At 44.3% G+C, this 60,948-nt stretch overlaps 2 pseudogenes; both read right to left on the reverse strand.

Annotated features, from left to right (window-relative positions):
• Nucleotides 1-13,296: 13,296 nt before the first annotated feature.
• LOC113909270 lies at nucleotides 13,297-28,287 on the reverse strand (annotated as a pseudogene).
• A 12,181-nt stretch (nucleotides 28,288-40,468) lies between these two features.
• On the reverse strand, nucleotides 40,469-46,012 carry LOC113909269 (annotated as a pseudogene).
• Nucleotides 46,013-60,948: the final 14,936 nt, after the last annotated feature.

A 60,948-nucleotide genomic window follows, 5' to 3' on the forward strand; every position in this document is an offset into this window, starting at 1 on the left:
TTTATCCATTTTTCAAACAGGGCCGAGGATTTATAGGTTCCTCCTTTGGTGAAGGTGGTAAACAACTGTAACTAAACAGGGAGCATGTGAAATCTGTTGCAGATCACACTGCAATCTTTGAGAAATTCTTCATGAAACCTGCAAAATGCATTAGATGTAATTAGAAGACAATGGTGGGTAAGTTCTTGACATGACGGAACTACCCAAAGAGGACTCCGGAAGTTCAGTCCAGTGTGTGAAGTAGAATGTGCAAAGAACACAGCAAATAAAGGTATGCAGGCCAGGACTTGCCATGGCATTTGTGGGGAGAGGGAGAGGTTCATCAGTGGGGATTATCCTGAGCGTTTTCATTGTTTCATGGGTCACATGATTATGACCTAGGCTATCTATCCATGGGCAACAGGATCTTACCTAGCTATGTGGGCTTCAGGTCAAGTCCTAGATCTTGATTCTGGACCAGTGATCTGTTCAGATCCTAGAGGCCCTGGCTGGTGGCTGAGCCAACCTGGAGGGATGAAGGATGGTGGGAGGGCTGGCCACATGTTTCTGTGGACCAGCAGGGTAGAGATGTGTGAGTGTGGAAAGACTTACCCCATCCGGGAAAGATATACCCCATCCCCTATTTTATCTCCCTATCAGAGTTGTTTGACAAATGCCTTTAATAAGTATATGTTTTTTCTATGTTTAGACTTTTCTTCTGTGATCAATCAGCAGACTGGGGGTTATGAAACCAGATACTATATTTCTTGTAGGAATCTTCTTGAGGACATTGTCAATGACATATCTCTTTCCATTGGTTGAGTCATATGATAAATTCTTTCAAAGAAAAGTATGACTTCAGAGGAAATACCAGCCCCTGATGGTCCTATTTACTTTGCATTTACTGATGCTCCCAGCATATAAATTTGTCCATTCTTTGCAAACCCCAAATCCACTACGCTCTTATTTCTTATCTAAGATCCTTTCATTGGAAGTACAGAAAATGTAGAAATAATTTGAGCCCAGTTAACTATGGAGCCTTGGATTTCTAGTTCCCACAACTTTCCTGTGGACATGATATCTTAGATGATACTGCTATATTTCTATTCATTGGAAATGCATTCAACATAACTACAGTTCCTTTCATCAGGGAAAGTGGTTTGCTAAGTTCATCTTTGTGTACTTATAATTCTAAGGTCCCCACTTGCCACTAAGTTATTCGAATTCAATCTTTTTTTAAAAAAGATTTTATTCATTTATTTGAGAGAGAGAGCATGTGCAGTGGGGGTTGGGAGTTGGGGGGGATGGTGTGGGCTCATCCCAGGAGTGGCGGTGGGGGGTGGGGTGCGGGCTCATCCCAGGACCTAGAGATCATGACCTGAGCCAAAGGCAGATGCTCAACTGACTGAGCCACTCAGGTGCCCCTCGAATTCAGTCTTTTCTAAAATGGACTTCCACCTTCCTAGGAGGCTTTTTGCATATTCCAACATTACTTTTCTGCTATTTGCCACACTGCTGGGCAAACTGGGAAAAATTATTTTGACATCTCATCCTTAATCAGAACATTAATTTCCTCCTAACCATAAAAAGTGGGTCTTAGTTACTTGTGCCTTTCCCTCGTACACTCATCACACTTTCTCCTCTAGACCCACAGTGAAAGTGAGAAATTGAAGGTACATGAGGGAGGCTGGGACTGCACATTAGAAACTCATTTACCACATTAGTCTGAGATACATGTTCCCTCCCGTCCAGAGACCCGGAGACCATTGGGCATCACCAGTGTTGACCTAAGGGAACTGTTCTAGAACCAAGAAGGTATAGCATGATTTGATTTGATTTTAAAAACGAAAACAAGAGCCAAACGTCAGCCCTTTCTGAGATATCACTGACGTTTATGGGAGCACTTGCCCCTATTCCTAAGGAATTCTGCTATACTGCTTTAAGATAATCTTTGAAGGTGAAATGTCATATAATTCTGAGTTTCTAGCAATCAACACCTAAAATTACCTGAGGGAACAGAGGTCTCCTGGGAAGTGAGAGAGGGTGAGAGGAGCTGGGAGGTGGGGGTGGGGGATGAAGCAGGAGCAAACCAAGCTCAGCAAGCTTCAGTTTGCTTCTGTCTTCAGTGGATTCACGATCACCATCTTCCCCAGCAATGAGTGGAAGAGACAGTGCAGCAAAGATATGCCCAAATGCCAATCGAGTGACATCTCAAGTGCAAACTGGAATTCAGTGAGTCCTTATAATTCAGTGTCATATGGTATTCTCTGAGATTAGACCGATCTTTGGTGAAGTTGTCCCCATTTCTGCATCAGGTCCCAAGTACTCTTTCCGTGCTCAAAATTTGTGGAAGGACACAAGCCTGTCCTCAAGTTCTGAGTGGCTTAAAAGTGTCTGACAAGTGCATGTACAGCTGTTTCCTTCGGAAGACAGGATATTAGAAATTACTTAGCTCGGGGCGCCTGGGTGCCTCAGTTGGTTAAGCGACTGCCTTCGGCTCAGGTCATGATCCTGGAGTCCCAGGATTGAGTCCCGCATCAGGCTCCCTGCTCGGCAGAGAGTCTGCTTCTCCCTCTGACCATTCCCCCTCTCATGTACTCTCTCTCTCTCATTCTCTCTCTCAAATAAATAAATAAAATCTTAAAAAAAAAAAAAAAGAAATTACTTAGCTCAGTCCCTCATTTGATAGATTAAAAGACTGAGTGAGGCACAAAGAAGTTCAATAACTTGCCCGAGGTCGCTACTCAGTGAACGTAGAACCACTGATCTTGGTACTATACCAACTGTCTCCAACATATCCCAGGTAGACACTTACTTTTTAAGCTCATGTTAAAACTTGGACCACTGCATTTCTTCTGGCTGCCTGGCTCCTTTTGAAAACTCTTCTAAAGTTTGGAGAATTTCCAACCAGTGGGTCTGCACCCCTCTACCTTTGTCTCTCCAGCCAGAAAATGATATCCTTGCCTCCTCCGCACTAGGACATAGGCATTGGCTCTGCCAATCAGAGGACCCCCACGCAAGACTTCGATCTGGAAGTAAATGGAGTAAGCACCGAGCAAATTCTTCATGCTGCCACTACTGTGGCTGCAGAGACAGCCGGCTTCCGGAGGCTATGCTGGTCTCAAGGTGGGGCTCCTTACAGCGGCACAGCCTTGCTACTGGATGGGATTCCTCGTAGACAGGAAAAGCCCACCAGTCCCCTTCAGTCACAACATAGTCTCACTTTAGTAATTAACTGGTTCTGTCCCATATAATAATAAAAATGCCGGAATCTATTCCAAGTGAAAGCTTCTTCCCTTTCCAGCTTGACTCAGCTTTACCCTGAAAGTACATATCAGAGGAGGGCCTATAAAACCTTCCTGTGTCGTCCTCCATACCCCAACTCCCCTCTTGGCTTCCCAGATTCAGCGTCAGTGTTAGCTTGGAGGTCACATGTTGAAGATGGCAGAGCTTCCATTGGCCCCATTGATGTCTGATTCTGTGGAGCAGAACTATTCTCTCCCTCCAACTGGACTTTCCATAAAAGAGAAATAAACTTCTATCATATTAAGTCCAGGGTCAGCAACCTTTTTCTGTAAAGGGCCGGAGAGTAAATAGTTGGGTTTTGCAGGCTATGTGGTCTCTGTTGTGCAAACACTCAACTCTGCCATAGTGGTATGAAAGCAGCTATAGTTACTACATAAATGCATGAGCGTGGCCATGTTCCATAAGTGTCTACAGAAACGGGCAAAGGTTGGATTTGGCCTGTGGGTGGTCGTATGCTGACCCCGGTAACAAGCCACTACACTTTTGGAGTTTATACGTTATAGCAGAATACTACATTAATCAATTCACTTTTCATATTCAATCTTCTATCAACATTACCCAGTGAGGTGCCAAGCACAAAGTAGATACTCAATGGTGAAGGAATGGAGAGCCTTGAAACATAGAGGCTGGAGTTTTAACAACCCTATGGGACAGAAGATCATGTTTCAGGCCTGGACATGGCCAAGAACTCAATCTGAGCTCCTTGCATAAAGCTAGGAGCCACAGAGGGTTGTCTCATTCAGAAAACAAGGATAAGAAAAACCCTCCAATGGCTCTTCACTGTCCTCAGGACTGGGTCCAACATCCTTGGCTTGACATTGAGGGATTTCTTGCTCTGGCCTTTGCTCTTATCTCTAGCCTTATTTCCCACTGCTCCTTTTTCACTGTGTCTGAGCCCCAGGGATACCAAGGCAAGTTCCATAAATGCCTCGTGATTTCACAAATGATGCTTTCTCTGTTGAGAATGCCATTCTCTGTCTTGTTTCCCTGGCTGAAGGCCTGTGCATTTTAGCTTCCAATTCTTCTTGTCCCACCTGGACTGGGAGGTGGTACTCCTCCTATGTGCTTAGCCTCCAAACCCAGCTTACTCCTCAGTTACAGCACTAACCATGCTCTGATGTGCCAAAATATCTGTTTACCTCCTATACTGGGTGCACACTGAGGTCAGGGACTAGTCTGGATTCCATATCCCCAAACCTCATGGCAGTACTTGGCACTTACTTGGTTCACAATAGAAACTGGTAAATGGCTCCGTGAATTAATAAGAATCCAAGTCCTAATGAATACAACAACTACCTGTGTTGAAGAATTGTTTTACTCTTATTTATGGATGTTCCATTTAAAAGCACTACTAATTAGGCACGCCTGGGTAGCTCAGTGGATTAAGCATCTAATTCTTGATTTAGACTCAGGTCATGATCTCAGGGTGGTGAGATGGAGCCCCACGTTGGGCTCCGTGCTGGGCGTGAAGCCTGCTTGAGATTCTCTCTCTCTCCCTCTGTCCCTCCTCCTGCTCATTTTCTCTCTCTCTCTCTCAAAAAAAAAAAAATTAAAAATAAAAATAAATAAAAGCACTACTAACTAAAAGTGATACAATGGATTTGAATTTTTAGTAGCTGGTAAAGAATGTTCCTTTTTTTTGCCTTTGAAGCCAAACCACCATCACGTGCACCTTAGCCCAGAGCAACAGAAGCACTGGGTCTGCCCAGCACAAAGCAAAGTGGAAACACTCAGTTCTTAGACAGTTTGGGTTCTGCTGATATCACCTGGATCCTTTAAAAAATACACAACCATATGACCCAGATTTCCCAGAAAAGTTCCACTTTCAAGTGTTTGTTCCATTTTCCCCACAAATAAGCATACATTTTTTGAATGCTATGTTTCTGTTTTGTTTAAGAAAATGTGAGGGTTGTTAAATATCTAATTTCAGCCCTGAATGGTATGTTGGGTTCGTGATAAGCAGGCTCATATTTAACCAGGCATCTGACCTAAAAACATTTTAAAATGTATCACTATTGAAAGAATTTAGAAATGTCACAGCACCTACAGTTTTTAAACGTTGGTATCTTCATTTGACTACATGCAAGATTTAGCTGCAATTGTTAAAGTTGTACTAGTAAAGGTGAGTAAAATGCCTTCCTTAAACATGGGGCTTGTCACCCCCCTTCGCGTTTTGACCAGTTTGGCGCAACTGGGCTAGTCTTTTGCCTCTGACCCCAAATCATAATGGGATATTTGACCTCACTTCTAGCAAAAAGGATAGGAAGAGGTTTAAGATTGAGGTAGCCTCACCCCCAAATGTTGTGACCACAGTATTCCCACAGTGCTCATCTGATGGGAACTCCAGGTCAGGAGGGGAAGACGGGGGCCCCTTGGAGAGGGGAAGATGGGCCGGGGGGATGAGATGGCGGTTTGGGGCAGGTGGATCTTAAAGGGGACAGGTCCTTGTCTGAACAGATAGCAGGATGGATGAAGGATAGACATTTGTTTATTTATTTAGAGAAGTCTTTTTTAAACCTATCTGAGAGAGAGAGAGAGAGAGAGCACGCACACAAGTTGGGGGAGGGATGGAGGGAGAGGGAGAAGCAGACTCCCCGCCGAGCAGGGATCCCGACGTGGGGCTCGATCCCAGGATCCCTGGGACCATGACCTGAGCCGAAGGCAGATGCTTAACCGACTGAGCCACCCAGGCGCCCCAAGGATAGACATTTAGCTGAACCATATGAAATTGCCACTTATCTAGCCAGATAGATAAAAACATAGTGATGGATAGAAATATGGTAGGGTAGGTAAATATAAAAACAATAATAGAGGTGGTGAGCTAGGTATGTACAGGTTAATTATGACATTTATTTTCACAAGACATCGGTCACTCGAGGCTCATGTGCCTTTTTCTACTAGCAAAGGATGGTCTGAAGGAGATCCAGGACAAAGGAATGTATGTACGTATGTACTTACTTACTTACTTTTATTTTAAGTAGGCTCCGTGCCCAATGTGGAGCCCAACATGGAACCCTGAGATTAAGACCTGAGCTGAGATCAAGAGTCTGACGCTTAACTGACTGAGCCACCCAGGCGCCCCAACACTTATAGATTATATAAGTCTATGGGAACCATATCAGACTCATGACAGCCGACCCATGCCACAAACTCTATTCTTAACCTGCTCTCACTTCAACCTTTACAGCAAAATCTCTAATAGAACAGAACTGTTAGTAATTGAACTGTACAAAATTGTATATACCACTTAAGAGCAAATAGGATATTTTATTTTAAAATAATCCATAGGTACATCTTAGGGTTCTATATATGTGATAGCTTATAAACTTGCCTGAGCTAATCTCCCCCCGTGGACTCACAGTTATTATTTATCACTTTCTCCCAATGTGAAATGTAAGAAGTATTCCGGACCATTAGTTAAGATGTATAAACAATTGATAACAGTCCTCTCTTATGGAGTTTCCTCTAAACACGGTATAAACATGATATGACCGGAATAAAGACACAGAGGAATTTCTTTTTGGTCAATGGTTCCTAATGATGTATCGTAAGTATTAAACCCAATCAATTCACTCTCTTTCCATACCTACTTTCTACAATTTATCATGCAGGACTAACATGAAAGCTAGCCCATACTTCCAAGAATCCTAGACCATGCAACATTTAAGAATGATTTACCATCTTCATGTTTAGCAGTTTTGATTTCAAAGTCAATTATCTCAGAGTACTAAATCTGAGGTCTAATGTAAACTAATAGAATCAACATTTGCAGCCGTGCTATATCACAACAAACTCCCAGGTCCATACATGGCTATTCTTTGGCTCAGGGAGGATGGCTTTGGTTTCTTTACCAACTCTTTGGAGCAGCATTTATAGATTCTACGTATGTATGTACGTATGTATGTATGTACTTACTTACTTACTTTTATTTTAAGTAGACTCCATGCCCAATGAGGAGCCCAACGTGGGACCCTGAGATCAAGACCTGAGCTGAGATCAAGAGTCTGATGCTTAACTGACTGAGCCACCCAGGCGCCCCAGCACTTATAGATTATAATGCCACATCTAGAGAACTTGAATCCTTGATGTATACTCTGAACTTGGTCAGGATGGATGATTTTCCTTAGGTGGATAACCAGGTCCTTGAATTCTCTTTCAGAGCGATTTCCCAGCTGCAAATGGGTGCTATAAAGTCCCAACAGAAAGATGGAGGAGAGAAAAGTGACTCCAACTGCAATACCAAAGAATAAAGTGCCACCACTTTTCGCGCACTAATCCACAAGAAACAACAACAACAACAAACTACAACTACCAGAGTTTTGTAAGCAGGTCCATTCCAAGTATCTGCATTTCCTTTGCTATTAAGGTAAAGGAGCTTTTTAACTTTCCAACTGTAAAGTGGAGCACCCATACAAAGGAGGGCCCCAAAAAAATGTACAGCAAGCACAATGAATAATCAAGATCAATACTCAGATAGCTACCACCCAGGCCAATAAACGGACATCACCAGCACCCCAAAAGTCCTTGAATCTTCCCTCCTAAACACGATGCACCCCTTTTTCCCCACCACCACTCCCTCAGTATTCTGACTGCGGTGGCAGCCACTGCCTTGCTTCCCCTTATAGTTCTACCATCCAAGCGCTCCATGCATCCCTAAACACTATGGTTTCGTTTTTGCATCTTTTCTTTTACCTTCACATACATGGAATCATACAATACGTACTCCTTTGTGACTGGCTAATTTGACTCAGTGTTACATTTGAGAAAATATAGAGCCCCTGTTACTGTACGTTCTTTCCTTTTTCAAGAACAGTCTGTGTTCATCTCATTTCTTTTCATGTCTGTGGAGTATGCCATTATATGGTGAGACCACCACTGGCTTATACATTCTACTGTTGATGGACGTGGGGTTGTTTTGGTTTAGGCCTGTGGCAAACGAAGCTACACGAGTGCCCACGCTTCTGTAGTTTATGTACCTAGACGTGGAATCGCTGCTCCATAAGGAATGTTCAATGTTGGGGGACAATGTCATTCTGTTTTCCCTGGTGTTGGCATCAATTTAAATTGGCCCAGATGTGTATTTGCACTCAGGTTGCTCTGCCAACACTTGATGTCGTCAGTTTTTGTCTGCCTTTTATCTCATTGTCTTTTTTATTTGAATTTTCCTGATTACCAGTGTGGCTGAGCCCCTTCCCACATGTTTGTGGGTTATTTGGAAATCCCAATTTGTAAAGTGTTTGAATCTTTTGCCCATTTTCTTTTGAGTTGGTTGCTGGTTGCATTTTCTCCCACTCAGTGGCTTACTTTTTTACCCTCTTACTAGTGTCTTTTGATAAAAAGAAGTTCTAACTTTTAATGTAGTCAAATATATTACTCTTTTCTGTATGGCTGGTACTCTTCTATCCCATTAAAGAAATCTTTCCCTACTAGGAGATCATGAACACATTCGCCTATATTATATGCTAGAAGCTTTATTGGGCTTTGGTCTAGTTGTCCTGGGGACCCCTGATTTTAAACCCATCAAGAAGGAATGTGGGTCTTACTGCTCTCCTCCCAGAATGCTCCTGGGCTCCTTATGCAAATGTGCTGGCTCTCCGGGCCCCAGCAACCTTCCCGGTCTACCTATCAGTACTTTCTCACATATCCAACTAAAGACAACTCTCTCTCACTCTCTTTCTCTCTTCTCTCCCCTTTCCCCACAAACCTTATCCAACTCCTGGAGATTTACTTGTATTTCTCCAGCAGCTCCCCACTTTCCTCTTGTGGAGCAGTCTGTCTCCTCTTTGCTTCAGAGTTCTGCAAGTTCACCCTTTCCCCTCACGCTACAGCAGTGGCCCCACAGCCCAGCAACAAGTTCCTTCCTTCCTGAGAGACCGAGGGGAGGAGTTATAAGTTCTATGGTTCCACTGTTTGGGACCTCACTTGGCTGTACCATCCAATCCCAGGACCCAGGGTTTATTCCATCTCTAACTTTTTTAAATTGCAGAAGAGAGGGGTAACATTCCTTTTCCTGACGTCGGGGGGCGCTCTCCCCACTGGTCTGTCCAGGGCTCCACTGTTCTTTTACTTATTTACCTTTTTTTTACTCCCCAACTTCCACTTCCATTTCCCTCCCCTCAAAGGATTCTGTTCTAATAGATTCGATTTATAGCTCTTGATCTGTATACATTCTTATTGCGCACCTTTTTATGACATAAATGATCCTGGGATATGGGGATCTCACTCTGCCTCTCGCTCTGCTCAGCACGTGTGTTCATATGTAGCCGTGCAACTCATTGCATTTCATTGTATTTTACTGCAAGAGCCATAGCTTCTCCACGTGCTGCCTTACGGGGCAGAAAAATCAAGATAGAGCTGGGACGCTTGTGTTCAAAACAACGAGACATTCAGATTTCCGTATAATTCTGGAAAAGCAAGGAGGCCGGCCTAAAGGAAGCCGACTCACCCATCATTATTTAAAAAGCCCAGTGTGAACAAGCCCAGTCTTAGAAGAATCTTGACTTCCCAGTGCTCCTGCATGGCACTGTCCTTAACTTTCCTCCAGTCTAACTCCAAGAGTCCTGAGTACTTAAGGGAATCACAAAAATGAAGTTATATAAATTTTAAAGTAATATAATAATAAATAACCAGTTCTTACCATGTCACGGAGGAAAGAAGAATGTTTCCTACCACAGAATAATAACAGAAGGAGCCAGTCACTTATCTCCTTCCCCAGTGGGTTCTAAGCACCTGAGAGTTTTATGGAAGGAGACAGAATCAAAGCCAAGGTCACCCTCACACTGTTAGTGCTGATTTGGAGAACGAGCTTGCTACCACCTCCTCTCTAAATCTGCTACCAACTGGCAGAGTAGAGCTGACTTGATGTACCCAGCAAGTTTCAGGTAAAACATCTTTTTTTTTTTTTTTTTTCCCCAGAGCAGAGACCTGGATGGATAGAGCAGAAGCCAGACCTGCTTGCTAGAGACTAGAGATGTCACTTGAACCTGCCACGTCTCAGTGCAGCTGGCCCAAGGGAAGGAGACAGGGCACACTGCCTTGCTTGTGTAAGCCACGATCAGTAATGTGCACCCATCTGTTTAGCTATTCCTCAGGCTACAGGGAGAGGTAATAAGGCAGTGGAGTAAAGGGTGGATGTTTCCCCACCAGCACTTTTGAAAGGACTGAACTATTGTACAAAGTGTCCTCTTCTATGAGCAGAAGCAAGAATGTGTAGAAAAGATAAGAAAGGTTCCGCTTGAAAAAATCTGTGAGGCCCATGGAGCTCCTTGGGAGCTGATGGGACAAAGCCAAAGAAATAATGATTTGTGACACTTGTTATGACCCTTCTTCTACACATAGACACATGGATAGCATGGAAATCCTGATTCATATTTTGGAGGCCGTCCTGAGGGGATTCTAATATTGCAAATTCCGATGCCCCCCAGGTGGGTGTGGGATTTGCCACTTCTCGGTTTCAGGCATGACTCAGAACCATGGTGACCAAATGCTTCATGGCTGGGACCCTGGGGTATAGATTGCCCTTTCAGGAGCCTTGAGATACCAACCAGGGGAAAGGAGATGAAACCTCTTTGCCTAGTTGGAGCCCTGGGATGGACCCCTGAGGCCCCAAAACGTCAGGCAGAGAGAGCCTACCTATTTCCTTTGTGAGCTCCCTAGGGGGTAGCATGATTTACATTCTCTTGAGAAGGATCACGAGCGTGTCTTGGAAGGTCATCTGGAAAGCAACATTTATGGACACTAGCTTGTTTCCAGAACCACAGAGGAAATTCACGGCAGGTATCATCTCCCCCTCTCCCCAGAGACCTAGGAAAAACTTCCCTGGAGCAGGACCGAAATGATAGAATAGGTGACTGGGCAGGCAGTGGAGCCCAGGAGAGTGGCCACATTGTAGAGCTAGTGCAGAAATGGCCAATTTCTGAGACAGAAGAGAAAAAAAAATGAGAGAACAATGGGCGTGGAGGCTGGGTGGAGGCTGTGACTGGGAAAGAACTCTAGACAAGCCTACTGAGTATTTAAATATGTGGAGAGCAGCAAGGATCTGCACAGTAAATTCCTAAATACCCAAAAAGGCAGGAAAAGAAAACTTCAGCATGTGCATTGATAATAAAAAAACAAACCCTGCAGAGGCACAGAAGAGAGGGACTCCCACGGGAAGGAGGGAAACATTATAGCGGCTCTGGGAGAGATATGAGAGTCTGAGTTTGTTGGATGCTTTTGCATTGTCTTTAAAGCTGTAGAGAAGGGAAAAGATGGTTCGAGGAAGGAGGTGCCCAGCGGGGATGGGAGAGGGTAAGATCCCTAGGGGAGATGGAAGGCGTCCCCAGGAGAGGAGAGATACACCTATTCCCCTGATGCCTTCCAGGGAAGAAGAGAAGCAAATGACAGTACACCCTGGACAGAGTGGGGAGAGTCGATGTGTTAGCATCTTATTGTCACCCTTCTCCGTGAAGTATGCAACAAGGTCATTGCTTAGAGTGAACAGAGGTGAAGCTGTGGGGAAGTGGTGGCAGTTTTAGAAAGGTACTGGGAAAAACAGTGAGGCACCTGAGGGACTGGACCAGCCAAGGGAAGAGTGTGAGGGAAGTGTCATGGGCGGCATTGATGCCAAGTGGCGGAGGCAGTGGTGTGAGCTCAGGGGAGGAGGTGGACAAGGGCCGGAGAGTCACAGCGACTGGACCGGAGGGGCAAACCCTATGTGTGGTGGGGCCACGGGTCTGAGCCACTGCCCTTTGAGGGCCCCAGATTTCCCTCACGTTATTTGCTCCCTGATGGGAACCTGGTTCTGAGAGAGGCCATCACCTCACAAGGTGGCAGGACTGAGAGGCGCATGCCAGAGGGAGCTGGAACTGAGACCGTTGTGACTTGGAGGTTAGAGGATCAGGAAACACTGAGTGAGTCTCACAGAAAGCCAGAGAAGAGGGCGTGGGGGTTATCGATACAACACCTTATGTGACAGCTGAGGACACTGAGGCCCAGAGAGGTAAAGACAGTGGCAGAAAGGGACTCTCAGCGGTTGGCCCATTCCTAATCCAGGATTATTTCTATGGCTCCCAGGTGGGAAAGTGGGGAGGGAGACAACCAGATGACTCTCCTCTTAGAGCCACCAGCCTTCTGAGGGATGAGATCTTGGCCAACCTCCTGGACCACTGGGCATGACCTTTACCCCCCCCCACCCCCCAACTCCTGAGGCAAAAAACACTCTTCTCCTGCTTCTCAGGAGGCTCCAGTGCTGGTGACAAACATGGAGGAAGGACCTCCAGGGGATGGGGACAGTGGAGGAAATGGACCACAGGGATGGCATTTGTAGGCAAAGCAGCTGCTTGTATGTGCCAGCCTCACAGGAAGCCAAGGTGAAGAGTTTCAAAACAAGTTTGTGGCCAATTAAAAAAAAAAAAGACCAAATAGATTTCAGCTCAGTAACTGCTCAGAGCAACTCTGTCCCATAACCTATCACACCCTAAGCTAGAGCCGTCTCAGAATTCTGTTTGTCAACCAGTGCCTAGAAGCCTGGACTTTGTTCTCCTAGTCAATCACCATCTGGTTCCCAGGGCATCTACCCAGAGCTACAGCCCCTAGGCCTGGTGGGGGACATCAGAGAGTTGAGGAGAAGCCAGCCACCACGGTGTCCCCCCGATGCTGTAGCTGGTGCCTGGAGAGCCGAGGAAGGGCAAAGTCCCGGCAGTCCTCTGACTGCCCGGCCCCCACAGAAGGAGGACAGAACGGAGATCGTGGCCCATGTGCTAATGAACTCTGACCTCTGGCCCGGCTAACTTGGCTGGAGGCCCAGCGTACCCTCCACCCCTGGATCCCACCTCCCAGGCCCCTCAAGGCATATAGTGGGGCCCTTCCCACCCTCCAGACCCCAGCTCCCGGGCTGTGCGACAGCAGACACAGTAGGAGGATGGGCCAATGGACAAGGATGCGGCAGACAGTCCTGTCTCCTCTGGGGAGACCGCCTACCACTGCCATCCATAGAGACTTTTTAAAGAATTTTGCAAAGCCAGATTACCTTCAACCTGAAAAAATTCAGAGCGTCAGTACCAGATAGGACTGTCAAGAGGCAAAAGAGAGAGGGCGCCTGGGTGGCTCAGTTGGTTAAGCTGAGGGGAAGTGGTGGCCATGCCATGACCTTCGGCTCAGGTCATGATCCTGGAGTCCCGGAATCGAGTCCGCATCAGGCTCCCTGCTCAGCGGGGAGTCTGCTTCTCCTTCTGACCCTCCCCCCTCTCATGTGCACTCTCTCTCTCTCAAATAAATAAACAAAATCTTAAAAAAAAAAAAAGAGGCAAAAGAGAGGCCGCCCCTTGGCAGGTGGGTGATTCTGTACTGAGAAGTGAGAAGTGGCTGGTCTCGGTGTCCGCAGGCCTGGGTCTCGGCATGAGCAGCCTGAGCGTGCGTGCCTCAGGGAGCATGCCTGGGCTGGGAAACGCACAGGGTGGGTGGCCTGGGAGCTCCTGAATCCTCGCCATGAGGCTGGAGGTCACCTGGATGCCCTTTGGTGCCAGCTCCACAGCCGTGGACTTGGTGGGCAGCAGGGCATTTTGCTGGTAGTACCGGCCGCCAGCATCTAGGAAGGAGAGGTGCTCTGCAAGTGGGAGGAGGGGCTCCAGCCAGCCCTCCTGAGCTCCGGAGGAGGGACATGCTTCCTCCTGGGCCCCCGACCAGACGCATCTCCCACTCTGCCCCTAGGAACAAAATCTGAGCAGGAGATGGAGGAAGCCCGGGCTTAAAGAAAAGTCAGGCAAGCAGAGGCCACGTCTGCCCGTGCTCGCTTGACCCAGAGAGAGGAGCTTCAGTGCCAGGTCCGGAAACTAGACCGAAAGGCCCCAAGGCCAGATCCCTGCTGTACTGTGAACTGGCCCACCTCCGTCCCCATTCCCTCCCCTGGCACATGGAGTGCAGACGCTGTGCAACAGTCACAGGGGTATCCTGGAGGGACACTGAGAACCTGTGCTGCCCCCTGGTGTGAATTTTATTTTATTATTTTAATTTATTCTGTTCTATTCTATTCTAATTTTTTTATTCCCCCCGCCCCCCCAAGTGTGGATTTTAAAAAGAACTCTCCAGTGAGCTGTTACAGCCCCACAGAAGCCTGACTTGGTGAATACAAACGTTAAAGACCTCTCCTTCCTCCAGGCTCGGCCAGCAGGGTACGGGCTGGATTTCAGCCCTGACTTGTCTCTGGATTCGATGCCCTTGCACAGTGAACAGCCTTACAGTTGGATGTGGTCGCCCTGGGGTTGTGCGCACTGAATGAGACAAAGGCAATGAGCATAACTGTAAATGCGGACAAGATGGCATGCAGTGCTGTGCATTTGAATTTTATTATCACACAGGATCAATACTCACTTCCCCTATGCCACGCCGCACCGCCCTTTCCACGCTCCCCACTGACTGAGGAGCACGGGCAGCAGCCGTGGCAATCGGCACCACAGAGCCTTCCCTGTGAGGGGACAGACAGGTGTGACCAGGTGGAAGGTAGGCACAACCAAGAAGCCAGATGCTTCCAGAACACGGGCTTCCAAGGGCTGAGGAGGCAGAGCTGAGGCATAAGGAGAGAAGGGAGAGTACAGACGGTGCCGGGGGCTCCAGGCAGGTTGGACCTGGGCCGGTGAAGCCACAGTCTCCCCAGGACTCGCTGGAACCAGATTAACCAGCAGCTAGGTCTCTGGAGAACAGACCCGGGAGCCTGGAGCCAGCCAGGTACAAGGTCAGAGCAGCCCCGGGGAAGGCCACTCACAAAGGAGGGAAATGCATCTAGAGTCACCTGAGTTCCAAATCCACAATCTAGAGCCAGAGCTGGAACTGAGTGCTGACTGACACAGGAAGAGATGAAGAGTAAGAAGGGGGAGAAAGCTGGAGAGAGGGGGAGGGACCGAGGGGCTTCCTCCGCCTCCCTGGAGGGGTTCAGCCCTCTGGGTTATCCCATGAGGCCCCTGTCTCTTGCGGCTGCCTCTGCCATTCTCAAGGACAGAGCATGTGAGAGGCTCCTCTGTGGGTCTGGAATGCACCTTCCACATTCACTCCAAATGTGCCCTTTCACTGTGTTGGCTGCATCCCCCGGGGAACAGGGAGCCTGCAGATGTGGTTCAGGAGGCAACAGGAGACAGGGCTGGCATCCAGAGCACACCTCCTACCTGCTGCCCTTGGGATATTCCGCTTAGGGGCCCCTTCTCCAAGTGTCCCGTTGGCGTAGGGCAGAACAAGGCAGTCACCCCAACTCCAGGGGCTCTCCCTGCCCTTACCCTCTCTTCTCCATGGAGGGCAGCAGCTCGCTCAGCCGCAAGCCTGGGCCTTCGCCTTCATGGCTGAGACCTGAAATCAGAACAGGGGCAGTGGGGGGGCAGCTGTCAGGGACCCCGGCACCTCTGCTGGCCTGCAGTCCCATAGGCCTGAGTGGCTTTGGAGGGGAGCTGGGGGTGTGCCCTGCTCTTCTCTGTGTGGCCCCAAGCTGGAGGAGGAGAAGGGGTCTGAGGGTCCTGCTCTGCCCAATCCTTAGCCTAAGAACCCGCTCACTGCCATTCGCTGCACAGATTCTCCCCATTGCCCACCAGAAAAACACAGCAATAAAAATAGTATCAGGAAAGGATGCTAGGAAAGCTGGTGCCGTGGTGTCTGTGTCCGTAAGGAGAGTGAGGATTCACACTGAGTAAACACCAGCTCCGTGTGGGGCACTGTTCAGGGGTGATGCTGAAATGTGAGTGTCCTATAGAAGCTAGAGGCTGGGCTGGGGAGGGTGAGCACGGAGCTAAGCCAGGAAGGACAGGGAACGTGAGAACCGAACAGAGAAGGTGGGGCGGGGTCTGCAAGGACAGACGGCAGGAGCTGGTCAGCGGAAGAAGACTCCACGAGGAGGGAATGGCTCACCCTGACCACGGACCCATCTCTGCCGACAGGGTCAGGTGAGAGAGGGGGCGGGTCAGGACTGTACAGAGCCCTCTCAGGGGGCCTTCAGGACAGCAGGGGCAACAGGAGCCCCAAGAATGCTTGGTGGGTTCCAGTGGGGACGGCAAGTCTGGATGGGGTCCTTCCTCTCAGCTGTGTCTGAGGACAGGTGAGGTATCCCTGGGACAGCCGGCTGGAAGGGATCAGAGTGGGTGTCCGTGAGTCCAGACTGGGACAGCCTCAGAACCCTGAGCCAGCAGAGAAGCTCTGGGCCAGAGCAGGGTGTGGCCTCTCAGCTCTGGGGCTTGGAGTAGGGCTCCAGTCCAATAGGACTGACCCAGGTGGCTTCACCCCGTGGAACCAGGGGCTGTGGCCTGAAGTTACACAAGTGGCAGCTGAGAACACATGCAGGTTGTTCCCTTGAGTAGGGATGGGAGGCAGGGAGAACCTCAGAGCTCCGTGCTCCCCGGGCCTCACCTCGTCCCACACCTGCTCATGGCCTCCAGAGTGCTGCCCACCAGGGCACTGACCTCAGTCTCGCACACAAGGAAGCCGACACCCCCACAGTGCTCCAGGGCCTCGGGAGGCAGAGGCAGCACAGAGGGGGAGGAGGAATTGACGCCGTGGACCAGAAACCTTCTCCTTCCCTTCACAGTCGTCTGGGAAGGCTCCCTGGAGGATGGGTCCTAGAACACGCAGCAGCATTTCTGGAGGCTTCACTGGGGCCCCAGGCTGATTTCTCTCACCCTAAGACTTTACTCTGAGAGAAAAATGGACAGTGCCAAGTCATAGCCCTGCACCTGACCTGAGCTCAGTGCTGTTGGGCTCTCTTCTCTCCCCCTTTGTACTTCCAGGCAGACCCCTCTGCTTAGCCCTCCCTCATTTCTGAAGATCATCACTCTCCAAGCCCCATATACCTGGAGTCTCTTCTCTGGAAAACATATCTGGCCAGTTCCCACTCCCACAGTGGCCACGATGGGCTCCCCAGCCTGGTATTTCCTTGTTGGAGCCCACAGATCTGCCCCTGTCACGGGTGTTAGCCCAGCGTCACTGGACTTCGAGTGTATGTCCCTGCAGGGTCCCCCAGGGCAGAACCACAGCTGTGGTTAGGAATGTGCGTTTGGGAGTCAGGCAGATCCTGGTTCACAATTATCCCTACCACTTAACCTCTCCAGGTCTGTTTCCCACCATAAAGCTGTTATAACAACATCGAGTGCCTCACATACTAATGTGACAGGGTGTTAGTATATGCCTGGCACATAGTAAATATTCAAAAATATGCTAAGGAGAGGAGCATTTTAACTTTGAGCCCTCCTCCCCTGGGCTGGGTCTGTATGCTCTCTTCTCAGCCCCCACCCCCCCTGTGGCCCCTCACCGTGGCCACCAGCCGCTCCCGGTCCTCGGCCTCGCCCCCCTCCCCCCCCCCCCGCCGTGGCACACCGTGCCGGTCATGCTCGGCCCCTCCCCCTGCAGCGCGGCCACTGCCCGGTCCACGTTTTGCTGCTTCCAGCTGCTGATGACAACGTGGGCCCTGTTCCGGGCCAGGCGCGGTGCGATGGCAAAACTCCTCCCCACCCTCCTCCTGGGAGCCAGATCTTAATACATTCCCCAGTGTCCCAGCCTCCAAATCTTTTGAGCAGGAAAGGTGAACTAACATTTACTGAGCACTCCGATGTACCAGGCTTTCACATTGTCCTATTATGCATTCTACCATAAAGGCATTATTATCCATCATATTTTACAGAAGTGGTTCCGTAAAGCCACACACTGCACCAGTAAATAAATGTGGAGCCCATATTCAAACCCAGGTCTGAGTCCAAAGCACCTGCTCTCTCCACCTTCTTACTTTGCTCCTAGAAAATAGGAGAGTTTAAGGCGCCTGGGTGGCTCAGTCAGTTAAGCACCTGCCTTCGGCTCAGGTCATGATCCCAGGATCCTGGGATGGAGTCCTGCATAGGGCTCTCTGCTCAGCGGGGAGCCTGCTTCTCCCTCTCCTCCCCGCTCGTGCCCTCCCTTGCTATATCTGTCTCTCTCAAATAAATAAATAAAATCTTAAAAAAAAAAAAGGAAAATAGGAGAGTTTAATGACAGAGGCTCACCCTTAGAAAGATCACAATTACCAGAGCTGGGTAGTGGGATGGGGGATTGGGCAGGATGTGGGAGAAGGGAATTGATGGCAGAGGCCACTCTGGCCCGTGCCAGTCGGGGACTCCCATTTACTCATGCCTCTGTGGGCCCAGGGATCACAGACACTTTATCAGCCAGCACACCACTCCTGTCTGTCCTGCTGCTATGCATTCTCACTGGGAGAGGGGCCAAGGAGCAAAGAAGACCCCTAAAGGCCATGACACAGCCCCAAGCATAGTGCCAATTGTGGCCACCCTCTTGCTGAACCCAACCCTGGGAAGACAACTGGCATGGTGGAAGCTATGGGTCCATGGGTTCTTTTTTTTTTTTTTTTAAGATTTTATTTATTTATTTGAGAGAGAGAGAGAGAGATAGAGAGCATGAGAGGGAAGAGGGTGAGAGGGAGAAGCAGACTCCCCGCCGAGCAGGGAGCCCGATGTGGGACTCGATCCCGGGACTCCAGGATCATGACCTGAGCTGAAGGCAGTCGCCTAACCAACTGAGCCACCCAGGCGCCCAGGTCCATGCGTTCTTTATGGAGGTGTCTCTGTGGTATTTCCACTGGCTGTCCTAACATCACTTCAGTCTTGCAGGGAATATGCAGAGTTTTCCTCAACCCCTTCCCCAGACCAGCTTCCCATTTCTCAGTGGGCCACACTCCATCATCACAGCAAACATGGTCACACCGAAGTGGTTCTTGTTTAGAAGATCACCAAAGTCAGGTGCGCTGGCGTGACTCAGTGGGTTAAGCATCCGACTCTTGATCTCAGCTCAAGTCTTGATCTCAGGGTCATGAGTTCGAACCCCACATTGGGCTCTATGCTGGGTGTGGGGCCTGCTTAAACAAACAAAAATCACCAAAGTCCCATGAAGGAGCAGAGCTCACTTCTCCATTCCTTGCCTCCTTCATCCATTACCTGACCATGTCCGTTGTTTCTGCTTATGTCTAGTCTCTGTCCCTCCCTTTGTGTTGTTCAGCCACCACCATAGCCCTAGTCTTCATTTTCTCCTCGGTTTATGGCAACCTCCTCTGCCCTCAGTCCTCGCCTCACCCTGGAGCCCAGACGTGTCTTCACTGTTAGGGCCTCACGGACCACGTTATTCTGTCCTCTCAGATGGCTCTCATCCAGTCTAGACAATGCCCAGCGGCTCACCTCTGGCTTGGAGACTTTCCGAGGGGTACTCTGCCAGGCAGCCCTCCAGCCCTCTCCCCCCACTAACCCCAGGTCATGCCGTAGGAACAGCTCAGGCCCATCTGCTCCAAAATCCCACTGGGAGTTTGTCATGCTTCTCACAGCCTCATCTCAAAACAAATCTCCCTCCTAATGCAGCCCTGGTTCTGCTTCCTGTCCTTCCAGCATCCCCTGCCTTCTGGAGAAGATTGAAAAATAGTAATAAAGATGATAATAGGTCCCTTCTATTGAGCGTTTCTGTGGAAGGGGCTGTACCAAAGCATTCCACATGCGTCTTCTTTCATCTTCTCCTGTTCCTGTGAGGTAGACACTGTTATTTTCACTCTCGTATCAAAGATGAGGCTACTGAGGGGCAAGCTCTCAAAGCCATAAGGGGAGGAACACTGGCTCAGCCCGAGGCTAGTCAGAATTCAGGTTCAATATTTCCTCTCACTCCTGGCTGTGGAATCCTTGGGTTGACCTTTCCTGAAGTCCCACAAATGATCTTTCTATCATCATTACCCTAAAAAGTCACTTACCTTTGACCTGTAGAGCACTTGTGGGTAAAACAATCTATAAAAGAAAATAATTATAAAAATTCATTGAAAGGGTTGATTGATATTTCTAAAATCTATTTAAACTGTTCCTTTGTTTGAAGAAGCATCTACTCTTTTGTACCTTTCACTCCTGCCTCTTAATAAGCTAGGCTTGTGCTCAGCCTTTGGTCTGTGCAATTCAACAGGTGGTACCTGGGGACAGAAAACATATAAGGCTTCTCTCTGCCCTCAGGACATGTATGGTTTCATTTTGGAAAATGATCCCACAGGAAGTGATTAATGACATGACAATAAGTAGTCAGATGTCCAGCTGTCTAATGTAAGGACTGAGCGTGGTCCCCCAGGAATGGAGGGTGGGGAAGGCCCTATGCAGGAAGAGGTTTGAGCAAGAGGAGGATGTGTTTTGGCGGAGAGGGTTGTGGGGCCCTCCACACACTGTTCACTTGTGGAATGGTGAGGTGAGAACGTGCAGCAGCTAGAACAGAGGGATGGGTGTTGTGGGCCGAATGTTTGTGTCCACCACAAGTCCTGTGTTGAAACCTACCCGCAATGTGATGGGATTAGGACGTAGTGCCTTTGGGAGGTGATTAGGATTAGATGAGGTCCTAAGGGTAGAGTTCTCAAGAATGGGATCAGTGCCCTCATAAGAGTCACAAGAGAGCTTGCTTCCCCTCTCTGCTCTCTGAGGATACAAGATGCCAGCAGTCTGCAACCTGGAGGCAGGCCCTCACTGGAGCCCAACCACACTGGCACCCCGATCTCAGACTTGTAGCCCCCAGGATGGTGAGAAGTAAATTTCTGCTGTTTTTAATCAGTCCAGTTTATGGTATTTTGTTATAGCAACTTGAACAGACTAAGGCATGGTTCTTGTCAGGAAAGCGCAGATCTCCTTCGGTGTGATAAATGACAAATCATCATACTCAAAATTTATTCTAGGTCCCAGTTAATAGAAGTGGCTAATCACTCTTCTTCTATTGTCCATCTTTTATAACAGTTTAATTTTCTTCCGTATTCTGGGTGGTCTGTCCCAGTCTTTTACGGCACTCTTGAGAACCCTGCCGAAGTGGAAAGTTATACTTGTAGTGTAATAAGTTCATTGTTTGAAAATGGTCATGGGGTCTCACTCTTGGCTGCCTGGACAAAGAGCCAGCTGGGACCAGGGACTCCCCCTTCTCCCAGGGGGAAATGTGTGATGTTTTCTGACACCAAACGTGTGGGTTTTTTCCAAAACCAAATACTTGTCATTTCCCACAGCAGTTCTCCAGTCTCTGACACCAACTGGGTTTCTAACAATTCAATCTACTTTTGACACTAACTGGAGTTAACATAGATCCTACAGATTAAGGACTCACCCCTACATGTCTGCCCCCCTTAGATGCCAGCTACAAAGAAAGGACTCAAGAATGACTCCAAGGGCACCTGGGTGGCTCAGTCAGTTGGGTGGCTGGCTCTTGATTTAGGCTCAGGTCATGATGTCAGGGTTGTGGGATAGAGCCCTGCATGCGGCTCTATGCTCAGCAGGGAGTCTGCTTGAGATTCTCTCTCTCCCTCTTCCTCTGCCCCTCCCCCCCACTCTCTCTCTCTCAAATAAATACATAAATCTTAAAAAAAAAAAAAAAAAAGAATGACTCCAAAGTCTGAAGCCTGGGCAATTGGAAGGATGAAGTTACCATCATCTGAGGTAGAGAAGGCTGCTGTTGGATCAGGTTTGGGGAAAACAGGAGGAGTTTGGTTTGAAGGCTGTATTAGTTACCTAATTGCTACATAACAAAATACTCCAATATTTGGTGACTTCGGACAACGACCATTTATTATCTCAGAGTTTCTGTGGGTTGGGAATTCAGGAGTGGCCAACCTGGGTGGTTCTGGCTCAGTGTTTCTCATAAGGTGCCAGTCAGGATGTCACCGGCCTCTCTGTCTCATACCTCCCCTCCACTCTGTCAGGAAATCCTACTGATTCTCTCCCTCTCTATAAATCAAAGCCTAATATTGTCACCACCTAGTGTGAGCCAGTACCAGCCCTCTCCCTGCTTCCATCCTGGCCTGCCTAAAGTCTCGCCTCAACATAGGGGTCTGAGTAATCCTTAAACACTTCAGCTAGAGCAGTGATTCTTTTTCTTAAAAAACTTGCAGTTTTGGGGACGCCTGGGTGGCTCAGTTGGTTAAGCCTTCGGCTCAGGTCATGATCCCAGCATCCTGGGATTGGAGTCCTGCGTCGGGCTCCCTGCTCAGCGGGGAGCCTGCTTCTCCCTTTGCCTGCAGTCCCACCTGCTTGTGCTCGCTCTCTGTCTTTCTAAGGTACTATTTATTTATTTATTTTTTGACAGAGAGAGAAACAGCGAGAGCAGGAACACAAGCAGGGGGAGTGGGAGAGGGAGAGGGAGAAGCAGCCTTCCAGCTGAGCAGGGATCCCCACGCAGGGCTGGATCCCAGGACCCTGGGATCATGACCTGAGCTGAAGGCAGACGCTTAATGACTGAGCCACCCAGGCGCCCCACTCTCTGTCTTTCTGACAAATAAATAAAGATAAAATCTTAAAAAACAAAAACAAAAACTTGCAGTTTTTATCATTCAGAGTAGAAACCTGTCTTAGTCCACTTGGACTGCTGTAACAAAATTATCATTGACCAGTGGCTTCCAAACAACAAAAAAATTATTTCTCACCATCTGGAGGCTGGGAAGCCCAACAAGATCAAGGTGCTGACAAATTCGGTGTCTGGTAAGGGCTAGCTTGCTGGTTCATAGCTTATAACCTCACATGATGGAAGGGGTACGGGAGCTTTCTCAGGCTTCTTTCATAAGGGCACTAATCCCATTTGTGAGGGCTCTACCCTAGTGACCTGAGCACCTCCCAAAGGCCCCACCTCCTAATAGCATCAACTCGGGGTTCATTTCAACATATGAATTTCAATATGTGAACCAACATTCACACAATAGCTAAGTCCAAATCCTTACCATGTTCTAGAAAGCTCTAAATGATCTGTGCTGCCCCCTTACTTCTCTGGCCTCATCGTTATCCCCTTCCCAGCCACACTGGCCTTATGTTCTTCAAACATGCTGAACATACTCCTGCCTTAAGGCTTCTGCATTGGCTGTTCCCTCTGCCTGAAATGCTGTTCCCCAGATATCTGTGTGCAGATATCTGCACACTTATCACCTTCCCTTTCTGCAAGTCTTTGCTTAAGTGTCACTTCCCAGTGAACCCAAACCTGGCCACTCTCTACTCCTCCTCTCCTTCCAGCACTCTGGATCCCTCTTAAACTGCTTTACTTTTTCTTTTTTCCACCATACTATACTTCCAACATACTATTTAATTTACTTATTTATAATGTTTCCTGTTTGTTGTCCATATCACCTGCTAGAAAGTAAACTTCAAGAGAGCACTGATCTTTGTTTTGTTCATTGATGTATCTCAAGTGCCAAGAACAGAGACTGACACATAGTAAGTACTCAATAAATATTTGTTGAATGAATGAGTGGATGAATGGTCAATCTATATGTTCCTACACAAGAGCTTTACTCACTTGTGCATTTTTAATCTAAAGCTCTCAATTTCAAAGTTATTTCAAACTTGTTTACCTAGGGGCGCCTGGGTGGTTCAGTTGGCTAAGCGTCTGCCTTCTGTTCAGGTCATGATCCCAGGGCCCTGGGATCGAGTCTCGCAGAACCTGCTTCTCTCTCTGCCTGCTGCCTCCCTCTATCTCCGTCTCTCATGAATAAATGAATTTTAAAAATCTTTAAAAAAAAACATACAAAACTTGTTTACCTAAGGGAAAAAAAACTTAAGAACGCTCCTATTACCTAACATTAGTACCCACTAAGTTCCTGCCCTGACCTTCAGCAAAGCAGGAATGCTAAGAAGTCGAAAACAGGAGGGAAATCATGATCTTTAGATTCTCAAATTCTCAAATACTCAAGTTAAAGTCTAGCTGCTGCTTATGCAGGTGACATAGACTATGTGGACTGGGAGTCTCAGGAAATCAATAATAAAGTGTTACAGCAAGACAAGGTAAGAAGCAGCTGTATCCATGGTTTCATACATCCCTGATCCAAAAGGGCATGAGATAGTAGTACAATGCCATCCAATGGAACTTATAATGGGAGCCACATATTGTCATTTCAACAAGTAATCAATGTAAAAAGTTATTAATGATACATTTTACTTTTTTTCATACCAAGTCTTTGAATTCCAATGTGTATTTTACACTTAACAGCAGTTCTCAATTTAAGGTAGCCACATGTGATTAATGACTTTCCTATTGAATAGTACAGATATAGAACATTTGTCAGACCAGGACAATATATGAGATGTGGTCCAGAAAATGTGGCCAACTTTGCTATAATTTACCTTTCTCAGAGTTTTGAAACAGAGAATACTATATCAGTATCCATGGGCATCCACATAGATAGAATCCTATACCCTAAATACAGATCTATGCCTATTGAAGAGTTGTTCTAGTCTCCTGATGTTCAGTGACATATGATCTAAAAGAACTGCAATAGCACAGAGAAAACTGTATGCTCTAAGCACACATATATATTGTCTAATTGTTAAAATTAGAGTAAGTCTGGGGGCACCTGGGTGGCTCAGTCGTTAAGTGTCTGCCTTTGGCTCAGGTCATGATCCCAGGGTCCTGGGATTGAGTCCCACATAGGGCTCCCTGCTCAGCGGGAAGCCTGCTTCTCCCTCTTCCACTCCCCCTGCTTCTGTTCCCTCTCTCGCTGTGTCTCTCTCTGTCAAATAAATAAATAAAATCTTAAAAAAAAAAAATTAGAGTAAGTCTGGAATGACCTAAACTTTTTGCTCACAATTGTAAGAACCTCAACACCCCACTCAAGACTACAATTCAAAATATAAAATATAGCTAGTAACTTTATCATTTTTTTAACAGCAAAAAAAATGAAAATAACCTAAATTGCTAAAAACAGGGAAATGGTGGATATTTTTCCTTAATGGGACATTATACAAACATTTAAAACAAAGGGTTTTTTGTTTGTTTTTAAATATTTTATTTATTTATTTATTTGAGAGCGTGTGTGTGAATGAGTGGGGGGAGGGGCAGAGAGAGAGCGAGAGAGAATCTCAAGCAGACGCCACACTGAGCACAAAGCCTGAAACGGATCTCAATTCCACAACCCTGAGATCATGACCTGACCTGAACTATGAGTCAGCCGCTTAACCGACTGAGCCACCCAAGCATCCCTAAAACAAAATTTTTAAATAGCTATAATATCATGAGGAAAATACTTAACTTAAAATGCTAAGTGGAAAATCAGGACACAAAATTATGTATGCAAATATTGGACTAAAATTATATTAAGATAAAGAATACATATAGGGAAAAAAAGCAGAAAGTAAATATATCATAGTGAGATGAAGATGATAAATTAAGCCATACTTCTGCTTGTCTCTCCACACTAAATCACTAGATATTATGAAGAAGATTAAGAGAAAAAAGAAAGAAAAAGAAAAAGAAAACTGGGATAATTAATAAAAGAAAACCTCACTGAAGTGGAGTCAGGAGGCCAGAAGGGGGAACTGTGATCCCTACCACTCCCTGTTAATTACAGACTCCAACAGGAAGAGACTTACCTTGTAAGTCTATACTACCTTACAACCCCACAAGGAGGAAGAAAGGTTTTCTTCTCCCCAGCAACAGCCCAGCCAATGAGAGACAGTCACAACTCAGCCAATGAGAAGCCAGGATACTCGGACCTGCTCCCAATGCCCCCCTTTCCTCTATAAAAGAGTGTTCCTCTCTTTTGTTCTCCTGACTTGCCAGTGGCTTTGCAGTAGCTCGCATGTCCCAAATTGCAATTCTCTGCTGTTACAGGAATAAACCCATTGTTGCTAAAAAACAACCAGCAGTTTTCTTTTTAAGATTAACAAAATCAAGAGCAGCACGCGTAAATATGAAGTGGTGTTCTTGATGAACTAGAATTTGTGAGGAATGAGGAGCCATCTTAAAGATGGAACCATAGTCCCAAGTCCTGGAAGAGAGGACTCTGTCAAAATGCGGGACTGGTTATGGTGATCTGAGCCAGGAAGCAGGAGACACAGGAGGCAGCGGGAGGGGACAGTGGTCAGGGTGACTCTCTGCAGATGCTGCACTGGAGGGATGCCTCTTCTCCAGTTTCTGCCCTTCTGCCAGGTAGCCAAGAGCAAAGGTGTCAAACCCAATGTGAGTAAGGATGAGAAAAACAGAAGGCCACTGATCCAATAAGTCAGAAGTCAGGGAAGAGAGAACAATACCCTTGTAATCAGAAACACAAAAGAAGTGTTCAGGAACCATTTGTAATATGTTAATAATCACAACAAACGCAAATGAATTGAATTAATACATTTAAAAGAAGAGTCTTTCAAATTGCATTTAAAAAAATAATTGTATGCAGTTTACAAAAGATATACCTAAAACAAAATGATGCAGGACATTTGAAAATAAAGGAATACAGAAAGATACTATGTAAAAATGCTAATCAAAAGAAAGCAAATGTAGAAATGTTAGAATCAGAGAAAAACAGAATTCAAGGCAAAAAGCATTAAAAAGGGGGCAAATAAGGATAGTTTTTTATATTGATAAAAGGTACACTCCACCAAGGTAATATGTTATGAATCTTTTGGGAGCCTAACAGTGTAACTGCAAAGTTGTCAAATCCCAATCTTAGCAGACGAATTTAACACACTAAAATTAACAGTTCAAATGAAAAAATAAGTCTATATTGAGATTGGATAAAAATATAATGTGATCCACAAATGCAAACATGTACATAATTTAAATTTTTCTGATAGCTACAGAACAAAAAACACAGGTGAAATTTAATGTTTTATTTAACCAAATATATCCAAAATGTTACCATTGAAATATGTAATCAATATAAAAATAATTAATTTTTCATACTGAGTCTTCGAAATTAGTGTATATTCTACACTTAAAGCCTGTCTCCATTTGGACTAACCATATTTCAAGTGTTCATTAGGCATGTGTGGCTAGTAGCTACTGTATTGGACAGCAAAACAATTTTTGTCAAAATACCCTCATTAAAAATTCTTTAGTTAAAAAGGAAATTCAAACAAAAATTATAAATATTTAGAGATGAACAATGAGAATATGCCAGAACTTTTTAAGTGTATTGGATACAGTCAAAGCAATACTCAGAAAAAACACACAGATATACAAATTTATATAGAGGAATCAGAAATGATTTAAGAAAGACTGAAAATTACAGAAGTATCTTTTCAACCCAAGAAGCTCCTAAATGAATGGCAGATAAAGTCAAAGTAGAAAGAAGGACATAAAAAAGATATGAAATGAAATTTACCAAAACATCAAAACTAATTTTCTTCAGGTATTTCTTTTTTCATTAGTTTCAGAGGTAGAATTTAGTGATTCATCTGCATACAACACCCAGTGCTCATTACATCATGTGCCCTCCTTCATGCTTCATGTATTAATTCAATTCATGCCCCATACCCCTGCCCACCTCCTCTCCAGCAACACTCCATTTGTTTCCTAGAGTTCAGTGTCTCCTATGGCTTGCCTCCCTCTCAATTTTCATCTTATTTTATTTTGAAGGCTAATCTTTTTTTGAGATTAAGCATTGCTTTTATAATACAAAAATCCTGTCTTTAAAAAAAAAAGTCCCATAACACCACAGATAACTTTGAAAGACCAATCTTCAAATGGCAACACATTAAAGTTAGAATAGTAAAATTTGGTAACTTTGAATAAACTGCACTCTAAAAACAATCGGGTGAATTGTTTGAAAACTGGGCTGTTCTTAGATCTGAAGTGAAAAAGTTCCTAGACAAAGGCATCAGGAGAACTCTGGAAGGAGTTCTTTAAGCTTTCTCTCCCTCACAGCAGAATCCTTATGGAAACCTTCTGACTTTGTGTTCTGAGTAGAGCAAAGCCAGGGGCTTCTGCAAATAAGAGTAGCTGGCTCAGAAGTGCCTTGGGCAATGGCTATTGATGGCTATAACCTGGACTAGAGATTTGACCTTTTATCCTTAGGAATCAAAAAAAAAAAAAAAAAAAGGAGGAAGAAGACAAAAATTAACATTTCCTCTGATAAAGACCTAGGACTCAAAGAATAACAACTCAGGGCCAGAACCGAGTCCTTGGAAAAGTGTGAGCGCACACACGCACACACACTCACACCCTGGGCTGGGCTGTGAGGAGTCATGTGTGACCACAGTCTGGTCACCCACACATGGTCATGATCAGTACAAGTCACTTACCCTTAGGGTCCCCCAGCACCATCCTGGCATCAGGTGGGAATGAGTGCAAAGTTAGGGGCGGATAACGGTAACCTGTGGGAAGATTTTAGAAGTTATGTGGGTCCCACATCAAGAGTGTCATTTGATGTTCAAGCCACCAGCTTAACTATGATTCTGCATTTCACTCAATGCATGTTTGTAAGGACTCTGATGACCTATTTTAGTTGGTGACATATTCCTCTGTATTTCTGACATTGCACATTAAATTCCTTCAAGACCATGACCGCTTATTCTGTGTGCTGTAGCACCACACCAAGAACATTGGTACGCAATTCCAGCTGGCTGACAGATTAACAGAACAAACTGCATTGAGTGAAAGGGGCCCTCTTGTTCTCTGCAGAAATACCAATGTCCCTTCATATGCAATGAAATTTTCCAAAACCTTCTTCTTGAATATCTAGTTTTTGTAAGTTGGCGGTTGATCCTAGTGTTCTGTGATGGTTTGTTTAGTTTTATAACTAAGTGTAGGTAGATATTACAGTAACAAACTTCTAGGCTACAAAGTATTTTACCAGGAAACCCATGGGTTTTTTGGTTTTTTTTTTTTTACCATTAATATTGTACCCTGAGCAGTCTTCATGGCATTACATAGTCTTTAAAAATATGACTTTTAGAAGATGCATGTGCCACCTCATAAATCATCTACAATTAATTTAACAATTTCCCTGTTGTTGATTTATTTATTTTTTATTTATTTATTTATTTATTTTGGCTTTTCTTTATTACATATAATGCTGTGTTTATCTTTCTTGACAAAGCTTTGCTTCTCTACCTAATTAAATCTTTAGGCTAAAGACAGATCAGTAGAATTTCTAGGAGACAGCTATGAATAGTTTAAAGTCTTTTTTTTAATGTGTTTTCATTTAAAAAATTTTTTTTAAGATTTTATTTATTTATTTGACAGAGAGAGACACAGCGAGAGAGGGAACACAAGCAGGGGGCGTGGGAGAGGGAGAAGCAGGCTTCCCGTGGAGCAGGGAGCCCGATGCGGGGCTCGATCCCAGGACCCTGGGATCATGACCTGAGCCGAAGGCAAACGCTTAACGACTGAGTCACCCAGGCGCCCTTGTGTTTTAATTTTTTAAAAAGATTTTATTTATCCATTTATTTGAGAGAGAGAATGGGGTGGTGGGGGGAAGAGAGGGAGAGGACAAGAAGACTCCCTGTTGTGTGTGGAGCCAGACGGCGGGATCCCACGATCTCAAGACCATGACCTGAGCCAAAATCAAGAGCTGGTAGATCAACTGACTGAGCCACCCAGGCACCCCTAATGTCAATCTAATTCTTATTTTTTGTATACTACTTATTTTTTTTCTGTCCAATAAATGAACAAAAATTTGAATATATTATAGCATATTCATTCAATAGATTATTATGCAGATTATCAAAATAATGGATCATGCATATATTATTTACCTGAATGGATGTTCCTTATATATTATCAAGTGAGAAAAGCAGCAGAGAAATGCTTACCATTTTTACAAATACAAATATCAGACAGAGAAAGACAAATATGGTATGATTTCAAAACAAACAAAACAAAACAGAAACGGACTCATAAACCCAGAGACAAACTGGTGGTTGCCAGACATGAGGACGTGGGGACGTACATCAAATGGCTGAAGGGGATACAGAGGTACAAATTTCCAGTTATAAAATAAATAAATCACGGGGATGGAAGATAGTCGATAATATTGTAATAACTTTGTATGGTGACAGATGGTAATTAGACTTACAGTGGTGATTGTTTTGTAATGTTTATAAATGTTGAATCACTGAAACTAATATAATATTGTACATTAACTATACTTCAATTAAAAAGATAATATGGAATACTGAATAAATCATTATGACTAAAAAGAAATTAACAAGAAAACGCTATGTAATTGTAATCATACTTTGCATATAGTTTTGGGCACAGAAAAAGGTGCAAAAAGTAAAAACCAGGCTGTTAGTTTCAGATTACTTTTTATTTAGGAGAGACGGTGAAGATTATGGGGTACATTAATAATATTATTGCTTATTTACTTAAATTTGAATTTTCTTTACTACTAGAAATTAGTATCTTTTCATGTTTATTGATCATTTAGATTATATGTTTTATGAGTTTTTTATTTCACATTTTTTCCATTATGCCATTGAACTGTTTGTGGTTTGTTGTGGTTTGGGAGGGATCCTATAGATCCTACAGATTGATCTATAGGAGCTCATTATATAATCAAATCATATGTGTTGCACATAGTTGCTCCAAATCTATCATTTGTCTTTGACGTAATTTATGGTATCTTTTGCCATGCAAAAATGTTGAATTGTATGTAGCCAAATATATTTATCTTTTTGATTTATCTTTCTCTTTTATGAACTCTGGGTTTCATGCCATGTTTAAGAATATCTCATCTACTTTAAGGTTATACCTAAATATTACTCCAAATTTCAACTTTGTTTATATTTTGATCTTTAAATTTTATGAGTTTTGTCAGATATATATATAATTTCATATATATATTCACAACATATGTGACTGGACTGGCTGGATGCCAGATGCCAAAAACTGTTTTACTTTTTACCATTTTCTTAGAATTATTGAGCATTTAATATGCACCAAGTGACATACCAAGACCTGAGAATAAATAACTCAGATAAATAACACAAGGTGTCTTCCCTCAAGGAATTTACATCTAATGGACAAGACTGATAAGTAAGTACATATTTCAACAGGGTGTGTTGTATGCTGTTATAGAGATAAATGTAAGTTGTGATTATATGACAAAGATAAGAAAGTTTACCAACTCAGACTGGGATGGTCTGGGACATTAATCCTAACTGAATCTGGAAGGTAGATAAATAAGTTAGCAAGATGGAAGGATGAATTTTCAAACCACCAGGGACATATATGCAAATGCATGGGGCAGAAGAAAGCATGGCACACTTGGGGAAATTCAAATATTTGATAAGACGAAAGCACAGAAAGAGATTTGAACTGGTAAAAGATTAAAGTAGAAAGATAAGGCAAGCAGTAAAATTTGTAGCAGAAAATTAATATACACTCATTTTCATTTAGAAGAAATCTTTTGCTGGGCGCCTGGGTAGCTCAGTCAGTTAAGACTCTTGATTTCGGCTCAGGTCATGATCTCAGGGTCGTGAGATAGAGCCCTGCGACAGGCTCCACACTCAGTGCAGTGTCTACTTGAGATTCTCTTTCTCTTTCCCTCTGCCTTTCCCCCAGCTCTTGAGCACATGCGCTCTCTCTCTATCTAAAATAAATAAAATCTTTAAAAAAGAAGAAATCTTTTGTCCCACTTGGAGAGAGGGTTTAAGAGAAACAAGTCTGGAGGTGAGGAGAACATTAGAAAGAAGTAGCAGAAAGGCAAGTCAGAAGTTATGAGGGCCTAAATCAGGGCCATTACCATCATGACTCCATTCACCATGAGGCTACCTGGATGCTCCTGGAGTCCTGCAATGCAGAGCCTATATCGTCCTGGACCAAACTAAGGCAAAAGCAGTAAGATATGCAGCTACAGATTTGAGAAATATTTGTGTAATATAATTGACAGAATTTGATGAAAAGATAAAGAACAGGAAGAGCCAGTGATGATACTCAGATTCCTAACCAAGACAAATGCTTAAATGTGGTACCAGTCACTTTGATTGGAGCAAAAGAAGAAGGGCATAGTTGGGTGGGTAAATGACAAGATTGGATTTGAGATGTTACTTTTGAGGGTACCTGAGGCAAGTTGAGAGGAGACCTCCAGGTGGCAGTGGACTATATCTAGAAGTCAAGAGTCTAAAGATAAAGATCCTGAAGCTTCCGCCATGAATGGTGTCACCCAGGGAGAAGTTGTCTCGTGAGGACAATAAGAAGGTCAAGAGCATAACACTGGGAACAAATCATTTTAGAGAAAAGCACTGGTCTGGAAAATAAATTAAGGAGAAACAAAAAAGTAGGAACAACCACCAAAAAACAACCAAACAAACAAAAAACAAAAAGCCAGTGTCTCTTAAAAGTCAATGGAGGAGAAGTTCAAGACAAGAATCATAAATAGCATCAAACTCAATAAATAGATCCAGGAAGGTAAAGATTGGAAAGAGTTCATCAGATTTAGACCCAGAAAGTCAATCAGTGGTGAACGTTGCAGGAGTCCTGGGACCCAAGCCAGGTTGTGGTCTGTGGAAGACTGGATGGTCAGTTATGGTATGAGGCAGGACCCTTTCTGTTCCAAGTTTCAGACACCCAACTCAAACTCACTTAACAAGAAAGGGATCTATTATGTCATGTGGTTAAACTTAGAAATAAAACTGCCAGTTATCTGACCAGCAAAATGGGTTTAATTCAGGAGTAGCAGAGAATGGCAACTCGGTACATGTAAGCTACGGAAAAAACCATGGGCATGTCTGGAGAAAAAAGAGAGGAACAGTCTTTTATAGAGGCAAGGGGGGAGTTGGGAGGAGCTGTTATATATCCGACTGTTTCCCTCTTGGCTTTGTGAGACAAAAGCCAAGGCAGGATAATCTGTGCCCGTGATCAGGCTGCAGCCCACACCGGGAAGGATACCCTAAATCATAGTTCCAGGAAGAAGGGCTGTGGGAAAAGCCCAAGGACTCTGGCTTCCTTCGTTTCTCTGCCTCTCAGGTGTCCCAATTTTATCCCCCTGTTGTGTTTCCCACCCCCCTCCTTGCCTTTTATGCTAATTTTAGAACAGGGCAGAAAGTCTGGGTTTTGCAATTCTGCAAGAAGCAAGAATAAGTGAGCCTCAGCAATCTTGCCATGGGCAGAAGGCTCTCTGTTACAGAGCTGCGTATTGTCTCCTTTCTGCTTTCAGCCTGGTCAGCTCGGATCAAAGCTTGTCTTTCTAAAGGCAGCAAGAAACAGCTGAGGGGGTTCAGGGCAGGCCGCCCCAAAATGTGCATATTGATTATTTTGAATTAAAGTTATATAAGAAACAGCTGTTACAAGAAGAACACTCTGACTGTCCTTTGTCTCCCTAAGAGCAGAAAAAGAAATCTCCGGTGTGAAATGTACCCTCTCTGTGCCAGGAGGAAAGGGGACGTCCTTATCACCAGAGACAGGGAATTTGGAGCCGAGAAGGCTACATAAACAAACCTTATTACTTCCTCTCTAATTTACCCCAAGCTCCAACTTCTCTGTCTTGTTCATTTTCACAAATTAATCTTTTCCTTGTCAAAACATAAAATAAAAGCTGCCTGCTTTGGTCATTTCTTTGGGTCTCATATCTTTGGGGCCTTGTAGGTATGAAATTAAATTTGTGTTTTTTTCCTATTAATCTCTTTTTTGTTACCAGGGGTATCTCAGCTGAAAACCTAGAAGAGTAGAGGATAATTTATTTCTTCTCCTCTACACAGCCAATATTTTCTATCATCCTGGTCTGCAGTGCGGAAGAGTTTAACCAGCTTCATCACCATCATATAACAAGGAAAGACAGCTTCTCACTCAGCCAATTTCACATTTTGGAGTCTCTGCCCTTTTACCTGATTTGACTCAAAGGTCCTTCTTGCTGTCTTATTTTTAGAAACATGGAATAACTTACACTGCAATGAAATGCAGAATTTAATTGGGCTTTAAAATTTAAAACCTTTTTCAAGGCTACCAGATAACGATGAACTTTGTAGAGAGATTGACTTGTAATCGAGCATGTTAGAGGGGGCTAAGGGCTAGGAGGAAAAATGAAGGCAGGAAGAAGAATATGGTAGAGAGGTGCAGGTTTTAAAAGGGTGTCACTAACAAGACAACATCTGATCAAAGACCTGGATGTGGGAAGGTTGCAAACCATGCAGGTATCTGGGGGAAGGGTATTCCAAGGAGAGCCAACAGCAAGAGCAATTGTCTTAATGCTGGAGCAAGCCTGTCTGGCTCCCGGTACAGCAGAAAGGGCCATGTGGTTGAAGTGAGGTGAGCAAGGGGAGACTGGCAGGATACACACAATGAACAATTTCATTATTTGGGAGCTCTCGGCTTTTACCAGTATTTTGATTTTACAAATAATGTTGCATTCAACATTTCATAAATTATTTCTCTAGTCTAGACTCCAATAAGTGGAAATCTTGGATTAAGTGGATTGAAGTTCTTGATTCACCACATCAAAATCAATTTCCCAGAAAGTTGTAGAGATTCCGTTTCCACCCAAAATGTGTGAATACACTCATCTCATCCCTCATCACCATTAAGTATGGTCCTTTAAAAATCTTTGTCAATTTGATGAACATGGTTTTGTTTACAGTTCCTTAATTACTAATTAAGTTGAATTTTTTCATATGTTTTTTGGCCGGTTAGATTTCCTCGTTATGCACTGTTTTTCATAAAATTTGCCCACTTACCTATTTAGAAACTATTTTTCTCGTTCATTTGCACTCTCTCTTTGTTAAGTTTATTGTCTTCAATCCGGCTGTCGTAACAAAGTACCATAGACTGGGTGACTTGAGAACAACAGAAATTGACTTCTCACATTCCTGGAGGCCACAAGTCTGAGACCAGGGTACCAGCATGGTCAGGTTCTGGTGAAAACCCTCTTTGGGGTTGCACGCTGCTGACTTCTCAGTGTGCCCTCACAACAGGCTAGCTCGCCAGCCTTCTTCCTAGAAGGCACTCATCCTATCGTGGGGGCTCCACCCTTAGGACCTAATTACCTCCGAAAGTCTCCACCTCCAAATACCACCACACTTGGGATTGGATTTCAACATGAATTTTTGGGAAACGCGCCCATTCAGTCCCTAACATTTATGAAATCTCACATGTCAGTTTTGCCCGATCCCCCCAAATAATACGAAGGCAACCCAGGGCCATGAGAATTCTGCCTGTTCTTACTGCTCCGCCCCCAGAGTGGGAGCCTGCATGCCAGTACCGTGATGTGCAGGAACTCAGGCACGTAGAACAGGAGTTAAACTCGACATCTTGTCTCTCCCTTCTGAGGCCAACAAGACATCGTGTCTCCTTCCTACAACGGCCCTTGCTGTCACTCAGTTCCTGCCTACTCCAACTTCCACTCTGTTTGCTGTTCAGCTCATTAATCCCTATTTTACAACAGTCTTCCTCATTAAGATGGGGATTTTCTTTTTCCACCGTGAGGGTCTTGTTTCTATGGTGATACAAGAGGAAATCTGTGCAGAGGTGTTGCAACTGGAAGCTTTCACTTACTTTGAAAGGTAGTTAAAGTTGATTGAGGTAGAGGGTCAGTGGAGACCCTGCAAATGCCTGGCAGAGGTCAAAACTTGGCAGCAAAGGCAGGGGGAAAGCATCAAGAACTCCTTTCTTGTTGTTGCGATGACCTCACGTAGGCATGAAATGTTTCACACTCGTCTAACATTAACTTTAGGTATTCGATGATGTTTCTCATGTATTGCCTTAGACGTTTGGTCTGAGACAAGTTTTTAAACAACTCTCGAAACTTTTTCAAACCACTTTGTTAAACAAAGAGGGTATTATATGGCAGCCACAGGATGATAAAGGATTACTGGGAGCTTTCTCCTTATAAATGAAAGAGGATTTAAACAATTTTTCATGTGAAAGATAAATAATAGAAAGAGAAGTTCAGCAACATAATTTTTAAAAATGGTTTGACCACAAAGTCTAGTCCTCTCCTTTTTGTTTACCCCTGCATACCATAAAAGAGTGTTAAAGTGTAACTTTCAAAAAAAATAATACCATGACTCTCATACAAATAAAAAAATGAACGGGTGTCAAAATCTGATTTGACTCCTTAATTAATGAGAGAACTAATAAGATGTTAAGACTAATGCAAAGCGGGGCACCTGGGTGACTCAGATGGTTAAGTGTCTGCCTTCGGCTCAGGTCATGATCCGAGGGTCCTGGGATCGAGCCCCACATTGGGCTCCTGGCTCAGCGGGGAGTCTGCTTCTCCCTCTCCCTCTGCCTCTCTCCCTGCTTATGCTCTCTCTCTCTCTGTATCTCAAGTGAATAAATAAAATCTTTAAAAAAAAAAAGACTAAGGGTGCCTGGGTGGCTCAGTTGGTTAAGCGACTGCCTTCGGCTCAGGTCATGATCCTGGAGTCCCGGGATCGAGTCCCACATCGGGCTCCCTGCTCAGCGGGGAGTCTGCTTCTCCCTCTGACCCTCTTCCCTCTCGTGCTCTCTATCTCTCATTCTCTCTCTCTCTCTCTAATAAATAAATAAATTCTTTAAAAAAAAAAGACTAATGCAAAGAACATTCGAGAAGCTAGGTTTTGATGGGGAATGTTAGAATAAGATGTGGGAGTTAGACACAAAACTGCTTAACGTCCAACGAGACAATAAACCATAACCTTTGGGATCGTCTGTTCTAATAGACAGGATTATTTGCATCTCTAACAGACAAAAACTTACACATTAACCTTTGCTCAGAGATGACAGAACGTCAAGCCCAACACTGCAATGAGAATATTCTGCCAGCTCTTCTGCTTATTTCCAAGTTTCTTTTTTTTAAAGATTTTATTTATTTATTTATTTGAGAGAGAGCGAGCGAGCACGAGAGGGGTGAGCAGACTCCCCGCTGAGCAAGGAGCCAATGCGGGGCTCCATCCTGAGACTCCAGGACCATGACCTGAGCCGAAGGCAGTCGCTCAACCAACTGAGCCATGCAGGCGCCCCTATTTCCAAGTTTCAAATGATTTTTTGACATGGAACGAAAACAGCTTTGTAAGGGAAGGGGTAGTACAGGTGGCTCTGGAAACAAGGAGGCCAAGAAGGCAGCAAAAAGTTCTGGGAGCCCACAAAACTCTTCCTCCCTGACTCAGCAAGAGGAGTGACTGCCAGCAGCCCCCCAAACCAGGAGTGAGCTAGGAATTACCGAACTGGCATCACTTGGCCTCCCCACCTGCCCCCACCCCCAAAGGTAGAGTGAATATAGGCACTCAAACGGAGAAGCCATCCTTCCTCTCCTCAGACCCTGGGAGGGAAATAACTGCATAGAACATCCTTGCTCCAGGCAAGGAGCCCATAGCCCCCAGCAGAGTCCCAAACACAAAATAACATGAAAAGGACCTGTCATGGGTGCAGAAGTGTTTTGAGATCTGTGGAGCCAGATGTGGTGGATCAAGTGCTCTGGCTTAAATTTGCCACCGGGGGTATTGAAGAGACACATGAGAGAATAACTGGCAGCTCAAAGACCCAAACGTGGTGGGAAGAGAAGCCAGCTAGAGCAGAGATGGGAGCCATCTTGGGTTAGTTGCGAGAGTTATTAAAAAAGGGAGGACAGGGCGCCTGGGTGGCACAGTTGGTTGGGCGACTGCCTTTGGCTCAGGTCATGATCCCGGAGTCCCGGGATCGAGTCCCACATCGGGCTCCCTGCTCAGCAGGGAGTCTGCTTCTCCCTCTGACCCTCTTCCCTCTCGTGCTCTCTGTCTCTCATTCTCTCTCTCAAATAAATAAAATCTTTAAAAAAAATAAAATAAAAAAGGGAGGACACCCTTCACTGAGGGGAGGAGTGAGGAAAGGAGAGAATTTCTCACAGACAAATTCATAAGCCAGCAGGAAGGATGAGAAGTTGGAGTTCCCAGATCATTGTTTCTGCCTCTGAAGGTGGAGGGTGGGGTGGGATGAAAGAGGACTTGACAAGATTGACGTTATGGGCTAAACTGTTCCAGCCTCCAAATTTCTATGGTGAAGTCTTAACCTTTAGCACCTCAGGGTGAAGGCATATTTGGAGACAGGGTCTTTAAAAGGTAATTAAGGTTAAAAGAGGTCTTTGGGGGTGGGCCCTAACCAGTATTACTGGTGTCTTTATAAGGAGAGATTAGGACACAGACACACACTGAGGAAAGACCATGTGAAGACAGAGGGAGTTTGGAGCCACCTGCAAGCAAGAGGAGGGGCCTCAGAAGAAATCAACCCTGCTGACGCCTTGATCTCAGACTTCTAACTTCCAGAACTGGGAGGGGGAAAAATGTCTGTTGTTTCAAAACACGTTGAAAGGAAAAGGAGATGTTCCCAAGTGAGACCATGTAGAAAGATTGCCAGGTGATATTAAAAGGCAAAATTATATGGGAAGGTGGGACATCAGAGAAAGAAAAATTGTGTCCAATCCAGAAATGAATGTGTTTCAACTGTTTGCAGGGCTCCTTAAAATGACCTCTAGTAGTTGGGTGAACTTCAGTCCAAAACACAAGCATGAGAATCACTGAGCCAGAATGGAAGATGGCAGTGGATTCATTCAATAAATATTTATTGAGCATCTTTTATACGCAAAATGTTTATGACTATGAACACGACAGACAAGGTGCCTGGTCTTATGAAACCTACATTTGAATGAATAAAGTATATAATAAACAAGGAAAGAAGCAAAAAGAATGTCAAAGAGTTAAAAATGCTGTGGAGAAAACAGAGCAGATAATGTCATAGAAAGTGACTGGGGTGGGAGCAACATTACACAGGGTGGTCAAGAGAAGGCATCTCAGAGAAAGTTCTCTGTGATCTGAGACCTGAAAGATAAAAATAAACAAACAAACAAAAACAGGGGCAGATAAGAAAGTATCCTGCCCGATTTCCAATTCCACTGGGGAGGGTAAAGGAAGGGAGGAGGCAGTAAATAAAGCCTTAAAGGTGATAAGGGAAGGGACTAATCTAGGAATGAGGCTTCCAGGTCAAGAGAACTGCTCATATATCACTACCAAACAAGGATGAGCCCAGATTGGGAGTTTCCAAACATGTTTATTTCCAAATGAGAAATTTCAAACATCTCGCCTTCCTTTTCATTTCCTGTATGATTCTGGATGCTAAGGCTCCCCACCTCCATATTCTCCACTGAGCCCCTAGTTGCTTTACTCAGCCAGGAAACTGGAATGAGGAAATCCCAGGACTCAAAACTTGCTTTACCATAAACTGTGTGTGTCCTGGGCAGACGGCTTAACATCCTTGGCTTTCAGAGATGTTATGGCGAAGTGAGATTATAATCCCAAATCTGCAGCAGTCAAGTTCATCTCAACTCCCATGTATAACCAGTTCTCCCACACCCCAGAGTAGGACCTCCCACAAAACAAGACTCCACTGCCCCTCACCCAGCCCCATCCAGACGGTTTTACACTCACTGGTATTGGCACACAGGCCACCATAGATGAGACCAGAAGCATGGCGCCTTTCCTGTAAGGAGAAAGCTGGATGAGACGAGATGACAGGTGTGTCCAACTAAGAGCCCAGACGAGCCAGGAAATTATCCTTTCACAGTAAGAGGAAACCAGCTCAGGATTCATGATAAGGTGAGAGACTATCTGGAACACTGGTGAGAAGCTGGTGGACAGTAAGGTCAATGGCGGGGTCAATATTACCCAGTGACCACAGCCAGGGAGGGATTCCTTGGGCGGGGGACCCAAGGCTGAGAGGCAGCTCTTCTGGAGAGCAGAGCCTTAGTAATACTCCCAAGCCACAGACCCCTGTGAAGTCAGTGTGCCGCCAAGCAGTCCCAGCCTGATCTGCTTCTGGGTGGCCCAGGATGCAAAGTGACTTGAGGAGGAGCAAGTACCACAGTGCCTCTAACCAGAAAGAAAACTGGTGAGATGGCTCACAGAGGAGGCCTGGATTCAAGGGACCAGAGCTGGGGCTCCAGGTCCTGCCTTCTGGACCCTTCTTCCCTGGAGCTGCCACTACAGGGGCAAGTTCCTTGCATTCTCTGAGATCCAAAGAACAAGGGCCTGTAACAGGTCTTTTGAGGACCTGGAAGGCAGGTTCTCCCCCTTCCCCCAGCAAATGTTTCTCTTCTTCATAATTGTCACATCCCGTGGGGAAGAGGGTAGGTGTGAGAATGGAGAATATTTCCCAAAGAACACACCTCCCACTTCTACCGCCACCCTCCACTTCCTGGGCCCCTGCCCAAGTGCTTCTTGTAGGATAGAGAACACCCAAGCATGGAGACCCCAGGGCCCTGCTGCACCCCCTGTTCTCCATGTGGGGCAACAGCTGGCTCAGCAGCAGGGCCGGGGACTTCACATTCATGTCCAGGATCTGAAATCAGAGCAGAGGCAGAGGAGAAGGAAAGATGGCGTCTGTCCAGTGCCCATTCTCACTGGTTACTTGGAGACCTGTGGCCAGAGCAGGACCCAAGGCACTTCCCGTAGCCTCAGAGCTTGGGTCCTGCTCTTTGACTGTATGCGAGGGACAGGGTCCTTTAGGAGAAGGAATCCAAGGGCCTGTGTCGGATTCTCAAGTTCCTGTCCTGCCCAGGTCACAGGGGAACCAACAAGCTGTGGTTTGGGAGACCCTCCTGCTGCCGGTCCCCATACCGCTTCTCCCCAGTCAACATGGCCCTCCAGAGAGGAGGCTGGAGAAAAGAGAAGGGGGAAATCAGGATGACTTGTTTTTAGTGAGTGCCTTAAGGGAGGGGCGAGTGAGAGAGAGAGAGAGAGAGAATCCACACTGAGCACTCAGTCTGTCAGGAAATGTTCACAACCATTTTGGTGTTGTTTTTTTTTTTTTTTTAATTGGAAAAGCCTGAGTATGACTGAGAAATTGGAAGGGGGAACGGGGAATTGGGTCCAGAAGGCCGGGGAACGTGAGAACTGAACAGAGAAGGTGGGGCAGGGTCTGCAAGGACAGATGGCAGGAGCTGGTCAGCAGAAGAAGACTCCACGAGGAGGGAATGGCTCACCCTGACCATGGACCCATCTCTGCCGACAGGGTCAGGAGAGGGGGCAGGTCAGGACTGTGCCGAGCCCTCTCAGGGGATCTTCAGGACAGCAGGGGCAACAGGAGCCCCGAGAATGCTTGGTGGGTTCCAGCAGGGATGGCGAGACTGGATGGAGTCCCTCCTCTCAGTTGTGTCTGAGGACAGGTGAGGTATCCCTGGGACAGCCGGCTGGAAGGGATCAGAGTGGGTGCCCATGAGTCCAGACTGGGACAGCCTCAGAACCCTTCACCGTGGACAGACCAGAAATCTTTTCTGGCATCTCAGGACTTTGTAGCAGTTGCCAGCACAAGGAGAGTCATGTCAACAGAAGGGAGGCTGCTGGTACCTGGCATACGCAGGCCATGGTAGTGCCTGTTAGCTTCCTGATGGGTGGTTCGACCCAGGTGAGCTCATCCCCCCCACCCATCAGAGTCAGTAGTGACAGGAGTATGAGGGACCTTAGGTACTATGTGTCTGTGTGCACGCGCATGCGTGCGTATGTGTGCATGTAAATATGGTGGACAGAGAACCACGCAGGCTGTGTAAGATCCTACCCCAGTCCTCACCTTGTCCCACACCTGCTCACTGGCCTCCAGAGTGCTGCCCACCAAAGGGTTGACCCCTGCCACCCACACCAGGAAGTCGATGCCCCCACAATGCTCCAGGACCTGTGGAGGAAATGACAGGATGTGGAGTGAAGGAATGGAGTAAAGTGTTCCCAGAAGCCTCTCTCCTTCCCCAGCCAGACTGATGACTTAGAGTAAAGTAAGCAACCACTTCCTGACTGAGGCCATCCTGGGGCAGAGTTGGATCTCAGAGATCAGAGGTTGAGTGAATATTTGTTTCGCACCTCCCTGGAAGCATCTAAATTTCTGCCCCACAAGATGGCCTAGTTGCTAGCTGGGCCCCCACTCCAGATCTTCACTTACTTATAGGGGTCACTGCTTCTACGCTGCCCCTTCTCTCACCTCTTAGATTTCTAACCAATTCCTCCTCTCTCCTCCCTCCACTCTGGAAACCCTCCTCCTTTTTTGTCGCACATATAAGAACCCATTCACCACAAGCATCTGCCCATTTCACACTACAGATTTGCCTCACAGCTCACCCCTTCCAGGACTGTTGCATGAACTGATCTTAATCCAGACTATGACTCTAGTGGGCTCTCCAACCCAACACCTGGGATGCACTAGCATTGCGCTGCTCAAACTCTAACAGATACACTCACCTGGGGTCTGGTTAAATGTGATTTTAATTCAGCAGCTCCGGTGAGATTCTGGGTCCCCAGCAAGCTCCCAGGACATGCCCCACTGGGGGTCATCAGACCACCCTTTGATAGCAAGCCTCTAGTCTAGACCAGGTGAGTTCCTTCCTGCCAGGAGCACCCCTTCTCAGCCACACTGGTTGTCCATTTGTTTTATCCCTTGAGCAGAACCCTATCCTGGGTCACATGTGTTGTTGGCCTAGATACCAACACTAGAGACCTCAACCCCCTCCTGCCAGTGCTAAATCTGCCTGTCCCCATCTGCCTTCCACCCCTGCCACTCATGGCCACAAGCCGTTCCTGGTCCTCAGCCTTCCCTACGTGGCACACGGTGCCCAACACACTCAGCCCCTCCCCCTGCAGCATGGCCACTTCCTGGTCCACTACCACTGTTTCCGGCTGCTGATGACCACGTGGGCCCCATCCTGAGCCAGGCGCCAGGCGATGGCGAAGACGATCCTGCGGGCAAAGATGGCTGTGGTGGCGTCAGTCCCTCCCCATCCTCCCCCTAGGAGCCTGATCATGAGACACAAATTGAGTTCCACAGTATGGCCCAAGAGCTACCTCCAAATCCTTCCAAGCAGGGAGGAAGAATTATTGAATCTGACTACATATCAGGCCTTCACCAAGGCTATCCCATTGAAATCTCACTTTGCGTAACAATCATATTTTATAGGTGAGAAAATTTTCACATTAATTTTGTTAAAGGGAGTTTTTATTTTTTTCAGTTTTTTATTTTTTTAATTTTATTTTGTTATGTTATGTTAGTCACCATACATTACATCATTAGTTTTTGATGTAGTGTTCCATGATTCATTGTTTGCGTATAACACCCAGTGCTCCATTCAGTACGTGCCCTCCTTAATACCCATCACTGGGCTAACCCATCCCCCCACCTCGCCTCCCCTCTAAAACCCTCAGTTTGTTTCTCAGAGTCCATAGTCTCTCATGGTTTGTCTCCCCCTCCGATTTCCCCCCTTTCATTTTTCCCTTCCTACTTTTTTTTTTTTTGACATATAATGTATTATTTGTTTCAGAGGTACAGGTCTGTGATTCATCAGTCTTACATAATTCACAGTGCTCACCATAGCACATACCTTCCCCAATGTCCATCACCCAGCCACCCCATCCCTCCCAATCCCCACCACTCCAGCAACCCTCAGTTTGTTTCCTGAGATTAAGAATTCCTCATATTAGGGGCGCCTGGGTGGCTCAGTCGGTTGGGCGTCTGCCTTCGACTCAGGTGATGATCCCAGGGTCCTGGGATCGAGTCCCTCATCCGGCTCCCTGCTCTGTGGGGAGCCTGCTTCTCCCTCTCCTCCCCACTTGCACTCTCTCTCTCACTATCTCTGTCTCTCTCAAATAAATAAAATCTAAAAAAACATAAAAAATAAAAACCATAAAATGTCAAGAAGATTTAAAAAAAAAAAGAATTCCTCATATTAGTAAGGTCATATGATACTTGCCTTTCTCTGATTTATTTCGCTTAGCATAATACCTTCTAGTTCTATCCACATCGTTGCAAATGGCAAGATTTCGGTTTTTTGATGGCTGCATAATATCCCATTGTGTGTGTATATATATATATATATATATCACATCTTTTTTATCCATTCATCTGTTGATGGACATCTTGGCTCTTTCCATAGTTTGGCTATTGTGGACATTGCTGCTATAAACATTGGGGTGCACGTACCCCTTCAGATCACTACATTTGTATCTTTGGGGTAAATACCCAGTAGTGCAATTGCTGGGTCATAGGGTAGCTCTATTTTCAAATTTTTGAGGAAGCTCCATACTGTTTTCCAGAGTGGCTACACCAGCTTGCATTCCCACCAACAGTGTAGGAGGGTTCCCCTTTCTCTGCATCCTTGCCAACATCTGTCGTTTCCTGACTTGTTAATTTTAGCCATTCTGACTGGTGTGAGGTGGTATCTCATTGAGGTTTTGATTTGAATTTCCCTGATGCCGAGCAATGCTGAGCACTTTTTCATGGGTCTGTTGGCCATTTGGATGTCTTCCTTGCAGAAATGTCTGTTCATGTCTTCTGCCCATTTGTTGATTGGATTATTTGTTCTTTGGGTGTTGAGTTTGATAAGTTCTTTATAGATTTTGGATACTAGCCCTTTATCTGATATGTCATTTGCAAATATCTTCTCCCATTCTGTTGGTTGTCTTTTGGTTTTGTTGACTGTTTCCTTTGCTGTGCAAAAGCTTTTTATCTTGATGAAGTCCCAATAGTTCATTTTTGCCCTTGCTTCCCTTGCCTTTGGAGATGTGTCTGGGAAGAAGTTGCTGCGGCTGAGGTCAAAGAGGTTGCTGCCTGTGTTCTCGTCAAGGATTTTGATGAATTCCTGTCTCACATTTAGGTCTTTCATCCATTTTGAGTCTATTTTGTATGTGGTGTAAGGAAATGGTTAAAGGGAGTTTTTAAAATGAATATTTGTAAATGTGCTGGGCACCCAGCCTCAACTGTAGAGAATCTTCAGCTGCCCAGCATTTTCTCCCTTGGTTCTAGCCAGAGGCTTCTGGTAGGAATTACTTTCTCTAAGCCCAGTAGCTTTCTTCTGCTCTGCAGAGGAAAAACTTTCATGCTGAAAAAGATGTGCTGTCCCCTCTGCCTCTCCTCACTTTAAGAGATCTGAAGCTGCTCTGATTGGGGCTGGCTGAGTCCCGATGATGAAACGCTAGAAGGCATATTTCTCCTGTCTTGTGGAAACTATCCGGGCTGCTTGGCATTTTGGATGTATTCATTTTTTATGAAGGCTGGGCATTGGGAGCCCACACAAAGATTTAAAACATCATGGGGGTCTGGGAAGCCTGGAATGATTAAGCAGTTCTAAAATTGAATGGTCCAAATTGGTGATGGTATAGACCATGAAAGGTCAAAAGGAAGATGGTGACCCCGAAGCACTCAACACCAGAAGCTTCCCTTCCTCATGCCTGTGGTAATGACTCATTACAGATCATGGTTCCTTATGGCAGTTAGAGGATGAGAGGAATTGGAGGGACACTGGAAGAAATGTGATGAGAGGAGAGGTTCATCTATAAAAAGTCTCTGAGCTGGTCTTGAGATGTTGCCCTGCCCATTGCCCGAGTGCTGGTGGGCATTCTGCAGCCAGTGAAACCCCCAAGTCTGAGAGGCAAGTAGGTCTTGGGCTTCTCCCTGGTAGACCAGGACCCTAAAAGACCACAGTGATGTGCCCATGAAGGACAGGGAGAGAGGGCTATCCTGATGATAACAAATTAATTGTCTTTGGGTTACCCAGCAATTACGTGGGAGAGACTAGATTCCAACACTACTCTGACTCAGAAGCAGCTGATTTTCTAACTACATCCTTCTTGAAACTCAAAAACCAGGTGTTTTAGAGAGAGTTGCTGAGATTTGGAGTTAGTTGTAAATGCTGGAGCTGTGGGGTCTCTATCCTCACCCCTCCTTCCTACTATTCCGGTCCGCCTGCCCAAAGATCCCATGGCACCCGTGCCATTGCAGCTGCATCAGCAACACCACATTTCTGCAACAACTTTCTCTCAACCCACATCTTTCACCTCCTTCTGGGGAGATCAAGGAACAATTGTCTCAGCTTGGCCCTGGAGATGGCCCTGGGAAACAATGTTAGGGGAATGGAGGGAGAGAGATAGAAGGGAAGATTGTCCATAAGAGGTACATTATCAAATAGGCTACCTCTGTGGGGATCTGAAGGTCTATCCTGCTGAAGAACTCTGAGCAATAGTTTTGAGTTTCAGAGTTATCCCACCCAAAAGGCAAGGGCACTGGGGACTTACGGTGACCAGCCATTCCAGTTTTCCAGGAATGCAGGTTTTAGCACTGGAAGACCCATATTCCATGAAACTGCTCATGTCCTAAGCACACCAGGATATTCGGTTCATCTCATAAGAATATATTTCCAACACCTGTCAGTCGTTTGTTGAGGACTGCTCCAGAGCAGCATTAATTCCATAGCATTTTCAACCTGCCCCACCTGTGCTTAGAAACCTTCAGGAAAAGTCAAAGCTGCTTGCTGTTGGACATTGGGCTTCCATGGACAGAAAGGTGAGTGCCCAGGGGACATAAGCAGGACACCAACAGCATCTGTTACACATGTCACATTTGTTGACCATTATGTCCTAAGCATAGTGCTATGCACTCTACATGATCTTTTTTAAATATAACAGTCATGATAGCATTTTGAGTTCATGGCAGTTACTATCCACATATCGCAGAACTGTAAACTGAAACAAAGAGATAAATTGTTCAATCTGTCACCAGAAAGAGAAAAGCTCAGGTTCAAAACCAAGTCTACTGAATATAGTTTGCAATTTTAATATCTAAATTCTACTGCCTTCTCTGACTTCCTCAAGGAGGGGCTACTTGTTCTGAGCCCACAGAACTTATATATTTGTCTTGGCTACCCTTAAACTTTAAAAATAAACATATACTTACCATATGACCGACAATTGTACTCCTGGGCATTTATCCCAGAGAAATGAAAACATATGTCCACACAACATCATGCACATGAACATTTATAGAAGCTTTATTTGTATTAGCCAAGCTGGAAATGACTCAAAAGTCCTTCAATGAATGGTTGAGCCAAGTGTGGTACATCTACCCAGTGGTATAAAATAAAATATATTTGATTTCCATCCTTGGTTGCTGGCACAGAGCTCCTAAAACCCTTGGGATTTTTTGAGTAATAGGGGTATCTTTTGTTATTCAGCAGGAGCCCCTTTCCAATCACAAACTGAGTTTCATGCTAGTAAGGTGACTTGAGGTGGGGGTCCTAGATAGCCTCAGGATGGGGTTGGTCACCAGAAAGACCAAGTGATGAGGAAGTTGGAACCAACAGCTTCACCCACCCACCTCAGGAAGAGAGAGAGGGGCTGGAGGAGGAGCTCTATAAAAACCCTTGTATAATGAGGTTCAGAAAGCTTCTAGAAAACTAAAACTAACTAAACTAAACACACACACACACACACACACACACACACATACACACACACACTCACTCACTCACCTATAACTTGCGCTATACATTAATTCCACATGGCTGTTCCTAAGTTGTATCCTTTATAATAAACCAGTAAACGTAAGTAAACAAAGTGTTTTCCTGAGCTCTTCAGGTCATACTAGCAAATCATCAAACCTAAGAAGGAGGTTTTGGGGATTCCCGATTTGTAGCTGGTTGGTCAGAAGCATGGGTGACTTGGGACTTGTAATTTGTGTCTGGACTGGGGGGCAGTCAAGTGGGACCGGACCCTTAAACCTCTGGTATCTGACACTAACTAGTTAATGTCACAATTGAATTACATTATTGGGCACCCAGCTGGTGTTGAAGACTTGGTTGGTGTGAGAAAACACTCTAGAGCAATAAAAAGAAACAAACTACTGATATGTGCAACAACTTGGATGGAGCTCAAGGAAATTATGTTGAGTGAAAAAGGTAATCCCATTAATGATTCCACTAATATAGCATTCTCAAAAGGACAACATTATACATATGGAGAAGAGATTTGTGGTTGCCAGGGGTTAGAGGTGGGGTTGGGGGAGGCAGATGGGTGTGGCTCTAAAGAGGTAGCATGAGGGATATTTGTGGTGATGGAACAATTCTGTATCTCAGTTGTGGTGGTGGCTTCACAAATCTGCATGTGATAACAGTCTAGCATCACCCACACGAAAGATTGCATGTGAAACTGGTGAAATCTGAGTAAGGTCTATGGATTGTATCTGTCAGTTTCCTGGTTTGAATACTGTACTGTCATTTAGAATATGGGTAGGAAGTAGGAAATTGTGGATAAATGGCACAGAGGACCTCAACTTCCTCTGAACTCAAAACTGTTTCAACCTAAAAGCTTTTTAAAGAGCTTCACTTGGCTCTGACTTGAAAACTACTGAACTAAGCTCTATAGGAGAATAAAATACAAATTCATTAATTGGGGCTATTTTTATATTTCTAAAATCACTTTAAAGCAATTATTTATTAAAGCAGACATCTACTCTGTAATATGTACTCCTGACTCTTAATAAGGGAGGTACATCTTTCATCATTAGTCTTTACAATTGGACAGAGCAGGGGAATAAGGCACAAGCTTGGCTGTTGAGACCGAGCACGGCACAAACAAATATCTGGTCTCTGGGAGATGAAGTGAGACAGAGTGAGTACCCAGGGCAGAAGAGGTGAGGAAGCACCTGTGAAAGGAGTGGGATGGAGCTTGAAGCTACTAGTCCCCTCATCTTGGTAGCTAGGGCTGAGAATGCTCCAGGAACGGAGTCTAGTCAGAGTGGGCCTGAGGTGGGATAGAGAGGCGGCCAGCAGCGACAGAGTCGAGGGCCTGGGGAAGGTGGGACGCTGAGGTAAGGCCATGGGATTTGGGGCTTTCTCTGATGGACAAAGAAAAAAAAGCTCATGGAGGTTTTTAGAAAGGGATAATTTTTATATAAATGACAATCACACTCAAGGAGGCATAAATTCCATTTGAGGCCCTACAGGCTGAAATAGCTAATACTTGTTTCTCTAGTGTTCATTTTTTAGCCTTATTCCTGTTCCATTTTCTGAGTGGTCTATCTCAGTCTTTCTACCACTATTAAGCCCCCACACAGTAAAGAAGGAATATAGATCGTTAACCTAACCCTTCTTAGGTCCCTGAGACTAGATAAGTTCACATCTGTATTCAACATAAAAGCTTGAAACAACCAGGCACTTTCTACTTAAATCTCTGGGTTTCAAAACAAGTTCAATCTTGATCTCAAGGAGTGTTATGAACTGAATTGTGTCCCCCCCCCCCCACCCTGACATTCATATGTTGAGGCCCTAACCTCCATTACCTCAGAGTGTGGCTTGGGAGTGGAGAAGGGGCCTTTAATGGGGTGATTAAGTTAAAATGAGGCCACTAGAACTTAATCCAGTCTGACCACTGTCCTTATAAGAAGAGGACATTTGGATACACAAAAGAGACACCAGGGATGTGTGCACACAAAGAAAAGTTCATGTGAGGACACAGTGAGAAAGCAGCCATCTGCAAGCCAAAGACAGAGGCCTCAGGAGAAACCAAATCTGCCAACACCTTGATCTTGGATTTCCAGCCTCCAGAATTGTGAGAAATAAATTTCTGTTGTTTAAGACCCCATCTGTGGCATTTCTGTAATGGCTGCCCTAGTGGACTAGTGCAAGAAGAAACCTCAGTAATATTCCTTAACACCTTATATTATTACCCATTAATCTCCCTTAACCTCCCTTTTAACAAAAAAGGCACACTACAGATTTCTTTTTTTTTTTTAATTTTTATTTATTTATTGAGAGAGAGAGAGAATGATAGAGAGAGCACATGAGAGTGGGGAGGGTCAGAGGGAGAAGCAGACTCCTCACTGAGTAGGGAGCCCAAGGCAGCACCTGATCCAGGGGCTCCAGGATCATGACCTGAGCCGAAGGCAGTTGCTTAACTAACTGAGCCACCCAGGCGCCCACACTACAGGTTTCTGACAGGCAAAAAGAATCCCAGGAGATAGAGAATAGAAAGGCAGGGCACCTGGGTGGCTCAGCTGGTTGAGCATATGACTCTTGATCTCAGCTCAGGTCTTGATCTCAGGGTCACGAGTTCGGGCCCCATGTTGGAGCCTACTTAAAAAAAAGAAGGAGGAGAAGGAGGAGAAGGAGGAGGAGGGAGAGGAGAAGAAGGAGAAGGAGAAGAAGAAAAGAAGAAGGAGGAGGAGGAGAAAGGCAACTGTGAGCCTCAGACTCAGGAATTTGAAGAGAGCAAAGGTGTCTCTGGTGATATAAGTGAGATGGGCTAGGCTTCCACAGGTTGGGGTGGGGTCAGAAAGCCAAAGTCATTTGGCAGGAAGCAGTAAAAAACAATCATATCCATGTTTTCATACTCCATCCCTGATCTTCTGACACTGATCATGGAACAAAATATATGTCCCTATTTTTGGTCCAGAAAATGTGATCACTATTGCTGTACCTCCCCCTCTGAAAGAGAATGGTGTGACCAGGAGCAGTTGGCCTGCATCCACAGGCATTCACGTGATATAGTACTTTACATTCCCACTCTTGGACTATGTCTAGTATCAGGTTGATTTACCATCTTTGTTTTCAAAGACATAGAATCCAAAAGAACCATGGTAACATATAGAGACTTGTATGTTTTATGCATGCTATATATTTTACATATCATAGATACACAAAATACACAAATATGTGTTATATATGATACACCTTTGTGTGTTTGTATGTTAGTAGATCTGGAATGATGCAACTGGGATTTGCTGGGATTCTGCAAAATTCTTGACATTCACCTAAAACATATGAAAATAGATTTATGAACAGGGACCTTTATTGTCTTATTTGTAACAGGTGAAAAAATAGATAAAATTTAAGTGCTGAATGTGGTATGTTACTTGATGGGATATATGCAGCCATTAAAAAATGGTGTTTATAATAGTTTGTAATAATATGGAAATGCTTCACTTAAAATGCTAGCTGAAAAATCATGACACAAACTTTTATGTACAGAACGACTGAAATTATATTAACATAAATGTCTACATAGAAGAATGCTTGAAAGTAAATAAGCTGTATAGAATAAAAGTGACAGATTAAATATGTACTTCATCCTTCCCCTTCACCACAAATCACTAGATGAAAAGATATTTTTAAGAAAGAAAGAAAGAAAACAAATCCAAAGCAATAAGGTTAAAAAGCAAGCTTTATAAAAATTATGAGGAATTCTTAAAAGATGGGTAGGGTCACCTTGCAAGTGAAAATCACAGTCCAACTTGCCTTCAGGGGAGGACAATAGTAAAAGGCAGGAGGAGCTGCAGGTGCTCCAAGCTCAGAGACAACAGACAGAAAGAGTAGGAGGGGCCTGGGCAATTGTCAGGACAGTGGTACTTGCATTTGGAGGAGTCAGGCCATTAGATCTCTTCTCCGAATCATTGCCCTTTTGCCAAGCACTTCTTGAGGAAAAGCATTAATGCTGAGAAGGTAATCATAAGAAGGCCAGAGCAATTTGGATTAATCCAATAAAAGGAATGAAAGAAGAAAAAAAAAGCATCGTGAACAGCACAAAACAAGATTTTAAGAGTAAGTCCAAATGTATGTGAATGTTCACAATAAACGAGCATGGGTTAAATTCATCTATTAAAAGGTGGAGTTTCTCAAATTAAATCTTTTTAAAGCCCAGCTAACTACAGTTCACAAAAGACACAGCTAGAACAAAATGGCATAGGAAGATTGACAATAAAGGAATAGATGAAGGGGGCCTGGGTGGCTCAGTCAGTTGGGTGTCCAACTCTTGGTTTCAGCTCAGACCATGATCTCAGGGTCATGAGACCCAGCCCACATGGGGCCCTGTGCTCAGTGGGGAGTCTGCTTGAAATTCTCTCTCTCTGCCCTTCCCCCCACTCACACATGCTCTGTCTCTAAAGTAAATAGATACATCTTTTAAAAAAAAGGAGTAGATGATATAGCAGGCAAATATTAAAAAGCAAACAAATATGACAGTAGTATAATTAGACAAAATATAATTTGAGACAAAAAAACCTTAAGATGGAAAATGATTAATAATTGATATTAATAAAATATATAGGAAACAAAATTATAATTGTCATTAACCTTTATGTACTTAACATGTAAGCTTAAAACTGGGAAATCCACAAAGTTAGTGGGTAACTGTAACACATATCTTTCTGAAATCACATTTCAATAGACAAGATATAAGTAAGAAAATATACAGAATTTTAAATAATAATTAACAAGGAAATCTCAATAAATTCTGAAGAGGAGAAATCATGTGGGTCACCCATATCCACTCACTTACATGCAATAAATACAGAAATTAACATAAAAGTATAGACCACCCCCAAAATATCATATACAGAGAAATTTTAAGTCTCCTTATAAAATAACTTTTGGAAGAGGAAATCAAAGCAGAAAATCACTATTTAGAAATGAACAATGCGAGCACTTTGCAGAAGAACAAAACCCTATCAAATATGGTCAAAGCATGAGCTGGAGGACAAAGTGTAATTTTTAAGAAAGGAAACAGTCGAAAATAATGGCATGAGCTTTCAACTCAAGAAGTTAGTAAAAGAAAAATACCAACAAACCCAAAGTGGAAAGAATAAAAGATATATAAATACAAGCAAAAATGAATAAATAAACAAATAAATAAAAGCAGAAATTATGATACTGAAAACAAAGAACATCAACAAGTGAATGGAAAAGAAAGACACTAAATTCTAAAGTGTGTTTTCCTTTGGTGGTGGAACTGTGATTTTTTTACCTTGAATTTTTACTCTTATTTACTTCCCAAATTTTGTATAAAAAGTAACATTGCTTTGATATTTAAAAGTCTACTATTTTAAAATACCCAGTATCTTCTTGGAGAAATGGCTGCTTCTAGGGCTGGAGCAGGAAAAATACAAGAGGAGCCTGGGACATCATGTAGTGCCAGAAAATAAACAACTGCAAAAAAATAAATAAATAGAATAAAATAATAATAATAAAAGCAAGCAAGCAAACAAACAAATAAAAGGAAAGAAAAAAACAAAAGGATATGGAAGGGTGTCAAAGGACAAAGGAGCCAAATTGAAATAGCTGGAACAAATGAGCAACAAAATAAATAATGTAGAATTGAATTTTAATCTAACGTATAAAATAAATATACATGTGTCCATACTGATACCAGAAAAAAATGACTAAATAAATAACTAAATGATGTAGAAGAAATAAGCCTTCTTCCTAGAAGAATTCCAAATAATATTTCATTTGCGTGAGCTAGAGAGGAATCCCTCCTGCCCCACCCTGAGGGTAGACTGGACTTGGAGTCTTGCTTCCAAAGAATTGAGTGTAGAAAAGGAACAGTAGTGGAGAAACCCAGCAGACACTGCCCTAACCAAATGATCAAGGTTCACATCGCTGTATAAGTCAAGTGCTGTCATGGATGCCCTGATATGATGAGATATGAAGAGTACTTCACCTCCAGGGTATTCTTCTCCCAAGTCCAGCATCCCTGCTCAGTCGTGAGAAAAACATCAGACCAACCCAAACTGAGGTACATTCTACAATGTCTTGACCAGTACTCTTCAAAACTGTTAAGGTCATGAAAAACAAGACTGAGGAAATGTCCGGGATAGGAGGGGAGTAAGGAGACATGAGGATTAAATACAATATGGCATCCTGGATTGGATCTGGGCACAATGAAGGGACATTAGTGGAAAAATTGGAGAGGTATGAGTAAAGCAGGTAAGTTAGTGTGATATTGTAACAGTGTTTATTTCTTAGTTTGGGTGAATGTGCCATTGTTTTACATAAAATGTTAACATTAGAGGAAAACAAATGAAAAATGTACAGGAACAAAACAGGGTTTGTTCTTCTGCAAAGTGCTCACATTGTTGTTCATTTCTAAATAGTGATTTTCTGCTTTGATTTCCTTCACAGGAACTCTTTGTACTAGCTTTGCAACTTTTTGGTAAATCTAAAATTATTCCAAAGTAAAAAGTTAATTAAAAATATTTTTTACCAACTATACATACCTTAGAGGATTTTGAGAATCCTCTAAGAATTTGGCAATGATTATTAAAGCTGTGAAGAGTAAAAATCTGCTACTAAAATTTTGCAACTGGGCACCTGGGTGGCTTAGTCGTTAAGCATCCGCCTTCAGCTCAGGTCATGATCCCGGGCTCCTGGGATCGAGCCCCGCATAGGGCTCCCTGCTTGACGGGGAGCCTGCTTCTCCCTCTCCCACTCTCCCCTGCTTGTGTTCCCTCTCTCACTGTGTCTCTCTCTGTCAGGTGAATAAGTTAAATCTTTAAAAAAAAAAACTTTTTTTTTTTTGCAACTTTAAATTAGCTGTACATGTAGAGATTTTGTATGAAACTTGTATGAAAACTTGTATGAAAATTGGACTATCCTGTAATTATCTGAAATAATATACTCTGATTACACTGTGGAAACCTCTAGACACACTTCCAAGGCACCGGGATTCACAGAAGGGCTCAGAAGGAGCCCTCACCTACCTCCCATACCTAGCCCTGCAAGAGCCCCCCTGGCATGCTCTTTGAGGATAGGAATAGTTGGCCCCATGGTGCCTCTGGCATGGCTGATAAATTACTACCACAGCAGGGCACAGGGATTTGAGCTGATATCTCTAGTACATAGAAATAAGGAGGTTAGCACTTCCTCTGTTAAGGACTTGAGTCCCATTCTTAAGACCCTCCCTGTCCATACTCTGGCCCTCCTGGTAGTGACCAGGGCCCACCACCACACCCCCCAACTTGGCCAATCTTAAGCCTTGCAGAGCAGGGATGATGCTGAGAAGAGGCTCTGGCCTCTAGTCCTTCTAGAGGACTCTGGCCTCTCCAGTCTCTACAGCCCTTTGTCCCCAGGGGTATCGGTGGAAGAAATAGACAAGCCTACCTGGGGCCAATGAACTCAGGTGCTTTCTTCTGATCCTTGAACAGAAACCTGGGGCTGTAGGAATCATGAAGCTCTGCTGATCACCCTGAGTATTCTGCTTTATAAGAGCTTCATCCCGTTTCTTCTTGTCTTTTAGGACACTCCCCTTAAGCTCACCCTGTTCCCTGACCACCACACTCCCTAGCCCTTTTTTGAGTCATGAAAACATTTAACCAAAAGGCGATCTCCTTAGTATCACCTGTAATATCCCTGAATAACCCCTCCTAAGGCAAGATCCTGCCTCCCCAGCTAGGTTCCCAGGAGCAAAAGTTCCTGGAGGAAGAGAGGGGTTCACCTTCCCAGGAGGGTGCAGACAGAGGGCCATGGAGTAATGATTGCAGTAAGAGGAGAGGACCCAGGATAGGGAGCGCACAGTACATGGGCTGTGCGCATGTGCACGTGCGAGCCTGACAGGAAGCCATAAATATCTATTTGTTAAATTAATATTTATATATTACACAGGAAAAGGAGAGGCAGGTTTCCAAATGCCCTTATGGCCTAGAGAGAGTCTGGGCGGCAGGGGAGGGGGGAACAGAGTCACAGATTGGAGCACTGGAGAGCTATGGCCACAGAGAAATATTTTAGGGTTTTTTTGTCAATTTCAACCCATTCTAGACTAAGCTACCAGGACCATCTCCTCTTGATGCACATTTGTCAAGATGAATTATATGTTTCTACGAGTGGCACATTCGTATTTCTGACATCTGTTTGGAAATTCTACTCATCCTCTGCAGCTGTCCTGATACTGAGGGCACTGTTATGCAGTTTTTAGGTGTTCCAGAAGTACTTACAAATTGACAGACTGACACTGAACCGTGGGATTACATGAGCCTTAAAAATGTGTTTATCTGATCTCTGAAAGTGCTGTCATCTTACATATGCCATGGACTTTTTCTATTGTGAAACATTTCGAGTGAACAGCAAAGAACAGTCATACAGCCAACACCCACATTTCACAAATATTAACACTTTGCCCTATTTCATATTTTTTAAGTAAAACGTTACAAATTGAGTAGAAACCCCCTTTTGTGCTTCTCCAAGATCCGACTCCCCTCTCCCAACTCTCCCCAGAGGAGGCCACCGTCCTAAAGTTGTGTGCATCCTTCTTGTCCACGTTTTTACATTTATTTTTTTATTTTTTTTAAGATTCTATTTGTTTATTTGAGAGAGAGAGAGAGAGAAAGCACGAGCAGGAGGGAAGGGTAGAGAGAGAAGCAGACTCCCCGCCAAGCAGGGAGCCTGATACGGGACTCAATCCCAGGATCCTGGGATCACAACCTGGGCCAAAGGCAGATGCTCAACTGACTGAGCCACCCAGGCGCCCACATTTTTACATTTTTATCACACTTACATTCATAAACCATAGGTATTGTTTTGCTGGTTTTTATGCTTTACCAAATATGGTATTACCACACTGTACCTATCATACTGCAATTTACTGGTTTTCATCAACTTTATGTTTTTGGAATTGAACTGCAACACGTGCATCTCTAGTCCATTCACTTTCACTGCACAGAACAGAGTGTTCTCACCATATGAACACACATAATTATCCATTTTCATGTGGATGAACATTTGGGTTGCTTTAATTTTTGTCCATCACCAAAAATGCTGCCATAAACATCCTGCACACATCTTGCACCACACACATGTGAGCCCTCCCATAGAGTTTATATTGGAAGAGGGAGGCTGGGTCAAAGGGCACACACATCTTGATCTTTCCTATATATATTTACTATATATTAAATAAATTTGTTTTCCCACGCCGTTGTTCCAATTTACACTTGTATGAGAGCACCTATTTCTCCACATCATTCTTAATGCTTGTGCTATCAGACATTTCCACTTTCGTCATCCTCATAGATGTGAAATAGCATCTCATTGTAGTTTGCATTTTCCTGATTACCAGTGCAGTTGGTCCTCTTTACATGTTTGAGGGTCATTCGTGGTTCCTCTTCTGTAAATTGATGGGCTGTTCATTCTCTGTCCACTGTTTATTGGGTTGGTTGGTTGTTTCTCATTGATTTTTAAGGGTTGTTTGCACATTCTGAGTGCAAATTTTAGTGGACCCCTATTTTTTTCAGTCATCTGACCTCCAGGTTATCACTCTTCATTCTCTGAAGATTTTAGCACCTGGTTCATTGTCTTCCTTCCCAGTACTCAGTTACTGGGGATTTCAATGTCGACAAGGATGATCTTCTTGGTTCCTGATCCCCTCATTCCCAGTGATCCTATCTTCACCCTTTCCCAAGCCACCTGCTTCCAGTCATGCCTGAGACCTTGCCAGTTACCAACAATCACGTTCCCTCCTTTCTCTTGATGACAAGCATCTCCCTGTTCAATACTTAGGTTTTAGCACACTGCCTCCAATAGCCTGACTCCAACAATTCTTCAGCTCTAACAGAACCTGCTTTCCATTGACCTGCCAATTTTTAATATCCCACACCCCTTCGAGTCCCCACCCCCTCCCCTATCTGGCTTAGAATCCACATTCCATCATTATAGTTTCTTCTCTGTATGTGTGGTTGTTCTCTTGCTCCTCTTTTCCTCCCTTGAACTTTTCTGGAAGAACCCCAACACTGAATAAATATAACTCTCCATTCACTCCCCAGTAGCACATCAGCAAATGATGGTTGCTAGGGAAAAACACACAAGCATGGTGATACTCATAACCGCTAACCTTAGGAGGGTCTTCAGGGCTGTCCTTCAGCTCCACTTCCCTAATTGATTCACTCTCTCATAGTCTTATAGACAATTATTTCATATCCTCTCCTCTTCCCTCAAATTTCCAAAGCCTCCCATGTCCTTCTTTTTAGCTGATGACCTTGCTTCTGATTGTATGGGGCATATAGGAGCACTCTAAAAAGTATTACCGACCCCAATTCTCTGCTTTCCCTTCTGTTACAGTGGATAAAGTGGCAGGGCTCCCATGCAAAGCCAATGCCTCCACTTTTGCCCTGGGTCCCATTCCTTCTCACTTCCTCGAAGACACTGTCTGTACTGGATCATTCTCATCAGCATACACTCTGTATATCTTCTATGTTAAAAGAAATAAACACAAAACCCAAAACTCACTTAATACATGTCCCCTTCAACTCCCATCCCATTTCCCCTCCTCCCTCTACAGGAAACTCCTCAAAAAGATCATCTATACTCATCCTCTCCCCTTGCTCTTCTGTCCTTTCTTGAAACTAGGCCCAACAGGCTTTCATCACCACCACTCGATGAAACAATCAGCAAGGCTGTGGATGACCTCCACTTTGCCAAATCTAACGATAAATGCTCGGTCCTCATCTTAGCCTCTCAGCAGCATCTGACAAAATTGCTCCCTCCTTCTTGAGACATCTCCTTCTCTTTGGTTCTCTTCAAATCTCGTTGAACGCTCCTTTACTTGGTGCTTCTTTTCCTTTCCAGATCTAAGACTGGAGCACCCTGGGGCTCAGGCCTCAGACCTCCTTTCCTCCATGAACTTGATTCATTAGGGGATCTCATCCAGCCCATGGTTTCATACATCATCTGTAGACTGGCCACTCTCAAACTGACGTTTGTGGCTTCACCTTCTTACCTGAACTCTAGACTCATGTACCAGTGAGGTACCTACTTGATGCTTATACTTGATGTCTGATAAGCATCTCTAACTCAATATGTTTAAAACCATGTTCTTAATGCTGATGATTTCAATGCCATAAGCCTCCTCCTCCTGCAGGGTTCACCATCTTATTAAAAAGCATCACTGTTAACCCAGTTGCTTGGGCCTTGGAATCTCTAGACTTTGACCTCTCCCTTTCTCTCCCATCCTATGTCAGCAAATTACATCTTCTCTACCTCCAAAACACATCCGAGTGCATGCACTTCGTACTACCTCCACCGCCATCATCCAGAGACAAGTCATCGTCTCTTGCCTGGACTATTAGAATGACCTACTAACTGGACATCCTGTCCCTTTCACCTTTACCCCTCTCCAGTCCACTCTCCTCCACACAGTAGCTAGAGTAATCCTTATAAACTGTTAGCTGTGTCTTGTCACTCCTTAGCTCAAATCCTCCAGTGGTTCCCCACACCCTCCAGCTGTCCTTATCAGTGGCCTCGCAGGCCCTGCATACACTGTCCTCCTAATTCCTTTTTTACCTTCTCTTCTCTCACTCTCTCCCCTACCTCCTCCAGACATACTGGCCCTCTTGTCCCTCAACGACCAAGTATACTCCTGCTTCAGAGCCACCACTCAGGTGGGATATTCTGCCTGAAAGTTTCTTCATCTCGATATCCACATGCCAAACTCACCTTATCTGAATGGCCTTCCTCAGCCACACCTATAAAACAGCAGCCCCACTCCATACTCTATCCCTTTATCCTGCTTTCTTTTTTCCCCATGGCACTTACCATCACCTGACATATATTTATTTGTTTGTTGGAAATGCAAACCATTGCAAGAATATCAACTTTCGTTTATTCACGGCTAGGTACTAGGTACTAGGCTACGTATATAGCACTAGGCTAGGTACATAACAGAAGCTCAATAAATATTTGTTGAATGAATGAAAAAATGGACAAATTATTTTTCTTAAAAGTTTTACAGTTTTGCATTCTCAAATTTCAATTTATTTTTGTATGCGGTTTGAAATAGGGGTCTAATTTTTTTTTTTCCTATTTTTTAAAGATTTTATTTTATTAGAGAGAGAGAGAGAAAAAACAAGCTGGGGGCAGCCAGAGAGGGAGAGGATGAAACAGACTCCCCACTGAGCAGGGAGCCCAATTTAGGGCTCCATTCCAGGACCCTGGGATCATGACCGGAGCCAAAGGCAGACACTACCAACTGAGCTATGGGATCTAATTTATTTTTATGTGGAAAACCAATCATGCCGTTAATATTTATTGACTAGTCCTTCCTTTCCTCCATTAGCTTGTATAATCTCACTTCTGCTATTTCTCAAACTTTCATCCATGGGAAAGTTTGTTTTTGATCTCTCTATCTGTCCTATTGGTCTATTTGTCTCTTTTATTTACCACAGCATTTTAATAAGTCTTGATACATAGTTAGGCAAGTAACGCCGCCTTTTTTTTTTTTTATCAAAATTGTTTTTGGTCTTCTTAAAGTTTCATTCTCCCATATGAGTTCCACTATGAAACAAAACAAACTATTGAAATTTGGATCGGACTCACATTGACCTCATAGATTAAAATGGGGACAAATGCGCATCTTCATGTTATTGAGCCTCCCCACGTGTAGTAGATCTCTCTACTTAGATCTTCATTTCGCTCTTCAAAAATGGTTTATATGTTTCTCTGTAAAGACGGAGCAAACTCTATGTTATTTTTACTCTTAGATATCTGATAGATTTTATGAATGGTACCCTTTTCTCTCTAACATTTTTAACTGGTTGTTATTACTGATTTTGCACGTTGATCTTGCAGCTAGCAAACTGCTGACTTATTAGTTCTAATATCTTGTCATAGATTCTATGCATTGGCAAATAAATTGAGTTTTTCTCATCCTTAGGAATTCTTACATCTTACCTCCTTCTCGTATTTTATTGTATTGATTAAAACCTCCGGTATAAGATTGAATAGTAGGAGTGCTGCAGGTATCCTTTTCTTATTACTGAGTCCCATGGGAATATAGTTAGGATTCACTTTTAAATGCTATTTATTATAGATATTTGGTAGGATTCTGTATTGGGTTAAGAAAATTCCCTTCTAGTCCTAGTTTGTTAAGAGTTGCTTTTTTTAAAATCCTGAATAGATCTTAAATTCTATAGAAAAAAATTTTTTGCTTCCATTGAGATGATCATGTGGATTGCTCCTTTGATCTCTTAAGGAACAGGATTACAGTGATACATTTTTTGCTGGTGAACATCCTTGTATTCTTAGGATAAACTCTACATGGCCATGATTTATTTTGTATATAGCACTGCACCAGAATCGGTGAATGGAAGAGTCCTTATGTTGCAAAATGCTGTAGAGTGATGGCCTTCAGCACCCTCTTCATATAGTAGCTTGGGAAAATATCAGAATTTAATTGCCATCAGATTTCAGTAAGAAAAAAGGACTTACCTGCAGAAAACAATGGAATGAATGGTTAACCCTTTTATCTCTGAACATTGAATGAGATAAATTTGCAGCTGCTGTTCTCTATTTTGTATATCTTACCACTACCACTTTAAAATTTTTGCATCCATGTTCCTCATTGAGATTGGTTCATAATTGTCCTTTTCCTGGTTTAGAATTGGTTATTTAAAAACCAAATGGAAGTTTAGCTTCCACTTAGAATGTACAAAGCTACAAAAAAAAAATATCAACTCCCGCCCTAGCAATGAAAAAAA

The sequence above is a fragment of the Zalophus californianus genome, chromosome 6 (genome assembly GCF_009762305.2).
Source record: "Zalophus californianus isolate mZalCal1 chromosome 6, mZalCal1.pri.v2, whole genome shotgun sequence".
NCBI classification, from domain to species: Eukaryota; Metazoa; Chordata; class Mammalia; order Carnivora; family Otariidae; genus Zalophus; species Zalophus californianus.